The sequence below is a fragment of the Camellia sinensis genome, chromosome 3, assembly GCF_055761805.1.
Source record: "Camellia sinensis isolate YWXY chromosome 3, ASM5576180v1, whole genome shotgun sequence".
NCBI lineage: Eukaryota > Viridiplantae > Streptophyta > Magnoliopsida > Ericales > Theaceae > Camellia > Camellia sinensis.
The window spans coordinates 89,184,689-89,256,777 of NC_138963.1; positions in this window are offsets into that span (position 1 = coordinate 89,184,689).

Genomic DNA, 72,089 nt, shown 5'->3' on the forward strand with positions numbered 1-72,089 from the left:
TTTTCTGTCTATGTTTCATATACATTTGTGTATATTAGTGCCATTTTGTTGTGTGCGGTGTGTGTGGGGGTGAATGTCGTGCGTTGCTGTGTTTGTGTTTATTGGCCATTGTTGTACATTTGCTAGTGGCATGTGTGGAGAAGGGGGGGTTACATAGGTCATGTTGGGGGGTGTGCTGCGTTATCAGTGGCGTGTTGTCATTTTAGTTGTTCTTTTTTCAATCAATGTTTGGTTTTGATGTAACACATGTTAAGATTGACTGAGGGATGGACACTCAAATCATGTTAATTTGTTCATATGAATGCCGCAATTAATTTGCAGGTTCCGATTTGGTTTGATGACGTGGTTAGTCGTGCGATTTGGTTAGAAGCAAAAATTGGAAAACGATTTGGAATCTGAGTTTGTCAGGAGAATTGGCATGTAAGATTGGAATGATTAGTGACAAATTTATAGGTTTTGACAAAATTGTACAAATTTCTTTTTTAGCTTCAATTGACAATTAAAAGAGAAAAAAATTATTGAAAGACAATTAAAAAAATTGAATTAATTTTGAAAAACTTTACAAAGACGAAAATAATACTTTTGGGAGTTGGATTATTTTGGAAACACAAGAGGTGTGGCACTATAGTAAGATTTTGGGAATAAGTTATGATGTTCTAAGTTTCACTTTCATCGGGGTTAGTTATTCGGGCAACAACACATATGGTTGATAAAACGAACCTTTCAGACCTAGGCTAACCATACCCACTGTCAAGAATGTGAGTTCGAATCCCCACATGTGTGCAAGTTCGTGACTTACTGCTATATGGTTGAGTGACCCTGCTATGTAATAACCACCTAAGGATGACTTTTAAAAAAAATATAAATAAATCATTTTTTTTTAGATAAAATTCTTCTTATAAGGCTAAAGTTGTCGAACCCAATGAAGATAATATTTACGCACGTGGAGAAATAAAATAAAATATACATCTTAATATAAAAAATATGATAATAATTTTTTTCTTGTCGATACAGTTAATGAATTACTAATGAAAGTAAAGTAAGTGTCGCATGAAGTAAAAAGTTAAGAAAATTCAATATAGTTATACTTTTTGTGATTCATTTTGTAATTATTTTTGTATACATAAAAAATTTGTTTGGGATCACCTAACTTTTAACAATAATGTTAAAAACACAAAAATACATGGATGGAGAAGATTTAACAAAAATTGTTGCAAGTCCACTTCTTAAAAATTAAATTTATGTATTTGTTCTCTGTGTTTAATTTTATATTTAGTTGCTATATTCTTAAGGTTATTATATTTTTAATTTTAATCATTTATAATCCATTAAATTAGTAAAAGTAAATTTGGAGGTTTCCTTTTTTTTACACCTTTTCTAGGTGTATATTTATAAAGAGATGCAAATCATGACATGAGTGACTATTGATATATGTGTAAAATGGGTATTAAAATATATTTAAAAAATTGATCAGTGAACATTAATTAGCAGGATATTTAGGTTTCGAAATCCATTTTTAATAATTTAATTGATTATAATTATTGTTTTGTAAAAATTAATGTAGTTTGCACCAATGAAAAAACGAATTCTTGTAATTTAGCTTTTTAGTGACGTCAACATGCAGTTTTATGACGTCATAATGCTTGGTTTTAATGGTCGAACCATGGATAGGATTTGGATCATATGGTGTAGTGTAGGAACTTCTTTTTTTTTTTTTTTTGGGTTAGTACTTGACTATCATATTATTGTAATATCTTGGTATCTTTGTCAATGATTGAATGTGGGGGTGGGACCACCAAACACCAAAATGTAAAATGCCGAGTTTGGGCCCAACGTGGTTGGTGAAAGGTTCGTCAGTGGCCATCTCCTCATAATTTATTATTTTTTTCTTTTTAAACTCAAAAATACTTTTCGTTAAAGTTGTCTTACAAGTTTAAATTTAAGGTTGGATTTTAAGTATAAATTGAACGGAATATAAAGTTGTTTTAAGAAGTAGGTTAAAAGTTAATTTTTTAATTTTTTTGAAAACGGCGTGTAAACAAAAACAGAGATGTGATGTGAGTTAAAAGAGGTTAAAACTAAGAAGTTGACTTTTAATCTCTTCACAAAAGAGGCCATAATTATATTTCACACCTCCTTTTTATTTCATTTTTAAAATTTCTATCTAAATTTTTACTCCAAACACAACTTTAAAGGAGGAACAATCGGGCATTTAACTAAAAATTATAAAACGAGACAATTTATAAAATGTGTCACTTTTTTTTCATTCTAAAAAAATCACTTAAACTTTCTGAGAGATAAATTTTCCATGTGTTAGAATTTAGAAACACAAAGTAGATAATATGCATGATCATCATATTTTATTCTGCTTTGACCTTTGAATTGTCCCAATTAACAGTTTAGAATTCAAGTCAAATTGTAATTGATTTCTCAAGCATCGTTTTAAAAACTGAGAGAGACTTAAATGAAAGAGTTAAATCTATATAACAATGGAAGGCTTCATTTGAAAATGTTTTTCAAATTAATGGTTCAGATCTGTCTAATTTAAAAGCAATGGTTCAGATTTATTTTCAAAAATATCTCTCTCACAAACTATCTTCAATGGTCTAGATTTGTCTAATTTAAAAATAACGGCTGAGATTCAAAAGAGATTCAATGATTTAGATTTATCAAAGAAATAATTCAATGGCCTAGATTTGTTTAACAATCAACTCTTACCAACCACTGCACTGCACTTCACATCATATGTATGTATGTATGAACAAATCTCTGAAGAAGAAGGCTTTGAAGAAGGAACAAGCTCCGAAGAAGGAAGACCAAAGCTTTGAAGAAAGCTCCTCACATTCTTTTTGTTTTTCCATTCATTTTTTTACCTCTGTTTTTTTTTTTTCATTTTTTTTTCTTCATCCCGTCATCCCCACTCATCCAACTTTTCAATCTTTATACCACGATTATACCTTCACTTTGAGAGAGCTTTGCCCTGGCTTCACCCATTGTTTTGCTTTTCCTTGGCTTCAGTTTGAGGTAAGGCACTCATATTTATTTTGCTCCTCCCTGACTTCACCCATTGTTTTTTCTAAAACAAATTTTTTCAATTAAATGAGTTAATGTTAAATAGGATTTCAACACCCATTTCTCTCTCTATCAAATGGGTTGAGCTTTCAACACCCATTTCATGTAAACAATCATAAAAATAGATTTCATGTTAAGAATCATTTTTATTTCATCTTAGTAAAATAGGTTGAGACTCTCTTTAATTGAAACATAAAAATAGATTTGTATACTCTTAGTTAATGCTAACATTAATTGGGTTGACACAAAATGACGGTTCGTCATAATTTTTTATTTTTGTGATTTTTATTTTGTTCTTTTTCAATTTTTTGTTTGATTTTTGATTGTGTTTTATTCTTACTTGCAAATTGCTATATCTCGGCTGGTTAGTACTTTGATCTCTGTTTTTTTGGATTTTCTCTCTGTTTTTTTTTTTGTTGTTGTTATTTTTAGTTTGGCTGTTGATTGTTGAGAGAGAGAGGAAAAGGAAGTTTGAATCTTTTGCATTGTTGTTTGGTATATATGAGAAAAAGGAGATTGGAAGTTTTGAACTTTCTTCACTGAGCTTTGCTCCTTCAGTGATTTGTTGTATGATTATGCTAATTCCTATTCCTTGATTTTTATTACCTGGTAAGGTTCATTATTGACATGCCAATACTGGAGTTTCATCTTACAATAGTTAGTGATTCCAATAATTGAGATCTTTAATCTATAGGTAATAGGTTAGAGGGCATGCGCTTATTTTAGTTTACCAAACTAACTAAGCTCATGAATCTTCCTGAAGAAAGCCAACCCATCCTAGAGTGATTTCAGAATGCATTTGATACATTTTGTGACTAATGTGGAATTTAATAACATTTTTAAATTCCACATGCCACTTCTTGGGCATTCAAGTAAAAATTTGCAACTTTCTTGGTCTTGGATAATAACATTTTTAATGATATCTAGAAATTGGGCAGATGAAAATGCTTCTTGGTTATATTTGATTGGTTTTTATATGTTGTCACGTAGAAGGTTGGAGGTTGTTTAAGGTCCAAAGCTATAAATAGGATCCAATTTATACCTGGACTGCTCAAACTTTCATGGTATGATCCATTAGAAATTTTTTGATTAGTGCAAAAGGTTATTTGCAATATTATGTATTTGTCTTCTGCATTTGTTATTTTGTAAACCTAAATTATTAGATAACCCTACTTTTCTTTTTGTTATGCCAGGTATTCCCAACTGGTCTAGAGCAAACTCTTGGAGAACCTTTTAGATTGTGTCTTTGATGCTAAATTGTTTTCTTCTTATCTGCATTTTTCATTACTGTTGCTCAACATTTTACATGATGTTGTCTCATGAGAGATAGTAATACTCTCTAGACATGAAGGAGGTGATACCTTTAGAAAATACATGATTTATTTATCTTTCTTTTCTTTTTTCTTGGCACCAGCACTGGACTCAATGCATCCTGGATTATTCAAAAATCAGATGAATTCATTTTTGTAGCCCGTTTTATGTCTTTTTCTGATACATTGGTATAGCTCTTCTCTAGGAATCATTTCCATAGGTTTGCTTGAGGTATTCGTGTTCATTATATATGTTGCTCTGTCTTTGGCTTTCCAATCTTCGAATTAAACATGCTTTCTCATCCTAAATTTGTGTTGTTATGTGCATTAAAATAACTTGATAATTTTTTCATTGTAAATTTGTAACTATTTTAGTTATATTATAGTTACTGTGGATCGTTATTCTAAGATTGTTGATTTGGTATTGTTTCTCTGCAGGTTGGCTCAATTGAGGGAAGGGTAGGCGTGCACCATCTTGATGATTCGCAACAAAGTAAAACTTTACTTTCAATTGTCATGGAGAGGGCAATGAGATATATTCAGTCAACTCATTGAACTTTCATCCTGTAAGATCCTACTATGCAACTGCAATTTTTCTATTTAAAGTTGTTGATCATTATTGCTGGTTAGCTGCTGTAACTGTTTGCCACTGTCTAAATTAAAACGTTGGAAGGCTAATCTCTTTGGAAAGTAAATTAGAGGAAAATTAGAGGAAAGTAAATCATCACTAAACTAATGTCTTTGGAAAGTAAACAACTCCCATTAGATGTATCTTTGCAAAATATTTTCTATCAAATATTGTCACATTCCTTTGCACGTAATTTAGCAACATTTTATTCGTTTTTGTAACTTATTTAGCTTAAAATTTGGAATTTTATGCGTAGGCAGTTGTACTTTGAAAAGTTAGGTATTTGGTAAAACTTTCCAGTTTTTAAACTTATTTGCTTTTTCAGTTCAAAAAGTTCACATAAGCTCAAAAAGTTATTTGTTATGCCAGGTATTCCCAACTGGTTTAGAGCAAACTCTTGGAGAACCTTTTAGATTGTGTCTTTGATGCTAAATTGTTTTCTTCTTATCTGCATTTTTCATTACTGTTGCTCAGTATGGAAAAATGGGTTTCACGTTTGAAATGAGGGTTAATGGAAAATAGGTTTCATGTTAACAATCATTTTTATTTCATCTTAATGGGTTGACGTTGCAAAAAAACTCTGAGTTAATGTTAACATTAATTGGATTGAGGTCTTCTTTAATAATCAATGGGATTGAGGTTTTCATTAATCATCAATGGTCATATTTTTACTCATTAAACATGAAAATAGATTCGTAAACATTTTTAGCGTTGAGGTTTAATTTTGCTTCTCAATCCATAAGAATTAACTGTTATCAATGCAAAATTACTATGGCAGAAATTATTTACAACTTATTTCAGCTTTCAGCTTAATTTAAGCTATTTTGATGTGTTTGGTTTAGCTTATAGCTTTGTGGAAGTCAGAAATCAGCTTATTCTTTGAGTGGGGCAGGAGATACTTTAAGAATAAGCTGGAAATCAGCTTAAGCTGAAAGTTATAAGCTATAAGCTGTTTAGGCATAAGCTATAAGCACTTTCCCACAGCTCTACCAAACAGGGCTTATATAGCATCAACCACAAAATCATGTATTACAATAGTTCTACATTTTGGCCAATAGAGAAAAATGATGAAGATTTCTATCAGAGTATTTAATTTTTCTTCTATCCTTTTTAATGTATATTGAAGACATAAAAAAATTATAATTTTTCTTCTATCCTGTAGTAGTTCAATTTCCCCATTCCTAAAGTAGGTTGTTAACTAGAATATATTAGGAGGTTGTTAATTATGTGTCGATTAATTTTTCTTTCTGGCAATTATTAAACCTCAGTCTACCTTCTTACAGTTATATTTTTCCCCTTTTAGGCTGCATTTGGATTTAGGATTTGAAGGGAATTTGTTGATTGAAAGGAAAATGCAACATTATAAAGTAAACCCTTTTATATGATGACCCTTTTTTTTTTTTTTTTTTTTTTGCTATTAGTGAACTGTTTTTAATTTGGTATTTTATTGAACTGCTATTTTAAAATGTTTAGGCTTCTCTTTTTCTCTTAAAAAAGTCCAGTTTATTTAGCTTTTTAAATTTTGTTTTTGGACTTTTTCAAAAAAACAAATTACTCCTTAGTTATTTTTTTTTTTACTCCTTGGAGTAAATAAGCTATTGTGTAGTATAATTTTTTATGATGTCTATTGAAAAAGGCATTTGTAATTATATAGATAAGGCAAAAAATATTTGTAATTATCCAGTTACAGTGTGGTGAGACCTTTTATAAATTTTTATTGTAGTTTTTTACTTATTTTTTTCACATTTTAAAATGCAAAATTATTAATTAAATTTCTATATTGAAGTTTTGCTAATATTTTATTCATGAGTAGTATAATTTATATTTTTTTATAATTAACTCTTTTTATTTTACATTTTTTATGGTATACATTAGTTGTTAGTAGGAAAAGTGGGCAATACAATTCATAAGAATTAACTATTGTCAATGCAAAATTACTATATAAAATCAACCACAAAATCATGTATTGCAATAGTTCTACATTTTGGCCAATAGAGAAAAATGATGAAGATTTCTATGAGAGTATTTAATTTTTCTTCTACCCTTTTTAATGTATATTGAAGACATAAAAAAATTATAATTTTTCTTCTATCCTTTAGTAGTTCAATTTCCACATTCCTAAAGTAGGTTGTTAACTAAAATATGTTAGGAGGTTGTTAATTATGTGTCGATTAGTTTTTCTTTATAGCAATTATTAAACCTCATTCTACCTTCATACAGTAATCTTTTCCCCCTCTTAGGCTGCATTTGGATTTAGGATTTGAACGGAATTTGTTGATTGAAAGGAAAATGGAACATTATAAAGTAAACCCTTTTATATGATGACCCCTTTTTTTTTTTTTTAGTGAACTGTTTTTAATTTGGTTTTTTTTATTAAATTGCTATTTTAAAATGTTTAGGCTTCTCTCTCTCATAAAAAAGTCCGTTTATTTAGCTTTTTAAATTTTGTTTTTGGACTTTTTCAAAAAAACAAATTACTCCGTTTTTTTTTTTTTTTTAACTTCTTCGAGTAAAATAAGCTACTGTGTAGTATAATTTATATATTTTTTTATAATTTACTCTTTTTATTTTATATTTTTTATGGTATACATTAGTTGTTAGTAAGAAAAGTGGGCAATACAATCCAGAACAATTAACTATTGTCAATGCAAAATTACTATATAGAATCAACCACAAAATCATGTATTGCAATAGTTCTACATTTTGACCAAAAGAGAAAAATGATGAAGATTTCTGTGACAGTATTTAATTTTTCTTCTATCATTTTTAATGTATATTGAAGACAAAAAAATTATAATTTTTTCTTCTATCTTGTAGGAGTTCGATTTCCCCATTCCTAAAGTAGGTTGTTAACTAAAATATGTTAGGAGGTTGTTAATTATGTGTCGATTAATTTTTCTTTATGAAAATTATTAAACCTCATTCTACCTTCATACAGTAATCTTTTCCCCCTCTTAGGCTGCATTTGGATTTAGGATTTGAATGGAATTTGTTGATTGAAAGGAAAATGGAACATTATAAAGTAAACCCTTTTTATATGATGACCCTTTTTTTTTTTTTTTAGTGAACTGTTTTTAATTTGGTTTTTTATTAAACTGCTATTTTAAAATGTTTAGGCTTCTCTCTCTCATAAAAAAGTTCGTTTATTTAGCTTTTTAAATTTTGTTTTTGGACTTTTTCAAAAAAACAAATTACTCCTTCGTTTTTTTTTTTTTTTTTTTTAACTTCTTCGAGTAAAATAAGCTACTGTGTAGTATAATTTATATATATTTTTATAATTTACTCTTTTTATTTTATATTTTTTATGGTATACATTAGTTGTTAGTAGGAAAAGTGGGCAATACAATCCAGAACAATTTACTATTGTCAATGCAAAATTACTATATAGAATCAACCACAAAATCATTTATTGCAATAGTTCTACATTTTGGCCAAAAGAGAAAAATGATGAAGATTTTTGTGACAGTATTTAATTTTTCTTCTATCCTTTTTAATGTATATTGAAGACAAAAAAATTATAATTTTTTCTTCTATCCTGTAGGAGTTCAATTTCCCCATTCCTAAAGTAGGTTGTTAACTAAAATATGTTAGGAGGTTGTTAATTATGTGTCGATTAATTTTTCTTTATGGCAATTATTAAATCTCATTCTACCTTCTGACAGTTATCTTTTTCCCCTTTTAGGCTGCTTTTGGATTTAAGATTTGAAGGGAATTTGTTGATTGAAAAGAAAATGGAACATTATAAAGTAAACCCTTTTTATATGATGACCCTTTTTTTTCTTGCTTTTTGTGAACTGTTTTTAATTTGCTTTTTTATTGAACTGTTATTTTAAAATGTTTAGGCTTCTCTCTCTCTCTTAAAAAAGTCCAGTTTATTTAGCTTTTTAAATTTTGTTTTTGGACTTTTTCAAAAAAACAGAATGAAAACAAATTACTCCTTCGTTTTTTTGCCTTTTTTTTTTCCTCGGAGTAAATAAGCTACTGTATAGTATAATTTTTTATGATGTGTATTGAAAAAGGCATTTGTAATTATATAGATAAGGCAAAAAATATTTGTAATTATCCAGTTACAGCGTGGTGAGACCTTTTATAAATTTTTATTGTAGTTTTTTACTTATTTTTTTCACATTTTAAAATGCAAAATTATTAATTAAATTTCTATATTAAAGTTTTGCTAAAATTTTATTCATAAGTAGTATAATTTATATTTTTTTATAATTTACTCTGTTTATTTTATATTTTTTATGGTATACATTAGTTGTTAGTAGGAAAAGTGAGCAATACAGTCCATAAGAATTAACTATTGTCAATGCAAAATTACTATATAGAATCAATCACAAAATCATGTATTGCAATAGTTCTACATTTTGGCCAATCGAGAAAAGTGATGAACATTTCTGAGAGTATTTAATTTTTCTTCTATCATTTTTAATGTATATTGAAGACATAAAAAAATTATAATTTTTCTTCTATCATGTAGTAGTTCAATTTCTCCATTCTTAAATTAGGTTGTTAACTAAAATATATATTAGGAGGTTGTTAATTATGTGTCAATAATTTTTCTTGCAATTATTAATTTTTGCTTCCTAATATTTGTTGTTTGGCATTTTCTTTGTATTGCAGAACATTGTCTGGTGTGCTTAATTTGTTATTTGACATTTTTCTTTGTATTGCAGAGTACTGGCTGGTGTGCTTAATTTGTTTATTTTTTTTTTATTGCAAAGCACTGGCTAGCGTATTTCGTCTAATTTGTATTGTTTGTGGGACTTACATTTTTTTGTTTGGTAAAAATCTTATACTTTTGTCGTGCTTAAATTTTACGTAGCATTTATGTGTTTACTTTTCACTATTTCGTTTACCTATAAATTTGCAAAATTATGTGGTAAATAAATCATGTGCTATGTGGAAGCACATGATTAGTGTGTATATTAATTAGTGCATGTAGCATCACCGACTAAAATAAGCTTGAGTGGCATTTACAAAAATAAAAAATAAAATAAAATAATAACACTTGTAAGTGTCACAAAAGATCTCAAAACTATCATGGGATAGTGGCACTTAGAAGTGTCACTAGTATCTATCGTGGCACAGCGTCACAAGATTAAAAAATGTCATTGCAAGAATAGTTTTGTGACACTTTCAAATGTCACTAAACTAAGAATTTGTTGTAGTGTAAATCATATTTTTAATAAATATGAATAATTCCAATAATTAGTAGAGTTATAGTGTAAGCGAAAACCAATTTCAAGGAAAATTATTAAATGTTCTTGAAGTATCATGTGACACTATTTACGTGGTACTTCTAATTAATGAAAAATTATGATACATAACAAGTAAGGCATTCTGTCTAACTACTTAGCGAAGGTAGTAAATATATCTCTCTTATAATTTTTTTTTGACTATATGATTGGTTTAGTCCATCATGTATATAATGTCACATGTTTCAGGATTACTAAATAACTATCCCAATTTTAGTAAAAAGTGTTATCATAAAACCATTTTAATTTTTTTTATAAAAAAAATCTTCTCGTTTTGTTATTTTCAATTTTACTCATTGTTAAACAATAATTAGATTTTTTTAAAATCCAAATTTACGGTATAGTATCCCAAACTGTTTTGTACATTTTGTCGCACTTCCCTTGGAGAATATTTAAGAAACTAACGAATCATTTTGGTATAGTTATGCTAAACTTTCAATTAAAGAGAAGTAAAAAGGCAAATTTTACAATATACACCTTGTTTTCTTTTTTTCTTTTAGTATATCATATGTTTGGTTATGGATTTTTTTTTTAATTTTTTGTTATGAGTTAAGTAGTGCATAATTATGACTCATTGTGTTGTGAGGTCTAAGATTTTTTTTTATTTTTATGACCGTTGTGATGTAATTTCTGACCTTAGTTCCAATCCATTGCGGCCCTTGTTATGATCAAAGTAGTCTTTTATTATATTTTAAATTTTATTTGTTTATGATCCATTGTGGTACTCTTAATTATGACTAAAAATGACTTAATTATAAGAACAAAATTATATTAAGATTACAAAAAATTATAGGGGGAATTACAACTCAGTGTAATTTTTTAAAAAACAATTACAAATAATGATAAACTTTATAAATATTAATAATTAAAATTATAAAACTTTTTCATGTATGTGAATTTTTATTTTTATTTTTCTGTGAAAGATTCATTTGATTGTAAATCCCCCAATATTATAACTTATATATGGTATATCAAAAATATAGTTTGTATTATAGAGTTTTTCAAAAAGGGGAATCCTATGGTATATGCACCTTATTACATGTTTTTGTGGTGTATATGAAGTATTTTTGTGATTTGTGTTACATATTTTTTTGGTAAGAGTTATGATAATTTATGGTTGAAAAATGAAATTATGCATTTTGTGGTAGCGTTACACATTTTTGTGGTAGCGTTACACATTTTTGTGGTAAGATTACATATTATATTATCCAAACATTTTCTAATGCGACAGACTTCGTGCTCAAATGTGATAAGTGCCAACGCTTTGCCAACATCCCCCATGCTCCTCCTACAGAATTGATCACACTTTGCAGTTCCTACCTATTCGCCAAATGAGGAATCGACCTGGTCGGCCCATTGCCCATTGGCCGAAGCCAAACCAAGTTCGCCATTGTCACCATCGATTACTTCACTAAATAGGTGGAAGCTAAACCCCTTGCCACAATTACCGAGCGAAACACAACCAGATTCATCTGGCAGTCGATCGTCTGCAGATCTGGCATTCCTCAAGCCATCGTCTCCGACAATGGTAAACAATTTGACAATGCCAAGTTCAGGAAATTTTGCGCAGAGCTCCATATCCGGCCATGCTTCTCCTCTCCAGGCCATCCCCAAGCCAATGGCTAAGTTGAGGTCACCAACCGTTCTCTTCTGAAGATCATCAAAACTAAACTGGAAGCTGCTAAGGGACTCTGGGCTGAGGAATTACCAAATGTGCTTTGGGCCTACCGCACTACTGCCCGAACTCCCACTAGGGAGACCCCCTTTCGTTTGACATATGGCGCTGAGGCAGTCGTCCCAGTGGAAATCGGTCTGCCCACCCCAAGGGTTTTACATCCAGATCCAGAACTAAATGAAGAGCTGCGTCGGGCAGACCTAGATCTGATCGAAGAACTCCGAGAAACCACCGCTGTCGGACGGGCTTCCTACCAACAGAAAATGAGAACACACAACAACCGCAAAGTCAGACCAAGGGAATTCGCCATGGGAGACCTTGTTTTGCGAGAAGTAACTCTTGCCACCAAAAATTCGACTGAGGGCAAACTGGCCGCCAAGTGGGAGAGACTTTACGTTGTGAAAGCCAGACCTCGTCCAGGCACTTACCGACTTCAGGACATGGAAGGTCGCGATCTCCCCTACCCATGGAATGCCGAGCACTTGAAGCGCTATTTTCAATAAAAGTTCAATTCTTGTATCAATCTTTTGCTGTATTTCCTTTTTTGACAATTTGCACACTTCATTGTTCTCATTCTCCCCTCATGTGATGTAAATTTCTGATCAAATGGGCTACACTTTAATGACAAGAAGCTTATATCCTAAATATATGTGTGGTCTTTCAAATAACGCTTGGATTACAGCCTCGGCCAGACCGAGCATACAAAGCCTCAGCCAGACTGAGCATAACAAGCCTCAGCCAGACCGAGCATACAAGTCTCAGCCAAACTGAGCATAACAAGCCTCGGTCAGACTGAGCATCACAAGCCTCGGTCAGACTGAGCATAACAAGCCTCAGCCAGACTGAGCATAACAAGCCTCAGCCAGACCGAGCATGACGAGCTCAGCCAGCCCAAGTTCCTTAAGGCCTCAGCCAGACTGAGCCCGAAGAGCTCAGCCAGACTGAGTTACTTGAAGCTACTGAATTACTTGAAGGGTCAGTTAATCATAGCTTCTCCCAAACTGAGCATGGATGTAGAGCTCGGTCGAGGACATTCACGTAAACTTCATGGTTGTGGCATACTAACCATACTTAGTCAAATTCTAGGTCCATGTTCCTACGACATTTTTTACGTTTTTACTTCTTGACTTGCATTTCCCAAACCAACCTATCATTTCTCAACACTCTTGCAAAATATTTTTGGGCGTGATTTGAAACTTCACATTTTTGACATTCTTACATGTCTCCTTCACAAGTCAAAGTGTTTTCTTACTTATCAACTTTTGCAAGTTAGCCTCTTTCCTTACAAGTCAAGCCTAATTTCAATAAACCATTCTTCATTCATTTCAGACTCACAAAAATGAAGATAGCAATTCAACAATTATAGCAATTCGACAATTCATTTCAGACAAACACAAATATAGCTCATAATTTTATTCATTCACACCTTATACATAAGTTTATTACAAAAAAAAAAAAAAAAAAAACAAGCTCTAAGTACATATTTTCTCCACTCCACTCATTCCTCTTCTTCACTTGAGGCGAGATCTTCCTTTTCAATGCCTTCATCTAGGGGGGTCTGGGCCACATCATCTTCGTCAATTCTAACACTACTGAAGTCTACGTCTGGGAACAGCTCATCTGCTTTACGCTTGAACATCTTCCAACCACTGTCCCAGAATTCAGCCATTTCGTGTTTGTAGAAGTCTAACCGCTGGAAGCTCTGGATCACTTCATCTTCACTCCTGCTCCCAGCGGTCGTCCCCGACGGACCAGCCCCTCCAGCCCCCTCTCTCGCCAAGTTGCTGGCAATAGCAGCATCAATGGCCATCTGAAAGTCTGCAGACACCTTAAACTGCTTTACCGCTGCGACGCACAGATCGGGGTATGCTGCCCTTTCAGAGGCTGCCTTGGTTTTTTTTTCCTCCAACTCCTTCTCCAACTTGGCCTTCTCCTCCATTGCCCTAGCACGCTCATCTTCCAGCTCCTTCTGCAGCCCATCAATCTTCAGGTCTGCTTCATCATTTTCTTTGATTTCTTGGGCGCGCAGTTCCTCATTACTGGTCATCGCCTCTTCAAACTGCTCGGTGGCGACCGTGCAGGCATTTTGAGCATCCCTCAGCTTCTTCTACTTGCCAGCCAGCTGGAACTCGAGCGACACTACCTTACGGCGTTCGTCCTCTAGATCCAACTTGATTGCGAGCAGCTCAGCATGGGCTCGAGCGGCAACATTGCGCTGCACGATCGCCAACACCTCCATCTTCTTCGCCTTCTCAGCCTCTTCCAACCCCATGGCACACGCACTTTGCGTAGCTTTCCTCCAGCCTGCACTCTCCTTCTTGAAATTTTCAAGTTGGGCCTTCGCCTCCTGCAACTTTGCCTTCAGCGGTTTCACTTCACCCTTTGCCGCCGCCGCCTTCCTCAGCAGAGCCCCTGCTAAGGTGGTCGCCTCCATTTGGGCAGAGCATAGCCCCCTTAGCAGCTCAGCCTCATTGAACTTGGTCGCGGAGCACACGGCTGCCTCGTCTACTACCCCCAGAAGAAGATCTGCAGCTGTCCTGGCTGGGCCTTCTTCTCCCTCCAGTCGTCCAGACACTGCAGGAGCATGGTAGATCTCATACTTCACCTTGACCCCCCCTTCTTGGGGCGCAGGCCCCCCCTTTGGCTGCTACTCTATCACTTCCTTAGGGTCAGCCGACCCACTCTCTACTAGCACCTGGGGCCTGGCACTCAGGTGCTCTGCTTCCTCTTAGCCCCCCTGACCTTCGTCCACTTGCACTTCGGGGCAACAACCCTTTCTGAGGTCACCCCCACTCCCTTCTCCCCTACCTCCTCCGCCATGGGGGTAACCTCCCCGCCAACCCTCATCCTTTTCGACCCAAGTGCATCTGAGGCCCCTTCAGGGGCAACCCTCCTCTTCTTTAACTTCTTCTTCAGAGCCTCCCCCTCCTTGTTCGCTCTCTCTTTCATCGGATCAATTAGGGGCGGTCGCGGCTCAAAACTCTCCAAGCCTTTTTCCCCCAGTGGCTTGGGGCGCGATCGGATTCTTTCCCTCGCCACCGGTTTTGATGGCGGGCCTAACTGCGTTTCTTTGAACTTTTGGGCTTTGGAAAAAATGGTCCGATCCTCCGCCTCTTGCGCCTTCCTTCTCGCCTCTAGTTCTGCCGATGCCAGATCTCCACCGGTCAGTTGAGGGCCCAATCCTGCGGCGAACAAAGCGGACGGCTGGACGAGATCGTCCCATTTGACGCCCTCCTTCTCCCTCCATGCCTTCACCTTTTTCACCCTCTCCTCCGCTGCGGCCCCTAGCTTTGGCTCCACAGACTTAGAGGGCACTCTCCACACCGTGCACACTCCTACTCCCTCGTTTGCGGACACGGAAAACCACCGCGGCCTCCATCGCTTAATTGATGACGGCAACCCCGCCACCAGACCCCTTCCTGCCACCGCTTACAAAGTGACCCAAGTTTCTTGCTGGCCTGAGGCCTTGTAGCAGGCAAAAAACTCATCCACCGTCATCGCCGCCCCCTCGTTCGCCTTCGGCCACGCACTTGCACAGGCCAGCACAATCTTCCACGTATTGGGCATTAGTTGGACTGGCCCCACTTCCAGTCTGTTTAAGACATCCACAACTACCTGTGGAAGCAGTAACCTCAACCCACCCTTCAACGCCTCCTCGTAGAGGGCAAACTGCCCGACCGGGCGTCAGACGGCCTCTCCGTTGGTGTTGGTAGCATCAATTCTATTTCTACGGGAACCTGGTATTTTTTGCGCATACCCTCCAACTCCCTCGCAGTAACGATCGACTTGTCAGCCTTCGTATGCCAGTGATCTGGCTCAGCCTGGTTGATTGGCTTCGGAGCCGCTATCATTGTCAACGAACGCGGTGGTCCCGTCGGCTCCCCTACTCTCTCCACTTGCCTCTCCGTCCTGTACTACTCCGCCAACTCCACCGCATCATCGTCCCCTAGTGGATCAACCCTGGCAGTTCTAGCTTCTTCCTGGGCCATTTCTGTCGTGTGTCTGCGAATGGCTTCGGATGCGGGTGCAAGAAAATTCAAAAAGTGTTGCAGAGGCGTATCGCTAGCAACGAAGGAGTTAACACTTGGAATGTTTTGATTTTTTACAAAAAGGTAGGTAAAGCAAATAATACCAAAGGCCCACGGCTTGCCTGTATTCCAAAGGTCACAATTAATTCTCGCCAGTTTGAAAATTTTTAAAATTCCACTACAACTGTCTTTTCAACACCCTATAATGACCTATCGTTTCGCCTATCGCCCAACGCCTAACCTCCTCTACTACGAGGTTCTGCCACGTGTACGGCCACGACCCACAACCCCTTTCCCCTTCCCTGTTTATTCCACTTCACTTCAGCACGTGCCTCACCACGTCTCGAGCCCCACGCCACACTACTCGGCCACCCTTCGCGGTTGGCCTTCGGCATGGTCGGCCCCTCCACTCGGCCACCCTTCGCAGTCGGCCTTCGGCACGGTCGGCCCCTCCACTTGGCCACCCTTCGCGGTCGGCCTTCGACACGGTCGGCCCTCTACTCGGCCATCCTTCGCGGTCGGCCTTCGGCACGGTCGGCCCCTCCACTCGGCCACCCTTCACGGTCGGCCTTCCGCATGGTCGGCCCCCCCCACTCGGCCACCTTTCGCGGTCGACTTTTCGCATAGTCGGCCCCCTCACTCGGCCACCCTTCGCGGTCGGCCTTCGGTATGGTCGGCCCCCCCCACTCAGCCACCCTTCGCGGTCGGCCTTCCGCATGGTCGGCCCCTTCCACTCGGCCACCCTTTACGGTCAGCCTTCCGCATGGTCGGCCCCCCCACTCGGCCACCTTTCGCGGTCGGCCTTCCGCATGGTCGGTCCCCCCCACTCAGCCACCCTTCGCGGTCGGCCTTCGGCACGGTCGGTCCCTCCACTCGGCCATCCTTTACGGTCGGCCTTCCGCATGGTCGGCCCCCCCACTCGGCCACCCTTCGCGGTCGGCATTCGGCACGGTCGGCCCCTCCACTCGGCCACCCTTCACGGTCGGCCTTCCGCATGGTCGGCCCCCCACTTGGCCACCCTTCGCAGTCGCCCTTCGGCAAGGTCGGCCCCTTCACTCGGCCACCCTTCACGGTCGGCCTTCGGCACGGTCGGTCCCTCCACTCGGCCACCCTTCGCGGTCGGCCTTCTGCATGGTCGGTCACCCCGCCCGGTCGGCCTTCACCCTGCCAGTCTTTCATAGCCCTCATTCTCTTCAATATTCCCTTCGTTGGGCTAAAGCTGCACTCGAAAAATGGGGGACTACTGACATGGGTAAGCCCATAAAGATTAGAGCCCACCATTTAGGGCCCAACACATATCTCAAACGCTGAAGCCCATCACTGCCGAAGCCCCATGTAGCAATTAGAACCAATGACATCAAGACACATGCCAAGAAAATGGCAAGCCACGTTAGCAGAGGCCCCCTTACAGCATTTATTGCGATAACCCCTCTCCGTTGGGACAGCACACCCTCACCTTGAACAAGGTAAGCTACAACATAGACTTTCGGCCAAGGTGACAGGTCGGAAGAGACAACGTAATGATTACCAAAGGATATAAGCAGACGTCGAAGACATGTAGAAGGTTAAGCTTTTCTGTCTCTATTCCATCTCTACACTCCACTTCTCTCTCTAACTTGCTCGTCGGAGGGTTCCTAGGGGACTCCCCGTTCCCCGTTGAACTCTTGTGCAGGTTCTCTGGTGGGCTTGATCACCCGGATACTGGCTCGAGAAGCGTGGATCAGTCCGACCCGTTCTGCCTGGAACCCCTTACATCATAACTGCATCATCAAAACACATATGAAAAGATGATAAAGGACAAAATGGAGAACATGTAACATGAATAGAGGTTAAAGGAAGTATGGAGTCATGGAGATGAAGTGGAAGATCATGGAGAATGAAGTGGAAGAGATGGAAGAATAAGGTAGTTACTAGGTAGCTTTTTTCTTACAAGTCTTTGTGTAACAACTCCAATCCGTAATTAACTACTAATCCGTAATTAAGAATGCTAACTAAGTGTTTAGAATATAATTATGTGCTAATTGTGTATTTTGTATGCTATTTGACTTTCTATCTATTACTTGTAGAAATATTTGTCTAGAGTTCTGCTTTGATTTGAAAATTGAAAGCCTTATCGACATCTAAAACTAAAATTGATTACACCGATATGTTATTTGGAATATTTGGAACACCTTGGTAAGTTTAATTAAAAATTGATTCAGTTTAGTAAATTAAGTTGTATTTAATTGGTTTAATGTTCTAATTAGTGTAAAAAGCCACTCTAGATATAAATATGAACCGTAAGTTCATTTGAACTTATCTCTTCATCATTTTGAGCTTCCAATATCTAAGATAGACTTCTAGAGAGAGAATGAGGTCACTTCTAGTGAGAGAAATGGAGAAATTGAAGGAGAACTTGAAGCTTAAGCTAGGATTGGTCAAAATTATGCTAGAACAAGAGTAATTCAAGACTCTAGGTGAGTTTTGTACCGTCAATTCTTGAAGATGAGTTGAATTCATGGTGTATATATGATCATTTGCATATATTTTTGCATAAGGTTGTCAAAAAGAGGATGAAAATCGAAGTAGCTTCACATGCATGCATGATTTTGTGATGTTCTTACATCTTCAAGTTTGATTTTGAGCATTCATATTCAAATGGTGAGTTATATGGTTACATGCATGTTTGATTCATCATGTTTAACTCTTGAATACATGTTTTGGAAAGGAGTTTCTTACATGCATGGAGCCTTAAGCTCAAATTTGTTAAGTTGTGAATTTTGAAAAGAGATCATGTACATGCATGCACAATTCTACAATGTTGAGTTCCATTTTCCACAAATTCTTGCATACAAGTGCATATCTTTGCTATATTTTGAGAGCTACCATGATTTTATTTGAAAACATCTTGTGTCCATGTTTTAGAAGTTTGGATTTCATGATCATTGCATGCATGTGTTTTAAAGTTTGGTTTTGAAGAATTGACATACTTTTGGACTTTGATTTTGGCAAAATGACTTTCAATTCATGATGTTTGATAAGTTTACAAGTGTTTTTATCAAAAGACTGAGTTTTGAAGCTTTGGAATTCAGTTTTCGAGCTTAGAGAGTAATCTGGAAATTCCAAAATTCACACTCTTCGCTCGAGCGTTGAAAGTTGCGCTCGAATGAAGACTGCAAGCTCTCAGAAGTTTTGCAGACATGAACATTATGCTCGAGTGACACAATCTGCGCTTGAGCGACCACTCTTATTTTTTATCCTCAGCTCGAGCATAGAAAGTTATGCTTAAGCGTAAAATGAGAGCTCCTCGAAGTTTTATAGAGTTTTGTAGACTACTCGAGCGACCAAAGTTGCGTTCGAGCAAAGACCCTATTTTTAGAAATTTGATTAAGTGTTTCAAAGTGTATTTTGGCATCCTCATTGCATCCTAGGCATTCCTAAGCCTTAATTAAGCCACAATAATGAGGATATGAATTAGAAACATACTAAGAAAGGAATGCACTAAGTTAAGAGATTACAAAGAGTGTGTTTCGAGCAATGTCATATGAAAGATAAGAATTCATTGTAAAAGTAAGCTAAGCCATGTTGGCCATATGTATATGTAATGATGAGATATATTTGTGTTATGCACTTTTGTATTTGTAAGTCAACGTTCGAAGATTGATTGACCATTTCCAGAAGCCCACTGTGAGTAACGTTATTGTAAAGATATGTTCATATGATTTATGTTCGAAATGTTATATGATAAGTTATGATTTTTGAAACGATATTTGTTTACGTGAACAAACGTCTTATGTTTGGAATCTATTATGGCATCTATAGATTGTCTCAAGTCATGGGGAACGACATGTTAATGCGGGTCCATGATATATGTGTGATTACGAGATCTCGTTAGCCAGTTGTCAAAGTGGTGATGTGTTTAATCGGTATCCGGAACCGATTACTCTAGTCGGATGACAATGTGATATGTTTTATTGGATGTACCATTATTATGTTTAGATATGAGAAATGCTTATATTAAGATCTGTTTTATGATTATGAAATGTTCGAAATTCGTTCACTAACTTCTTTACCTTAATGTTATTTATTGAGTTTTAGCTCATTGTGTATATATATATATGTATAGGTAAGCGTTCTAGAGATCAGGCCTGAAGACTTTTGTCTGGATTTGTGTTCTGTTGTCAACCAACCATTGTGCCTCACGTGGAGGTTCCTAAAGTGTCGCATGTTATAAGCTCAAGTTGTTTCTGTATATAAGACTTTGTTTGTTTTTGTTGGATGTGCTTAAAATGCTATAGTTAAGTGTGTGGGTATAACGTGAGAATGATTTTTGGTTATGTATATAAAGCTTTAAATATTTTGTTTCATATAAGTCTGCACAGCTCATTAGATGATTATATTTATTTTTTTGCTTCCGCTGGCCTCTTATTATTTTGTTTAATCTGTTCAGAGGCTGTAGGTAATCTTAGGATTACTGGCCGGTTACGACGCTAAATCTATAGAGACAGGTTTGGGTTGTGACACTTTGCCTATAAATAGTTTGTCATAGCTACATTGTAATAATTCAACTCAAATCAAAGATATTGATTTCTATTTTTCTTGTCATTTATTTTTTGTACATTAGTTCTAGCACTTCATTGCACTACAAGAAAAGTGGGCTTATGAGACGGAACTTTTTGCGACGGCACATTTGCCGTCACAAAAAAATGACTTTTTGCGCCGTCACAACTTGCCGTCTCAAAAAATGTGACTTTTTGAGACGGCACAACTTGTCGTCGCAAAAAATGTGACTTTTAGAGACGACACAACTTCCCATCTCAAAAAATATGACTTTTTGAGACGGCACAGCTTGTCGTCGCAAAAAATAGAGTATTTGCGATGGCAGAAATTGCTATCGCAAAAAAAAAAAGAGTATTTGCGATGGTACCAGCTGCAGTTGCAAAAAAAAAAAAAAAAAAAAAAAAAGTTTTTTGCGATTGTAATACATACCGTTGCAAAAAAAAAAAAAAATATATATATATATATATATATTGTGGCTTTAAGATGGCTTCATATATATATAGTCATAAAATGGTTTAAATAAATGCAATGGTATTTTTCTGTTACAAAAATAAAAAATAAAAACGACGTCGTCGTACTCTTTTGAACATTTCTCTTTTCACCAATTTTTCCATCTTTCTATCTCTGTCTCTATCTCTCTTCTCTTTCTCTCTCTCACTCATAACTCTTCTCTGTCTGTCTGTCTGTCTGTCTCTTTCTCTATGTGTCTCTGTCTTTCTTTCTCTCACGCATCACTCTTTTTTGTATGTCTGTCTCTTTCTTTCTCTCTATGTCTCTGTCTCTCTTCTCTTTCTCTCTCTCACTTATCACTCATCACTCTTCTTTGTCTGTCTGTCTGTTTCTCTCTCTCTCTTTCTCTCTGTGTCTCTCGTCCATCTTTCTTCTCTTTATCTCTCTCATCTCTCTTCTCTCTCTGTCTCTCTTCTCTTTATCTCTCTCTGTCTCTCTCTCGTTTATCTCTTTTCGCTCTTTTTCTCTCTCTCTCTCTGTTTGTCTATATCTTTTCATCTTCTTTTCGCTCTTCCCTTTCTGTCTCTCACTCATCACTCTTTTCTCTCTATCTATCTGTCTCTCTCTCTCTGTCTCTCATTCATCTATTTCTTCTCTCATTTCTTTTCTCTTTCTGTCTCTTTCGCTCATCTCTCTTCTCTTTATCTCTCTCGCTCATCTCTCATCTCTCTATCTCTCTCGCACTTTTACCGACCACTTTGTCTCTTTCTCGCCATCACTTTGTCTATCTCTCTCTCTCTCTCTCTCTCCTCTATCTGTCTCTCACTCATTTCTCTCTCTCACCACCCATCTCCTCTACCACCTTCACCACTACTACAAACGCCATTCCACCACCACCATTACTTCCACTGTTGCCACTTCACCTCTACGACTACCATTACTACTACCATCACCACCACTCCACAACCACTACTGCCACTACTACTATCATTACCTCTCTTTTACCCCTACCACTCCATTTACACTATCACTACCATAACTTCACCACTAATCTCTTTCCCCATCACATCATCTCTTATCCACAACCTTCACCACTATTACCGCTCCCTTTCCTCTACCACAAAAAATTAGTTCATGATTTTTAGTAACAAAAAAAAAAAAATAGGCCGCAGAAAAATGTTTTTCATTGACTATAGAAAATTAACTTTTATTTTAGTGAAAAATATTTTTTATTAAAATATTACCCCTACTTCTTCCAAATAAATAATAATAATATTTTTTTAATTAAAATAAAAATGAAACAAATAAATTTTCAATCTTAATAACTAAAAAAAAAAGAGAATTTTTTTTTTTAAAAATTCATTAACTACAAAAAAATATATATTTTAACAAAAAATAAAATTTTTTGACGACGACAACCCCCGTCGCTAAAAAAAAAAAAAAAGAATTAAAGGACATTATTTTGTTATTTAAAATTTTATTTGTGACTCAAAAAAAAAATTATTTTTTATTCTCGCCCCTTTTTTTTCCCATTCCCATTCCCGCTCCCTTCCCCCTCTCTCCTTTTTTTTTCCATTCCCACCCCCTTCTCCCCCTCTCTCTCTCTCTCGCGATCGACGGCGAGCGGCGTCGGAGCAGCCCTGTTGTGAAGCCGACTCGTCACTCGATTGTTTGCGACGCTGCTTCGAATAAGAAGTTCGATTCGGCTGCGAAGAGAGCTCGTCAAGCAGAGAAGAGGCGTGTCTACAACAAAGCTCGGAAATTCGAGGTCAAGACTCGGATGAAAAAGATATTTTATCTGTGGTTTTGCTTGTTTCTTAATTGTAAACTAAAGTGGTATTTGATTATGTTGAGTTTTACAGGGTTATTTCAGTTTTGAATTCATGTTTAGGCTTCTTGATGATAATTATGCGGGGAGCAAATATTCAGGTAGGCCCGCACTCCTTTCTTCCAAGCTCCGTTTCTGTCCGATCACCTGCGTACACAACAGCAGTGAGCTACTCGGCGGTGTGTGGCCGGAAAACCCCTCCGACGATCAAGTCAGACACACACACAGGGATAGAGAGAGAGAGAGGACTGAGTTGAGTGTAAGTATTTCTCTTACCAAATGTTCATGTGTCCAGCATGGGGGGCGCAGACTTGCTTATATACCTTCTGCGCACCAAATCTACTCCTAGTGATCTCTCGACACGTGGTTCTGCTATCCCATCTGTCAGCACAAATCTTGCTGAACATCACCTAACCCGACCGCCAGCCCACTCTACTGGGAGCTCGGCAGCCAGGCTGAATCTTCTCGGCTATCAACGGCCATGCTGCGTTTCATGCCCAATTGCTCTAAGAACTGAGATCCTTTCTAGCCATGCTCGGCAGCATTCCGGCGAGGCTGACCTTGAGATTGGTTGTACCGGTCAACCCAAGGCCTTTCAGCCGGGATTCTGGCACAAGCTTCTCGGCCGGGCTAACGGTGCGTGCCTTTGACCGAGCAACGCAAGTTGCACGGTTATCACCTGCGTAGATCCAAGTAGCTCGGTCCATCTCTGAGCAGCCCCAACTCCGGGAAAATCCAAAGTTATCGCAGCCCAACACACTATTGGGCCTCCAATTTGCTCGGCCTCTAACTCGGTCCATATCCGGCTCATAATTCTCCCTCTCAATTGCCCCTTAATTCCGTCCGCGCAAGCGTGACTGGGATTACCAATTTTGACCGGGATAACACTTCCTCGGTCCTCGGTTTGCAATACGGTGACCAGGCTACTTGACATGCCTGTCTTCAAAACTTGCCCGGTCGATGCCTCGATTCACCATCCTGTCTTTTCAGTACTGACGCCGCCGTCAATAGGGACGCGTGTCGTGGGTTGATTGGCCTCGAGTAGCCAAACATCACGTCCGTTCAGATTCAAATTTTTGGCGGTCTTCTTCATCTCTATAAACATGTTGAACCTTCTTTCATTCCAACCTTACTGACTCTCTCTCCTCCTTGTCGATCCAGAGCTTCTGCCTTCGCTTGCTTGCCATTGCTGAGTTCATCTTCGAAGAAGAAGACTTTGCCCTCTCCTGGTAAGTTCTTCGAGCCTCGTTTTTGTTATTTCAGTAGATATTTTCACATATCAGGGCACTAAATCCGTAGGTTTTAGGGCCTCCTCCATCCAAAACCTTCAATGCCCCTTAGTTTCTTCGCTGTTCTTCAATTTTCCTGATGAACTCCAGATCTTCATCCGATCCCAAAAATCATTCAGACCGAGCAAATCTTTTGTTTGTCCCAACCTTAGTAGAAATCGGGGTAGCAAAAAGGACTTGGACGCTCGACCGGGCTAATCTCTGGTTCGCTCGAGCGACCGAGCTCCTTGGCTAGCCTTTACGACCGAGGTGGTTTGGTACAATTTATGACCGAGCTCAAGTCTAGCTCGTTTTGCGCGACCGCGCTCCCACTTACAATTACCCTCCATTTTCCTGCAGAGTCCAAGGGGACCAAAGACCAATTCTAAGGCTCTCAACGACAGAGCAGCCATTAATTCCCAGCCTGTGCCAAACCTCCTCAGCCGAGCTAAATTAGTCGGCCACACATGAGGAAATTACGCTTCCTTGTGGACACACCTGCTGTCTTGGCCGCCTTCAGGGAAGAATACGGTATCCCGGCAGATGTCAATTTGGAACTCGCTGAGATGGAAACAACCCCTTGGGACAGGCTTGACCAATGCCCCTTTACCGCGCTGTCAGTAATTGAAGGAGGCCTCCGCTTCCCGGTCAACCCTTTGATGATCGAATTTCTGCGCCGCATCGGGCTAACACCCACCCAAGTTTCGACCAATACTTACTGGATAATCAATGGCGTGCACGAGCTAAACAACCGGCTAGGAACAAACTTAGGTTTAGCCGAGATACTACAACAATACACCCTTGGGCACACCAGCGACGGCCTGGCCTATTATTTAAAAAAAAGACCGGGCAAAGAGAAAATAGTTACCAGCACCCCGGATAAGGACTTACATGATGACGACTTCTTCTGGGTGTCCGGCAATTATGAAACAGCCGACGTACCGGGCTGGTTCATCAGCAAGAATTTCGGTTCCATATGTAAGTCGTGTTAATTTGCTCGGTTAAATTCCTGCCTTCAACATTCTGTACTTAACCATTTTTCCTGTTTCTTTTGCAGCAATTCAAGCCTTGCAATCCAACTATCAATATCCCAACGTAGAAGCCATCCAGACCGTGCTCCGTTACAGCCACCGGGATTGTAACGAGTTTCTCGGCTACACTCTAACCTATAGATACTCAACTTCACGCCGGAGCAAAGTTACAGACTTTCTCCGTGCTCCGACACCTCCTCCGGACCCAACTCTACCGAACGTACCACTAATCCGGCTGACCGAAGAACAAGAGATGGCAAAATGAAGCCGCATCAAGAACCTCCTCACAGCAACCTCAGCCGAGATACCGAGCATCACTACCCATTCTCAAGCTGCCGAACAATCCAGCGGCCCCGTGGTCGCCTTGGCATCTCCAGGCACCGGGCAACCCAGACAAGAAGCTCACCGGGCTGGCAAAAGGCCTTGCGCAGACCCATCCGCCGAGCTGGTTGCCGAGCTAACCACCGAACAACCCACCGTCACTGTCGACCCAACACCGCCGTGGCGACCGCAGCTAAAGCTCCGGGAAAAGGACATATCGGCTACCGCTTCCATCAAGGGCGACAAAGAGCACCTGATCGCCTTTGACCTTTCCAAACCCTTCTCCTACCGAGCGACGTGGTCGGCAGCGACCACGTTCCTGACACCCGGTTGGTGAAATCGTCAGTTAAGTCCATGGCCAGGATAAGTATTAATCTTTCTCTGAAATTTTTATGAAATGTTTGCACGGTTTCTTCTCTGATCAGACTTTCTTCTTGCAGGCCATCCAGAAGCAACATTTGGTCATGGAGCGAATCCATCGACTGCGGCAGAAGGCGAATGACACTGCCGGCCAAGTTCAGAGTCTTCAAACCGAGCTCGGCCGAGCAAAATCTTCACTGCAAATTGCCAACGCTGTCAACAACAGGTTGCTCGGCCAGCTTGACGAAGCCGAGAAGAAGAGGGATGAGCTCCAGGCCGAGCTAGATACATTGAAGAAGTCAAGGGAGAAGGAGTGCGAAGATGCCAACAACGCCGGCTTCAAGGAAGCTGAGGACAGCTACAAGAAGCAGGTCTTCGCAACTCAAGACATTTATTTCAAAGCTGGTTGGAAGTCTGCCTGCGCTCAGCTCGATCAAGGTCCCGAGACCGACGTATTTACCTCTCCGCCGGTGCCTTCCTGCTGGTGTACCTCGTGCCTTATGCCAACGACGTCTTCAGCGCGTTGCAAGCTAAGGCCGAGGAAGAGCTCGCCAAAGAAATCGAGGCTAATGTCGAGGAGGGAAGCAGCCAAGAGCAGCTCGGAGAAACTGAGACCGGTGTCTAGGAGCAAACAATGGTCAACCTGGAGGCAGCTGATGATGAATTCACTAATCTTTCCCCCCTTGTGTAGTTTTCAGTTTTCTTTCATTTTTTGCTTTGCATATGTAACCGGGCTCTCTGCCCCTCCTTTTGTACTTCTTGTTTTTTATTAATGAAAAAGATCTAGTTTCACCAAGTGTTTGCACGGTCCTAGAGCAGAGTAATTTCAACCGGACAAAATATGTTGGCGAGACAAATTTCATTAATTAACTCATATAACCGGAGTAAATCATCTCGGTAGTACACCCAGAGTTGAGCAAAACTTCAAGTCTTTCAACCGGAATAAACATCTTGGTGCAAAATACCTAAGTTGAATAAAACATCAACTTTTCAACCGGACTAACCATCTCGGTTGAGAATGCCTAAGTTGAGCAAACCTCAACTCTTTTAACCGGAGTAAACATCTCCGTTGAGAATACCTAAGTTGAACAAAACATCAACCCCTCTAACCGGAGTAAACATCTCGGTAGTGAATGCCTAAGTTGAACAAAACGTCAACTCTTTCCAACCGGAATGAACATTTCAGTTGAGAGTGCCTAAGTTGAACAAAATATCAACTCTTTCAACCGGAATAAACATCTCGGTGCAAAATACCTAAGTTGAACAAAACATCAACTTTTCAACCGGACTAACCATCTCAGTTGAGAATGCCTAAGTTGAGCAAACCTCAACTCTTTCAACCGGAGTAAACATCTCGGTTGAGAATACCTAAGTTGAACAAACCATCAACCCCTCCAACCGGAGTAAACATCTCGGTAGTGAATGCCTAAGTTGAACAAAACGTCAACTCTTTCCAACCGGAATGAACATCTCGGTTGAGAGTGTCTAAGTTAAACAAAACATCAACTCTTTCAACCGGAATAAACATCTCGGTTGAGAGTGCCTAAGTTGAACAAAATATCAACTCTTTCAACCGGAATAAACATCTCGGTTGAGAGTGCCTAAGTTGAACAAAACATCAACTCTTTCAACCGGAGTAAACATCTCGGTTGAGAGCGCCTAAGTTGAACAAAACATCAACTCTTTCAACCGGAGTAAACATCTCGGTGCAAAATACCTAAGTTGAACAAAACATCAACTTTTCAATTGGACTAACCATCTCGGTTGAGAATGCACAAAACTCAAAACAACAAAAAATGCTAAGGCAAAAATGAGTACCTTCTATATATTGACAAAAATGAATATTACATGAAGTGTAAGGCAAAAAATTCCTTTGCACAAAAAAGAGAACAAAAGCTAGAAATAATACAACTTGAGGTTGGCTGCATTCCATGGCCGGGGTATTCCTCTACCATCCAAGTCCTCCAAGTGATATGCCCCTTGCCCGCCAGACCGGTTATCTTGTAGGGTCCTTCCCAATTTGCTCCTAGTTTGCCTTCGCCTGGCACCAGGGTATTGCCCATGATCTTCCGTAAGACCCAATCACCCACTTTGAACAGTCTGGGGTGCACGGTTTTGTTGTATTTCCTTGAAAGCTCTTGTTGGTAGGCGGCCACATGGATAAGAGCTTTTTCCCGGCGTTCTTCCACTAGGTCCAATTCCAAGGCAATGGCTTCAGCGTTCAGCTCGGGCTCAAAACTTTCACTTCTGAGGGTAGGCATACCAACTTCCAACGGGATGACCGCCTCCATGCCATATGCCAAAGCAAAAGGAGTTTTCCCGCTAGATCGCCGCGGGGTTGTTCGGTATGCCCAAAGGACACTAGGGAGTTCCTCAGCCCACTTTCCTTTGGCTTTGTCAAGCCTCTTCTTCAGTCCATCAAGAATGGTCGTGTTCGAAGCCTCGGCTTGACCGTTGGACTGCGGGTAGGCCGGAGTAGAGTTGTAGAATTCGATCTTCAAATCTTCACAGAACCCCCTAAACAGGCGGCCGTGAAATTAGGTGCCGTTATCAGAGATCAGAATTTTAGAGATGCCAAACCGCATGACCACATTCTGCCAGACGAACCGTTTCACGTCCTTCTCCTTGATTGATGCCAAAGGCTCCGCTTTAACCCATTTGGTGAAGTAGTCTGTGGCCGTGATGAAGAACTTCCGGTTGCCTGGTGCGGTTGGTAGCGGCCCCACTATATCTAGCCCCCATATCGCGAAGGGCTAAGGGCTGGTGAGGGGAAGCAGTTCCCTGGCCGGCTGGTAGATCTGGTGGGCAAACTTCTGGCATTTCTCACATTGCGAACATATTTCTAGGCATCGGCTTGCATACACGGCCACCAATAGCCTTGCAAAATAGCTCAGTAGGCCAAGGACCTGCCCCCTATATGACTGCCACAGATGCCTTCGTGAATTTTGAAAAAGAAGATTTCTACGCTGCTCAGGTGCACACACATCAGGTTGGGACCGGTGAAAGACTTCTTGTATAAAGCGCTTGATGGAGAGAGCCAAAACCGTTCGGACTTCACCCGCACTTTATGCGTTTCCTTCTTGTCGGCTAGAAGGGTCCGTTCTCTGAGAAAGAGGATTATAGGGTCCATCCAAGAAGGACCTAGCTTGGCACAGAGTACTTCTGTCTGCCCGGCTTTCTCAATGCTGGGCCTCGGAAGGAATTCAATCAAAAGAGGGTTAGGAGATGTGCTGTCGACCATAGAAGCAAGGCCGGCCAACTCATCTGCTCGACCGTTTTCTTCTCGGCCAATCTGTTGGACCCTGATCGCCTGAAATCGCTTGATGTGGTCTCTGACCAGAGCTTGGTACTTCATCATTCTGTCATCATTTGCCTCATAAACCCCAGAAACTTGGTTAACCACAAGCTGGGAATCACTATAAACCATTAGTTCGGATGCTTGCATCTGAAGCGCGCTCTTGAGACCAGCTAATAGCGCCTTGTACTCGGCCTCATTGTTGGATGCTGGGAAGCCAAGGGTGATAGAATGTTCAATAGTCAGTCTGTCTGGCGAAATCAGGACTATACCCAGCCTGGCACCGTGATGGTTCGAGGCTCCATCAACAAAAAGTTTCCACATTTCGCCGACAAAGAGCTTCCAACACTCTGAGGGGTCCTGAGAAGCTTGAAGGTTGATGGGATCACGGTTGCTCGGCTGTTCGACTTCCGGTCCTGGGCTGAGGGGTTCCACTTCACCCCCCTTGGTGATTCGGGGCGGACTCAGCAAGTTGATCCACAATACTTAAGTCCGTAGGCGAATCGCCAGGTTACGGTATTATGTCGGCCGCAGGCTCTGGGCTGAGCGGTTCCATTTCTTCCCTCCTCGGTGATGTGGTGTTGGACAAAATGGGTTGCTCAGTGACAGCCAACTCCGCCATCGCATCACCGGGTTGTAGTACCGTATTAACTAAAGGGGCTTCGGCGGGACGCGCAAGCTCCGCGTCGGCAATGCCGCCAAGCTGTGGTATTTCGGTCGAGCTTGCATTCACCTTTTCATTTTCCATGGCAATATCGACCGGGCACACCGGATGAGTTCCAGGTAAGAATTTAGCAACGAAGTCGGCCAGAGTCTGGGCTTTTATGGCTGTGCACGGCTAGAACTTCACATCAAACTGTCCCAACTCGACCGCCCACTTAAGAATCCGACCGGAGAAGTCTGCCCATTCGAACAAAGCTTTGAGAGGGAACTCGGTCAAGACGATGATGGTATGGGCATGGAAATAGTGTGCCAACTTCCTTTAAGCCATCATCAAAGCTAACGCATTTTTCCAGCGGCAAGTACCTCGACTCTGCCGGTAGCAAGGTTTTGCTGACGTAGAAGATGGGTAGATGTTTGATTCCTTCTAACCGGACAAGCACTGCACTGACTGCATGCTACGATACGGCCAAATAAAGGTAAAGTTCTTCTCCAGGCTCCGGTGTGACCAACAACGGCGCTGAAGAAAAATACTCCTTGAGCTCGGCCAAAGCCCGGTCACACTCTTCATCCCAGGAGAACTTTGATTTCAAGGCTTGAAAAAAAGGGCGGCAGCGATCTGATGACTGGCTTATAAATCGGTTAAGCGCGGCGGCCATTCTGGCCAGATGCTACACATCCTTAGCCGAGCTAGGTTGTTTTAACTCTTGCACGGCTCGAATTTGTGTAGGGTCTGCTTCGATACCTCGGTTCGTGACTAGGAAACCTAAAAATTTTCTGGATCCCACGCCGAAGGCACACTTAGACGCATTCAGGTGTAGCTTTCACTTTTTGAGAATGGCGAACATTTCGGCCAAATCGGACAAATGGTCTGCTTGATGCCGGCTCTTAACCACCATATCGTCAATATAGGCCTCCATTGTCCGGCCTAGCAGAGGAGCGAACATCTTGGTCACCATCCTTTGAAAACTTGCCTCGGCGTTCTTCAAACCAAAAGGCATGACTCGGTAGCAGAATAGTCCCCTTGGTGTAGTAAACGAGGTGATCTCTCAGTCGGGCCCATGCATGGCAATCTGATGGTAGCCGCAGTAGGCGTCCAAGAAACTGAGCCTGTTATGTCCAGCCGTTAAGTCCACAAGCTAGTCTATTCTAGACAGAGGGAAGTTGTCTTTCAGACAAGCTCGGTTGACGGTCTTGTAGTCGACGCAAACTCGCTACTTCCCATTCTTCTTGGGCACCACTACTGTGTTTGAAATCCACCGAGGGTAATGCACTTCCTGAATTGCTTGCGCCTCAAGCAAATTCTTCACTTCCTCCGCAACTACCTCGGCGTGATGCAGCGCCGATCTCCCTGTTCGTTGAATGACCAGCCTGGCGCCGGGGAAGACATTGAGATGATGGCATATAAAACTTAGATCGAGACCGAGCATGTCGTAAGGTGACCATGCAAAAACTTCAATGTTGGCCATCAAAAACTCAACCATGTCGGTCTGTTCTTGGGCTGTAAGGCTTGAGCCGAGCAAGAAGAACTTGTCCGGATGCTCTGTATCAATGCGCACTTCCACCAACTCCTCGACAGCTTTGTCCTCGGCCTTGGTGCCCACGTCATCAAGGACTCCCTGGTCTTCTGGTCTCTCAACCATTTGAACGAAGCCTTTGGCAGCTCGGCTCCCGTTGACCGCCATGAAGCATTGCTTCGACATGACTTGATCGCCCCAAATCTCCTTGATTGCCCCCATATCCGAGGAGAATCTCATCACCTGATGATAGGTCAACGCTACGGCTTGCATAGCGTGAAGCCATCCCCTTCCAAGGATCAAATTATAAGTGGATGGCACTTGCAACACCCAGAACTCCACTTGTTTGACAACGGATCCTGCTTTGACCGGCAGGATAATCTTTCCCAAAGGCCACTCCGGTTGTGAGTTGAAACCAACCAGTGGCGAAGTTGCCGAGGCCAAACCTGTATCCCGGAGTTTGAGCTGTTTGAAAGCGTTGTAGTACATGATCTCGACTGAGCTTCCTTGATCGATCAAGATCCGTTTGACATCAAATTCTTTGACGCGGAGTGTTACCACTAGGGCATCGTTGTGCGGCGTCTGAATGTGCTCTAGGTCTCTTGAGGAGAAACTGATCACGTCTTTCTCTTCGATCTTTCCCCTTTTGATTATAGGCTGAACCGAAAAACTTTCCTCATGTGTTCTGCTTTCTTGATCATTCCTCGGAGCTCGCATACACGTGCCGGTTCCACTATGCCGTGGATGACATTAATAACCCCTTAGGGAAGCGCATCTCAGTCATCCGGTCCCTGCGGATCAACCGGAGCTTGATCGGCCTTCACGCCGCCATCAATGTAAAGGTCCAAGTGTTCGGCTGCGACTAGCTCTTCCAAGTGTTGCCTCAAAGGCAAACAATCCTCTGTCCGATGGCCTCACTCCTGGTGAAACGTGCAACGGTACCGCGGATTGAAGCCCTTCTGTCCGTCGCCTAACTTACCAAGAAACTGGACATACTCCTCGTCACGGATTTCACTAAGTATACGATAGATTGGAATCTTAAAGACCGTGGTGATGCCTGTCCTTGCTTTCAACCTTCTGTTAGCATCGGCTACGTCATTCCGGGGGTAGTCATCCTGGTCATTCCGACGTCCCCTACCACGGTTCTTGCGATTAGTGCCACGGTCCGATTCCTCAGCGCGGTCACTGGATCGGCCGGACTCCTGCCCGACCGCGTGTACTTTGCCAGCTGACCGCTTATCAGTTGCAACCGGAGTTGCCTTCATGGTAGATGCTAACGCATCATCCTCCACTCGGATGTGCTCGTTGATGCGCTGCATTAGCTGGCCCATGGATGTCGGCTGGTGCATGGTAAGCGAGTCCCGCAGTCTATGTCCGACCGGGAGACCTCGCTTGTATTGTGTGATTGCAAGGTTGATCGGGCAATCCAGAATCTCGTTGAAGGTTTCCCAATATCTGGAGTTGTATGCCTTCAATGTGTCACACGGCTCCATTTTGACACTCAGTAGGTGGTCAACTTCCTTCGGTGTTTTTGTGTTGGTTTTGAAGCGCGTCACAAAGGCCTCGGCCAACTGATGCCACCTTTCTATGCTCCCCTCCGGCAACCTCTCGAACCATTTCAAGCCCAGTTCGCCTAAACTTGATGGGAAGATAAGGCACATAAGTGCGTCATTCCGCCTATGCCCTGCCATGACCTGTCGGAAGTGACTCACATGCATATAGGGATCGGTTTTCCCATCATAGAGTGTGAATTTAGGCTGGTGGAAGCTTGCCGGAAGCAGTGTCGCTTCTATCTCCAAGGAGAAAGGGGTGGCGCTCAGCCTTGCCAAGTCTGTATTTAGGAGTGGCGCTGCTTGGCGGGGTAGAGGCATTCTGACCTCCTCGCTGGCGTGAACCCCATAGGATAGCCGCTGGAACGCCGGCACCCTCTGAGCCTCCCGCCGAAGAGCTCGTTCCTTCAAGACTGCTCGCAAATCCTCTGAACGAGCGGAATAAGAATACCTCGACGTCGTCACTGGACGTAAGGGTCGATAGGTGCTGTCTTGCGCGCTGGACTTCCCTTCGTGCAGGTCGGACTCTCCAATCTTTTAACTTCTGGTGATAGAAATGGATGCAGTGTGTCGCTGACTCTGACAGCCTGAACGGTGGGGTTAGGTGCGCTCACTGTGGTCTCCCACTCCAGCTATACCCTTCCCTTTAACATGACGCTTCAGCTCCTCCATCTCCGTCGCCATTCGCCAGATGACGGCGTCCTGGTCCCTTAACTTGTGTTCTAGACATCTGGCATGTGATTCTCTCCACCGTCGATGACCGTCTGGGCTCCGTAAATGACCATAACTTCTTCCGCGCTTATCCCGCGCATCTCTTGAATGTCCACCTGGAGAAGTCTCCTGGTTCGCCATCGGAGGAATGATGGTGGGATGCCCTTCTCTCCGTCTGCCTGACTCCGGGGTAACTCCGTCGACGGCGGACAGCGGAATCTCTTTGTTGTTCTCCATGGACGGTGATCAAACGAGCCTGGAAGACAAGGATTTGTCTGCAAGCTTCCCACAGACGGCGCCAATTGTGCGGGGAGCAAATATTCAGGCAGGCCCGCACTCCTTTCTTCCAAGCTCCGTTTCTGTCCGATCACCTGCGTGCACAAGAGCAGCGAGCTACCCGGCGGTGTGTGGCCAGAAAACCCCTCCGACGATCAAGTCAGACACACACACAGGGATAGAGAGAGAGAGAGAGGACTGAGTTGAGTATAAGTATTTCTCTTACCAAATGTTCGTGTGTCCAACATGGGGGCGCAGACTTGCTTATATACCTTCTGCGCTCCAAATCTACTCCTAGTGATCTCTCGACACGTGGTTCTGCTATCCCATCTATCAACACAAATCTTGCTGAACATCACCTAACCCGACTGCCAGCCCACTCTACTGGGAGCTCGGCAGCCCACTCTACTGTCAACGGCCATGCTGCGTTTCATGCCCAATTGCTCCAAGAACTGAGATCCTTTCCAGCCATGCTCGGCAGCATTCCGGCGAAGCCGACCTTGAAATTGGTCGTACCGGTCAACCCAAGGCCTTCCAGCCGAGATTCTGGCACAAGCTTCTCGGCCAGGCTAACGGTGCGTGCCTTTGACCGAGCAACGCAAGTTGCACGATTATTACCTGCGCAGATCCAAGTAGCTCGGTCTATCTCTGAGCAGCCCCAACTCCGGGCAAATCCAAAGTTATCATTGCCCAACACACCATTGGGCCTCCAATTTGCTCGGCCTCTAACTCGGCCCATATCCGGCTCATAATTCTCCCTCTCAATTACCTTATGACATTTTGTATGTCACATGTTTGGTTTGATTTTTTGAAACGATTTTGACAATTTTTTTTTAAAAACAATAGAAACTAATTTAATAAAAATAAATATTAAATACATATTTTTAAATTTTAAAAAATTATTTGTGCCCTCTTAAAAATAGAACCATATAAAAATGATAACAATTTTTTTTATTTTTTTTACTAAATTAATTTTAAATTTGTTATTTTTTTCTTCTAAAAACAGATTTTGAAAATTAAAACAAACAAAACTGAAAAGTGACCAAATATTTTTTTTTTCCCACAAATATTATGCTTTTTAAGACTTAAAATGTCATTGTTTGGCAAACTCATGTTCTTTGGTGCATTATAATGCAATTTTTTTTGTTTTCAATTACTTTGAAAACTATTAAAGAAAAACACAACGATTAATCCAACGTGACATGTGAAATACTACTACACCAAGGATTTGGGACGAGTGCTATGACAATATTCGGGCTATCATATCTTGTAAAGTTTATTCTAATGATATTTTGATAATCTGATTCATTTATATTATAGGATTCGTCAAGTATATTATCAATATAAAAAATAAAATTAATCGGACAAGTATAATTTCATGATCAAGACGAATAATAATTTTAAAAAATTATTAAAATTATGTTAACCGTTTATTCTTTTTACACACAAACGTGGCTTATTATGGGTTACAGATATCTAAGTAATTTGAATTTTTTTCATAAATAATCTATTCAACGAACCATATATTATGAACGCTTCAAATTATTAAAATAAATTTGGAATACACCAACAGCACCAAACCCAAGTTCACTACACTAGTTGCCATTTTTTTTTAGTTTCGCTTTTTTTTTTTTTTTTTTTTAGTAATATTACAATACACACCCTTCAAAAATAATATATCATATACATCACTACACTGTTGCCATTTTTTTTAGTTTCCTTTTTCATTTACAGTTGGGAGTGTAACCTTCAACGAATTTGGCGGGAGCTAATGCTTGTGCTGATCTGTTTGCAAAAGGGGCCCTTGGTATAGATGCTGACAGGGAATATCTGGTAGCGGAGCCTTCTGTTCTGGCTACAGCTTTAGAAAGTGCCATATGGGGGGATTGGTGTGTTATTCTTTAGTTTTGGCTTTGGCCCGGAGATCACCAAAAAAAAATAAAAAATAAAAAATTATGGTGTTGAATCAGAACTTTCTATTATAATTTAAGAGATTATAATTGAACACTTTTGATACATAAGTAAAGATTTTTTCAGTCATAATTATAATTATAATTATAATTGAGTCATAACACCCATCACAATTTGTCATAATCAAATACTATTTGACACTAACCAAAGACCTCTTTGGTTATAACTAAAAGGGAGATTTATTAGAAAATTCTTTTTTAAATATTTATATTCTAATTAATTCATAAAATATTTTTGTATTTCAATAAGTTCTATTATTTAGACATTTAATCTACTAAATCCTAATTGTTATATTTGAGATATTTTATGGATAATTTTATCTTTATAAATATTTTTTGAATCTTTAATAATTTGGTGATATGAACATTCGCATTGACAATGTAAAATGTTTACATCACGAAACATTTACACTGTCAATGTGAATATTATTATTAAGGATATTTTGGTAATTATATCACCCATACGACTTATTAAAATATAAGAAAATAATTTGAACTAAATGGAATACTCCTATAAGTAAGTGAAGATGGATTTATGAATAAATGCTCCTAACCAAAGTAACAACTTCCATATGATGGTATTTGGGATGATGGTTTGATGCTAAAATAATCAATAAGACAAAATATCACGTCCTACACATCAATCAATCATTTTTTCTCTTACAACCATCTATTCAATTATAAAAAAATTCACAAATCATCCAAAATACAATTTTTTTTTCATTGACTAAAGTAACGAAAAAGTCAAAAAAATCAATTAAAATAGTCAACATCCGAAACGAGACGTATGTCATAATTAAGTTATAACTAATATTATAATAGGTTATAATCAAATGTTACAAAAAATTATAAGGGAGGATATGTGGTACACACTTTTTTGAAGGGGTGGATTCCTAAAATTTCTTTTTTTTTTAAAAAATACAGTGGAGATTGTGTTGGATAAGGGGGAGTTGAGCCATTGTCATTCTTTGTGGGTACAACATAATTAAAACAACAGAAGAAAACTAGGGTACACCAAGAGACTTAGGTACTCAAATACTCCATCCCCACCAATTCAGTCATCAATTGGCTCCTAACCACATTAGGTGGATCCTCCACCACCACAAGTAGCTCCTGCTTATTAGCTCCCACCTTGGCAAGATTATCTGCACATTAATTTTTCTTCCCTCAAAATGTGTTGCACTGTGGAAGGAACCCCTAGTAATCTTCATCTATGTTTTGAGGAAGGCCTTCCTTGATCAATTGCTCTGCCATCATGGAATCTGTCTAATTAATGACTTTTAATGAGGAAGCCCTTCTCAAAAGCTATCATAAGGCCTTTGTAGATGTCCAAATTTCTGGCTCCAAACTAGTGCCCCTCTCCAGCTTTCTATAGAAATCACATATTCATGAGCTAGTTTCATATAAAAAAATCCTCCAAATCCACCATTCCCTAGATCACTTCTTGCACAACCATCAATGTTAAGCTTGAGCTTCGAGTAACTTAGAAAAAGGTCGATATAGAGAACTTGAAAGCTATTTGAAAAAGGAGGGTAAGAACATATGTCCTCAATTCAACTGCATCAATTTCATTACCATGTTTCTTTGTCTGCCGTAATTCAATGCCATAACTAATACTAGGAATCACAAAAACAACTTATGGAGTAAGTTTGCATACATCTTGACCTCTCTAAATCTCACTTTAACGAGAGTCTCGTACACTATGTCATCTTTTAAATAATTCTAAGAAGAAGGTAGTGTCAAAATGTCCTAAAAAACAAGAAGGTAGTGTCAAAATGTTAGCCCACATACTAATGACCATCTCACCACTGAGTTCAAGAGAATTAAAGTCTTGTTATATAGTAGTGACTCAAGAATTTTTAAAGTTTTAGGCTAAACATTAAAATGATGCCTTATTCTATTATACCTAGTAAAATTTAGAGCCTTCAGCAATATGTATGTTTTGAGTTTTTTTTTTTATAATAAGTCTTGGATGACCGACCGGCTAACTGATTTAATAGTTGAACTATCTCTATTGTCTTGACAACATTAATAAATTAAATTTGCCCATACCGTGGACTGAAAAAGCAATGGGTTGAAGCAAGGATTACGAAGTAACATACTAAACTAGTTTGTCAAGTTTACCAATAATAATATGATGATTATTTTTTTAATTTTAATGTCCTTTAAAAATTAAAAAATCCTAAGGAAGCAATTTTGTGTGTCATCACTTGTGTTACATGAATTCGAGTACGAGTATTAGGTGTAAGTATATATCTAAGTGTCAGACCTTTATAAATTTAAATTTTATTAGAATCTTGAGATATGTATCCAAAATTAAAATAGGTGCGGAGACCCGTCATATACACATATATATTACATAGTATATAATATTCTATGATGAAATGTTTTAAATTATATAGAAATATACTTGAAATTGAATAAGATTTAGGAAAAATGTGAAATTTTTATATCTAATTCATGTGAGAAGCTAAAATATCATTTTACTAGCAAATTTGAGTTTCTTCTTCTCATATATTGTAACAAACTAAAGGATCTGAGTGTCTAAATTAGGTACGAGTGTCGAACACATATCTCACACCCTTATTCATGTCATGTCCGGTGAACACGAGTATTGTAGGGAAAATAGAAGAGTTCATATAGCACAAGTCATCAACACATTTGAATACACATACGTGCTAAATGTTATAAAGATGGCTATTCCTAAAATCGAATATATAATTTTTTAAGGTTTGCACACCCTTGGTGCCATTGTCACTTACATGATCCTCGAAGACCTATAGAAACAGTTTATTCAATTCACCAGAAACTAAGTTCTTACCTTAAATGCTCTGTCATACATTTTTGCAGAAGGTAAATCAACTCTCATCGAACAACTTCAAGAAGCTAAGGTTGTAATTAGATCATAAATTTATATAGAAATTTGGAAAGAAAAAACAAATATGTAAAGAAAATGTGAATGGAATATAAGTTAAATTTTTTGATAAATTACAAATACGATCCTGAGATTTACTTAAAATATGAATTGTCCCTTATAATTTTAAAATTACATTTTGCCCGATCAAGCTTCTAGTCATATTATAAATAATCTAAATAAATTATCAAATCAATTAACAACTTTTAACAATGTCATAAATATATTTCAATTAATAATTCAGATAATTTTATTATTATGTAGAAGAGTAGTTAGGAATCTCATTTTGGAGGAGGATTCCCTCGTCCAAAATCTGGACTAGAGGGGGCTGTTTGGGTTAGTGACGTTCACTGCGGGTTCCGTTTTGATGATCTAAACTGTTCATTTTGTTAGGTACTTTACAAAAAAAATTAAGTTGATCCGATAATTGTAATTTTTTCAATTTATCGTGTTTTTACTAAAAAAAATGAATGACAATTGTGTTTTTAAAAAATAAATCATACATTTTTTTATGACAAAAATAATAGATCAAACAAGTTGTAGTTATCGGATCGACCTAATTTTTTTTATGGATGAAATATACGAAATGCCCAACAAAATGAATAGTTTGGATTATCGAAACAAGACCCGCGGTGCGCTCCACTGGCCCAAACAGCACCTTCTAGTCTAGATTTTAGACTAGAGGTAATCCTCCTCCTCTCATTTTTTGCTATTAATTCTATTCAATAAAAAATCCTAAAAAGGGGTATTTATAATTTCTAAAATCACATGGAACAATCTGTATTTTAAACAAATTTTAAGGGTGTATTTGTAATTTGTCCTCTTTTTTTTTTTTTACTTCCAATTTTCTTTCTAAATCAGTATCTAAATTCATGATCCAAATATAACTAAAAGGTTTGGGCGGATATGCAGATAAATCACTTCCCTCAAACACATAGGTTGTATTTGGATAATAAGTATAACAAGAATATGAATAAAATATAAATTAAATTTATTCATTTCTCTTGTTTTTTTTTTTAATTTTTTAATCTAAATTTATGATACAAATTCTTCTTTTCTCTGAAAAAATCATTCCAATTATACATGCCTCTGGCAAACTCTTACTCCAAATCTTTTTCCAATTTTTGCTTCTAACCAAATTACTTTGTCCTCCTGCTTTTTGTTCAAATAGTTGAGGGTGAAATATGAATTTTTTAAAGTTGTGTTTGAATTATAAATTTAAATAAAAAAAGAAAAATGTGAGTTTGGAATTATATTTCATTCATATTTTACCTTCTTCTTTTTTTTTCTTCTCTTTTTTAGTTATAAATCTTTATATGAATTTATGATTCAAAACATAGCCTGATAGAAAAGTTATGCAAAAGAAAATAAATTTTAAAAAATTATAAATTATAAATTAAAAAGTTCGCAAATTGAGCTATTAGATGAGATATAGAGCTTGAACGAGTCAAGGGTCATGACTCTTGAGGAGTGACTCAGTTGACATCACAAAAGCCCAAACTTGCTGTTAGATTCATCGGCCTATTTCATCCAAGGGCTGAGTTTAGTCATTGGCCCAAACTACTTGTCTGTTATTTTGAATCTGAATTCTGTAGACTGATTTTTGGCCCAAACTACTTGTCTGTTATTTTGAATCTGAATTCTGTAGACTGATTTTTGGCCCCCCCCCCCCCCTCAAAAAAAAAATATATATATATTAAGTACGTTCAATTTTTTAATATGTTTTATTATATTATTTTGAATTATAATTTATTCTCAATATATTTTATATATATTTTTTCTCAAGTTACCCTTTACATCACAACCCTAAATTATACCACTTCGAAAAACAACTCTCATGCCTCTGTTATGTCAATATCAATTAAACCCGATAATTTCCTAGAGCTATCCAAACAATTCCAGGTGCTGAGAGTTTGCAAAGTTCCCAGACGGCAGTTCAACCGGCTCACACCCTTGCGACAACGGCCTTGACCGGATGAGTTTGCAAAGTAAAATATCTAATACCATATAATAATGATGTTGATGATAATGGTGAATTTTGGTGGGATGAATTGAAATTTTAGAGTGAGGAAGAAGATGAAGAGAAAGTAATTGAAACTTAAAAAGGAAGATGAAGAAAGTAGAATATAAAATATATGTATAAATAGCTTGAGTGTACAATGAAAAAAAAAAAAAAAAAAAGGCCGTGTATTGTCCTTATAGAAACTAAATAGAATCACCCCTGATTTTCTTAGAATGATCTTACCATTGTGTAGAGAAGTGGTTTGGAAATACTCTTCAGATCCTGGAAGACGCTAGTGATCCTCAGCTAGTCACCTGAAAAGATACAAATACTCCGGTCGAGGGTGCCGGAATTAGCACTCTGACGGGCAAGTCAGTTCAGACACTCAGGATAGCTTGTTTACTAAGTTAAGTGAAGTGATTCTTACATACCTTTCTAAATCTGTGGTTCTTATATTTATACTTGCTTTTTGGGCCTCGGGGCCTGAGCCTATTTTTATCCCATTCCCCTTTTATTTATTCGGAGCTACCAATCTCCGGCTATTTGGCTTTCCTAACGTATTCGACATCCTAGTTACGCAATATGGAGCCGAATAATATCTAATTTCTGGGATACGCACCTTCCGACTCTTCTATTTATTCGGCCCCCACAATTGCCCCCAAGCACTTTACCAACGACAGTTGGCTGGAGTGCTTGGTTCCGAATTTCGAAAAGCCAGAGCCAAAATTCGGCGGTTGGCCTCATCGTCATGCGGATATCTAAGTGCACCCCTTTCGGTTGTCGTGTCGACTCCCGCCCTCTCGTACGTGTCTATTTATTGCGATTTAAAATTTTAACATCCTTTCGAGTATGTATTTTATGACGCTCATCACTAGATTGCCTTTTGAATCGTCCCTGCAACTCTCTTCTCCGATATCCTCTTCGTCCTTTGTAAGTTCTCTCCTTCCTTGCTTCGAAGACTCTTTTTGGTTTATTCCTTCCTTGGCATATTCTTATAAACTGTAGGGTATGGCAAAACATTTGAAAGACCTCCTCTCGTCAGATCAAATTGCTGGCTTTAAACGCCATTTCTCCATTCCCGATGATGTCCGTCTGTCGTTTGTGGCAGAAAGCACTCTTGATATGGAAAGGGAGGACAAAACCTCGATTGTCTTTCCCCTTTTGTCAATCGCAGAGGGTGGAGTCCGTTTCCCCTTCACCCGTTTCTTAGGGCTGTGCTTTGCCACTGGGGTATAATCTCTTCCCAATTCAATGTGAATTTCTTTAGAATTATAATGGGGGTTATAGCGCTCAACCGCCGCCTTAGAATTAAGCTTAGCATTCCAGCCATCCGACATTGTTATGCCTTGGCTAAGTTTTCTGGTCGGCACGGGCGTTTCTTCCTTAAGGTCAAGGATATCGACCATCAGCTAATTACTATGCTTTCCAGTTCTGGGAAACGAGTTGATGATGTTATGGTCGTTGTCCAGGGTAACTGGGAATTTGGCGAAGGGGAGGATCACGTCAATCCTATTCCTAGAAGGAGGGGCGAGCCAGGTGGCCGATTGCCTTCTCGCTTTTGTTATTTGTTCATTTTTGTTGTAAAGCCTCTTCTTTGAAATGTTACGGCTTGGATTGTGCAGGGAACGATTTGAAGAAAGTCCTGTCGTCGACTGAAGATGCCGTTTTTTCGGATATCAAAGTTGCACTCAAGTATTTCGGCCGTTGAAGTCTTCAGAAACAAGGGAGGGCGGCCTACGTTCTGCTTCGTTACGAGCCGACATATACGACCTTTTCAACGGCGGAAAATATCCCGGTTTCGGAGGGTGAAGATTCTCTTATCGCTCTTATTTTGTTCGACTTCAAAAACTTGAGGCAGGTTGGTTTTGAAGGGTCTGATTCGGAGCGGGATGTAGCTAATGTTACCGAATCAAATCAGTACGAAACCGAGTGTGACGAGGTATTGAATTCGGCCGATCCTCCATCCACTTCGGGCCGAGGGGATCTTTCACTTGACGGCGTTTTTCACGGCTTAGAGGATCTTCCCGCTGCAGGCCCCGAAGACATGGCCAGGTTAAGCCTGACAAAACTTGCCAGGAAGGCGAATGTGAAAAGGTTGGCCGCGCGGCGAAAAGCGGAGGCTCTTCCGTCTGAAGTACCACCCGCCACCGAATCTCAACTCTCCCTGCCTGTTAGCGAATTAGAGTCCTTGCGCGTTATTGAGGTGGAGACGGCAAAAAATCGGAATGCCGAATTTACTTTGATCGTGCAAGACGGCCAAGAAGTTGAGGAAGAGGCAGCGAAATGCCCTACCGAATTTGAGGCAAGCTCAGAAGAACAAGGCGGCAAATGTCCTCGATTAGAGGGATCAAATGTGATCGTTCTTTTTGTCATTCAGCCGATGATAAAAAACATGTCGGTTTCTTCTGATGCTTCGGCGCTTAAAGATCCAAAAGTCGCATTCAGTTTGGCTACGTCCATGTCGTTACCGTTTGACAATGAGGCTTTCTGGATGGAACCAGATCTGAATGCGACAGCACTAGCCGCCCAATCGGCGCTTTTGGTACATATTCGGACTTTGCTTCACTTAATCCAAATACTATTGAAGTTATGGTTTTAAATTCTTGTTTTGCAGACCGTCGAAAGGATAGCCGATATGGGCCGTCGCCACCGCGACGCCGTCGAACAGATTGGTCATTTACGAAAGAAAGTTGAGGGCCAGAGGAGAAGGGCCGAGGTTGAAGCTTTGAGGGCGAACAAGGAAGCTTCAAGGGCCAAGGCCGAGGTAGAGAGGGCTCGTAGCCCAGATCAATCGAGATCCGATACCAAGAAAGCGGCGAACGTGAGCGAAGATGAGCTCAAATTGGCCCAGAAGGAGGTCTCCAAACTGGAGGCTGAGTTGGCTGAAATGAAGGTGGCAAAGGAAACAGCCGACTCGGAGGCTTCCAAAGTATTCGAGGCCGAAAAAAATGCTGGACTCGCTGAGTATTTGGACCAAGTCCCCAAATTTGAAAATCGGGGATTCAAACATGGTTGGCACAAAGCCATTGCTGCTGCTAAAGTTTCATTGATTATGCCAATACCATATGAGCAAGTGGATGTTGAGCCATTGAAGTCTAATTCCGATGACTGATCTGGGCGACTGACATAGTTTTTAGGATGTTGAATGTATTTTTACAGTTTTTAATTTGGTATTTTTCATGTGTTGCTACAGTCATGGTTTTTTGCTAGGCATTTTCATACGGGCTTGTAGCTTTTTGTTTAGTAATTTGCGTATATAAAATTTCATGAGTTGTGCTCAACTTGCTAAGGAAAATGTTGTTGGTGAATGATATTGCTTTCGGTTATGGTTAGATCGGCTGCTTAGCTTAGGTATTTGGCCGACCAGGTTAGTAAATCTGCCCTTGCCTTAGCTAGGGCGCGAGCTTGCGAAGCAAAATGGGCCTGACTCGTGGGCTGGCTGAGGCACAGCCTGATCGGCGCTTACGCTTGAAAACATGGCCGACCAGATTAGTAAATCTGCCCCTGCCTTGGCCAGCTGAGGCACAGACTGATCGGCGCTTGTGCTTGAAAACATGGTCAACCAAATTAGTAAATCTGCCATTGCTTTGGCCAGGGCGCGAGCTTAGGAAGCCAAATGGGCCTAACTTGTGGGCTGGCTGAGGCACAGACTGATCAGCGCTTGTGCTTGAAAACATGGCCGACCAAATTAGTAAATCTGCCCTTGCTTTGGCCAGGGCGCGAGCTTGGGAAGCCGAATGGGCCTAACTTGTGGGCTGGCTGAGGCACAGACTGATCGGCGCTTGCTCTTGAAAACATGGCCGACCAGATTAGTAAATCTGCCCTTGCTTTGGCCAGGGCGCGGGCTTGGGAAGCTGAATGGGCCTAACTTGTGGGCTGGCTGAGGCACAGACTGATCAGCGCTTGCGCTTGAAAACATGGCCGACCAGATTAGTAAATCTGCTCTTGCTTTGGCCAGGGCGCGAGCTTGGGAAGCCGAATGGGCCTAACTTGTAGGCTGGCTGAGGCACAGACTGATCGGCGCTTGCTCTTGAAAACATGGCTGACCAGATTAGTAAATCTGCCCTTGCTTTGGCCAGGGCGCGGGCTTAGGAAGCCGAATAGGCCTAACTCATGGGCTGGCTGAGGCACAGACTGATCGGCGTTTGCGCTTGAAAACATGGCTGACCAGATTAGTAAATCTGCCCTTGCTTTGACCAGGACGCGAGCTTAGGAAGCCGAATGGGCCTAACTTGTGGGCTGGCTGAGGCACAGATTGATCGGCGCTTGCGCTTGAAAATATGGCCGACCAGATTAGTAAATCTGCCATTGCCATTGCCATTGCCTTTGCCAGGACGCGAGCTTGCGAAGCCAAATGGGCCTAACTCGTGGGCTGGACAATTGTCATCCGTCTTTTGACGTTTGGGATTACTGACGTTGCCTCGGGAGAGCTGCAGACATTGAAGGATAAATGGGGTGGGTGCACGCTAGAGGCCCTACTTATTTCCATTCAGGCAACTTGGGAGGGACGAAGATTAGCTGAATTAGATGCCGCAATGAGTCGCAGTAGCGAGCCTATGCGTACGGGAAGAAGGACGTCCAAGGATCGGGAAACACAGCAGTCCCTTAGTCGTCGAAGCAGATCGCCCCGAAAGGACAGGCAACAACGGGGAAATTCTTTGCGCCCGCGACCGAGAATCGAGCCCGATGCGACGCCACGACCATTGAGTTTTGCAGTTTTTGTAAGGAATAGACCAATGATGGAGGCGAATTCTATCATTAAAGACCCAGGTGTGGCAGTCGAGTTCGCTCGATAGATCTTCCCGCCGGAAGTCCAAGAATCGATGGTCGGACGTCAAGATTTCGAAGTATTTCGAGACGGCATACATGGGGCCGTGAAAGGATTATATACTGCTTACGAAGTCGGCATACGTTTGCGGGAAGCACGACGTGAGAGTGAGAAAAAGGACGAAAGGAATCGCAGTTTGGAGATTCGCGCGGAAAAGGCTGAGTGTGAGCTTCGGGAGCTGAAGAATGTTCAAACGAGCGCGTCGATGGCGACTGGTCAATCTAAATTGGTCGTTGAGGAGAGAGTGACCCAACGGACCTCGGGTTATGAAAAGGGGTTTCAGGATGGCCTGAAGGTCGGGATAGAGAAGAGCAAACGAGACCTTGCCGAGGAGGTCTGCCGATGTGAAAATCGTGGATTCAAGCACGGCTGGATCAAGGCCCTTCAAACCGAGAAAGCTCTCGAAGCCGTGGGCATTGATTCGACTTCGCCCCTGTATCATCGTCACTACTTACCCTATTCCGATTTCGAAATTGAGAGGAGCGATGATGAGAGTGCTGAATAAATAGACTTTGGAACGTGAGAACAGACTTCGCGCCGAACAAATAGAATTTCTTTTATTTTCAACGTTCGTATTTGGTTTTGAAATATTATGTGCTTAATTAAACATATTATTTCAACTTACTGGCAAGTTTTGTGTTGCGTGGTGCAAATGTTTAAACATGTATTGACCGGCTTGAATTTAGAACAATTCTTAGTGAATATTTATTCGGCCGGTGGAGTGGTCCGAATGCATCTCACAAAGGCTCCGAATTCGGAGTCTTAATCGGCCTTAAGAGGGTTAATCGGCCCTAAGACGTCATTTGCCAAAAAGGGCTCCGAATCCGGAGACTTAATCGGCCCTAAGGTGTCATGCACCAAAAGGGGGCTCCGAACCCGGAGACTTAATCGGCCCTAAGGTGTCATGCACCAAAAGGGGGCTCCGAATCCGGAGGCTTAATCGGCTCTAAGGTGTCTTGCACCAAAAGGGGGCTCCGAATCCGGAGACTTTAATTTGGCCAATCGTGATATCCACGAAGGGTGCTCCGAATCTGGAGACTTAATCGGCCCTAAGGTGTCATGCACCAAAAGGGGCTCCGAATCCGAAGACTTTAATTTGGCCAATCGTGATATCCACGAAGGGCGCTCCGAATCTGGAGACTTAATTGGCCCTAAGGTGTTGAGAGGGTAATTTTGGGTGAAAATTGGGCCGAGCTATGAGATGGACTTTATGGCCCAAAGTATGACGGACTGAGTAAAAAGGGCCAAAAAGTTACTCGGGCCCAAGAGAGATAAAGTTACTCCGGCCAAAAGAGATGAAGTTACTTCAGTCCTGGAGCAACTTGAAGTTAGACCGGTTTTGAAGGTATATCGGTCTTGAAATATATTGGCTTTGGAGGTATACCGGTTTTGGAGTTATACCGGTCGAAGAGTCGTTGGTTCGGTCCAAACACACCATGAGTTAAACAGGTGAGAACCGAGATAAGGAAAAATAAGGGGAAGGGCCGAACTAAGGATAGTTCAGCTTACTTTGTGGCGCAGCATAGCCAGGTTTATCTCGATCGAATGGTAGTTCGGCCAGGGTGAAAACCATCCCACTTGGTTTAAGCAGTGGGGGGGGGGGGGTGTAAAAGGATAAGCATTATCCTTTAGGAGTATGAATCCTAGGAGGACTCTGCATGGAGAAATAAAAGTCCTACTAGGATTGTGCCACTTGAAACCTATAAAAGCTCACAAGCATCACCTTGGAGGAGGTAACATAACACTACATACAATTTTGCTTCCTAAATACATTGAGCTTTGTCTATTTATCAAGTTTTCTGACTTAGGCATCGGAGAGGTTTCCGGCACATACCCGTCGGCTAGCTCACGTTTGTGTTTTCAGGTGACAAAGCGACGTCGTACGGAGGAGCGTGGACTTAGTCAACAGGATTATACGAGGAGAATTATTTCTTCCCCGTACAATTGGCGCCGTCTGTGGGAAGAACAGACAGAACAAAACCTCTTGATTAAAGCTTCTCCCCTTCACATTCAATGGCACACATTGAAGAATTGCCGCAGTCCGCCGTCGACGGACTAACTCCAGAAGGGGGCGCAAGGCGTGAAGGATTACCCTCTGTCCCTCCCATGGCAGACTTGGAGCCCTAACGACATACCTCCAGGAGGGATGCTAGGGGAAGACGGACTCACAGCCCCCGTCAATCCCATTCTCAGAGTCCCGACCGGCAAAGACGGAGGATTGACTCTCAAGCTCTGGAAGATCGAGTGAAAGAGCAAGATGAATTGATAAGGAAGATGGCGGCGGACATGGAGGCCTTGAAACGCCAGATGAAGAAAAAAGAAGTGGCGACAGGAGAGGGGCGCAAAAACAAGACGCCCCCTCGCCACTCAGAAAATCGTAGTAGGAATACTACACCCTCACAAGGAGAGAGTAGAAGCCTCAGGATAGGCGATACTCAATCATGGTCTTCCAGAACTCGTCACTCCAGGTCTGAGAGGACGAAGTCTGAAAGATCATACACTGAAGGAACCACGTACTGGCCCTCTCATTCGCATCAGACTAGATCTAGACAGACGGAATTACCCAGATCATCCGACTTACGAACCGTGCTCGAAGAGAAAGCACGATGCAAGGAGGATGCCAGGGCGCGGGATTCGCACAGAGTTTCTGCCTTACAGCGGTTGGCTCCTCGGACGCATGGAAGCGTCGAGGTTGGAATGCCAATACCGCGCCCTGCCTACGAACCAACGGACAAAGCATTGGCAAGACTACAGACTTCGCTGTTTGTTCCAGCAATCGAGAACGCGCCCCTACCATCAGGCTTCCTTCAGCCGAAATTCACTACATATGAAGGGAAGACAGACCCGTACTCACACTTTCGCCACTTTCGCCAGGTCATGGCCGTTTACAGGCGAAACGAGGCCTTAATATGCATACTCTTCCCATCAAGCCTTGGCGACCTAGGCTTAACTTGGTTCGAGAAACTCCCAGAAGGCAGCATAGCCTCTTGGGCACAATTGGCAGAAGTTTTCGTGACAAGGTTTCGAACAATTACTAAAACTCCGGTGGAGATCAACCGGCTACTCTCCATCGACATGGGTGATATGGAGACCCTGAGATCCTACAACAGTCGCTACTGGGAGACATTCAATCAGATTGGGGACTGCCCCACCAATCTGGCCATTGCACAATATAAAAGAGGCCTTCCAGTTGGGAACAGACTGAGGGACTCGATCACCATGATGCCACCCCTCACTATGGAAGCCTTGATGGAAAGAGTACATTAGCACATCAGGGTAGAAGAGGACGGCGTGCGAGCCAAAGCAAAATCAAGTGCGACTGTAGTAGCGACTGCAGTACCAGAAAAGAAGACCTCAGCAAAGGTCAATGCTGTAGATCGCCAGAGCAAAAACAGACGTGGCAGACGAGATAACGGAGAAGACCCGGATAAAAGATGGTTGAGAATCCGAACTGCCATAACCACGGTGTTTAAGAAACCGATATATCGGATTCTTAGCGAAATAAGAGATGAGCCTTTCGTCAAGTGGCCAGCCAAACTAGGAGATGCCTAGAAGGACTATGACGAAAGATCGCGGTGCACCTTCCACAAAGAAAAGGGACACCGCACGGAGAATTGCACACCATTGAGACAACACCTGAAAGAGTTGGTGGCAGCAGGCCACTTGGACAAATACATTGAAGGAGGGGCGCAACCAGCTCCCCAAGATCGCAACCACCCTAACGGAATGCCAATTGACACCCCGCCTCAAGGCATTATCAATGTGATACATGGAGTCTTCGAACCTGAGCGTGTATGCGAGCTCAGGGGATCAATCAAGAAGGCGGAGCACTTTAGAGAAGTGTTAAGTGCCCAACCTGCCATCAAGAAGGGAAGGATAGAGGCGACAAACGTCATGACTTTTTCAGATAAGGACTTGGACCGAATATATTGTCCCCACAATGATGCTCTGTTCGTCACTCTCCGAGTCAAGGATTTTGACGTCAAGCGGATTCTGATTGACCAAGGTAGTTCGTGCGAGATCATGTACTACGACACGTTCAAACAACTGAAGCTACAAGACAAAGACTTGGCGCCTGCCGTATCTCCCTTAATTGGATTCAACTCCATGCCAGAATGGCCCGTTAGCAAGATAATTCTTCCGGTCAGAGCAGGAAGCGTAACAAAACAAGTGGAGTTCTGGGTATTAAAGGTCCCCTCCACTTACAACATCATCTTGGGCAGAATGTGGCTGCACGCCATGCGTTCGGTGGCGTCATCCTACCACCAGGTAATGCGGTTCCCCAACGACACCGAAATAATTGAAGAAGTATATGGAGATCAGATCATGTCAAAACAGTGTTTCGCCACAGTAAATGGCAGTCGCGCTGCCAAAGGATACGTTCATTCGGTGGAGGAACCTGAAAGCAATGAACTATTCGCGGACGTCGGCAAAGAGGCTGATCAAAAAGCGGTGGAGGACTTGGTGGAGGTAAAAATAGATGAGAAGAACCCGGATAAGTTCTTCTTGCTTGGCTCATCGTTGTCCAGCACTGAGAGATTAGAGGTCTTGGAATTCTTGACCTCTAACATCGAAGTGTTTGCCTAGACACCCTACGACATGCCAGGCATTGATCCAAACTTCATCAGCCACCAACTCAATGTCCACCCATCAGCCAGACCGGTCATTCAGCGCACCCGCAGATCGGCACTCCACCACGCCGAAATAGTGGCGGAAGAAGTAGGCAACTTGCTGGAGGCAGGAGCAATTAGAGAAGTGCACTACCCAAGATGGATCTCCAACACAGTCGTAGTGCCAAAGAAAAATGGCAAATGGCGAGTCTACGTCGACTACAAAACAGTCAACAAGGCGTGCCCAAAAGACAACTTTCCTCTACCACGGATAGATCAACTAGTGGACCTAACGGCGGGGCACAACCGACTTAGCTTTCTGGATGCATACAGAGGCTATCACCAAATCGCCATGCATGAACCAGACCAGGAGGTCACATCTTTTACAACTCCAAGAGGATTATACTGTTACAAGGTCATGCCCTTTGGCCTAAAGAACGCAGGGGCAACATTCTAACGGATGGTCACCAAGATGTTTGAACCATTGTTAGGCAGAAAAATGGAAGCTTACATCGACGACATGGTGGTCAAAAGCAAGGATGAGAATAACCATCTTAAGGACCTAGGCGAGATGTTTGAGATCCTGAAGAAGCACAAGTTACGCCTCAATGCGTCCAAGTGTGTATTTGGAGTAGGATCTGGCAAATTCCTGGGCTTCCTAGTGACCAACCGAGGTATAGAGGCAGACCCCTCTCAAATCAAGGCAATCTAAGATCTAGAGAGACCAAACTCAGTAAAAGAAGTCCAGCATCTCACCGGCATGGCGGCTGCACTCAACCGGTTCATAAGCAGGTCATCAGATAGACTACGACCATTTTTTCATACCTTAAAAGCCAAGTTTGAATGGGATGAAGAATGCGACCGAGCTCTGGAAAACTTGAAGGAATATATGTCTTCCCCACCACTGCTTGTTACTCCAGTACATAGTGAAGAACTCTTCTTATACTTGGCGGTCTCTCAGCACGCAGTGAGCGCGGTGTTGGTTCGTGCAAAAGGAATCCAACACTTGCCCATCTATTATGTCAGCAAGACATTGCTGGGAGCCGAAACAAGGTATTTGCTACTGGAAAAACTGGCATTAGCCTTAATAATGGCCTCCAGGAAATTGGCACACTACTTTCACGCCCACACCATAGTCGTCCTCACAGCTTTCCCACTAAAAGCTTTGTTTGAGAGGGCGAACTTTTCTGGACGAGTTTTAAAATGGGTAGTAGAGTTAGGACAATTCGATATCAAGTTCCAACCCAGAACCGCAATAAAATCCCAATCTTTGGCAGACTTTGTCGCAGAATTTACTCTTGGAAGTCATCATATCTGCCCAGTCGACCTAACTAACACAACCGAACTAGGGACGGAAGTTGACGCCGGAATAGCGCAACCCCTAGTAGAAGGTACTCAGTCAAACTCCAAGACAGACCAGACTAAGGACAACAAGGAAGAAACAAACAAAGGTTCACCAACAGTACAATTAGATGACGAAGGGCAGACAGCAAACATGGACCTTGATGAAAACACCATCCTTGACCCCACGACATCATCTGACCCCTCCACGTGCTGAAAGTTGTTCGTTGGAGAGATGTGGAAGCTCTTTGTGGATGGAGCATCCAACCGGCATGGTGCAGGGCTTGGCATAGTCCTTATCTCCCCAGGCAGCCTGGTTGTGGAGCAAGCAATCAACCTTGGCTTCCCAGCATCAAACAACGAAGCAGAGTATGAAGTGCTTCTCGCAGGACTCAAATCAGCATGCTACATGAAGGCCACCGAACTAATGGTTTACAGCGACTCACAACTGGTGGTAAATCAAATTTCTGGCGACTATGAAGCAAAGGATGATAGGATGGCCAAGTACCAAGAGTTGGTCAGGACAGAGATCAAGAAATTTGAAGTAGTAAGGATAGAGCAAATCAGCAGGGAGGAAAACAGCAGAGCAGACGAACTAGCAGGTTTCGCCTCTATGGCAGATACCTCCATACCCCATCCACTACTGATCGACTACCTACCTAGACCAAGCATAGAAGACCCCGAAGCAGAAGAGGTATGTTGCACAGAACTGGGCCCCTCTTGGATGGATCCCATCATCCTATTCTTAAAAGACGGCATCCTACCAGAAGAAAAAAAAGAAGCCAACAGAATAAGAGCGAAATCACAGCGATTTTGGCTCTCCCCATCCTTAGCATTATACAAGAAGTCATTCTCAGGACCCTACCTAAAGTGCGTACATCCCAGCAAAGTAGAAGCTTTTTTGTACGAGATACATGAAGGGGTGTGCGGAAGCCATCAAGGTGGAAGATCGCTAGCTTACAGGGCTATTTCACAAGGTTATTGGTGGCCATACATGCAGGCAGACTCAGAGAAATATGTAAAGAAGTGTGAGAAATGCCAAAAATTCGCACACCAAATTCATCAACCAGCAAGAGAACTCCTACCATTGACCAGCCCATGGCCTTTCGCAATGTGGGGCTTGGACATAGTAGGACCACTTCCAACTGCACCCGGCAACAGGAAGTTCTTTATCGCAGCAACAGACTACTTTACAAAGTGGGTGGAAGCAGAGGCATTGGCATCCATCAAAGAAAAATATGTAAAGAGGTTCGTTTGGCAGAATATCATCACTCGATTTGGCATACCAAAAGCCCTAATCTCTGACAATGGCACTCAGTTCGACGGCAGAATCTTCAGAAGCCTTTGTGAAGAATACAAGATAGAGTTCTACAATTCTACACCGGCATATGCTCAAGCAAATGGCCAAGCAGAAGCATCAAATAAAGTCATCTTGGATGGACTTAAGAAAAGACTGGAGAAAGCAAAAGGCAAGTGGGCAGACGAACTTCTTCATGTTTTATGGGCTTACCGCACCACACCTCGACGATCAACAGGAGAGACACCATTCTCCTTAGCCTATGGAATACAAGCAGTAATCCCACTGGAAGTTGGCCTCCCCACAATTCGAAGCGAAAATTTTGATCCAGACTTAAATGAAGAAGCCATAGCATTGGAACTCGACCTTGCGGAAGAAAGAAGAGAAAGGGCATTGGTTCACATTGCTTCATACCAACGAGAGTTAATTAGAAAATACAACAAAAAGGTACATCCACGACAATTCAAGATCGGCGATTGGGTACTGCGCAAAGTAATGGGAAACACCTTGGTACCAGGAGATGGCAAGTTAGGGCCAAACTGGGAAGGTCCTTACAAAGTGGTTGGGTTAGCAGGCAAAGGGGCATACCACCTAGAAGACAAGGACGGCAAAGCAATCCCTAGGCCATGGAACACGGCCAATCTCAAGTTGTTTTATTTTTAACTCTTTCTCTTTCAAACATGTAATTTCTTCTTTTTTTCTCAATAAGACAATCAATTCTTTTTTTCAGCATGAATCGTTCTTTGTAAAAGTTAGCTTTAGTGTGGATAGGAATATTGCAAACCTTTTATTCTAAGTTAGCTGGAAAAACTAACTTAGAGGTTGGCTAGAATAAACCAACACCCTTCCTAAGCCCAGGATAAGGATCCAGGCTGCAGGACGTTTGGTCGGAATAACCAAACATTGATTTAAGTTAGCTGGAAAAAACTAACTTAGAAGTTGGCTGGAATAAACCAACACCCTTCCTAAGCCCAGGATAAGGATCCAGGCTGCAGGACGTTTGGTCGGAATAACCAAACATTGATTTAAGTTAGCTGGAAAAAACTAACTTAGAAGTTGGCTGGAATAAACCAACACCCTTCCTAAGCCTAGGATAAGGATCCAGGCTGCAGGACGTTTGGTCGGAATAACCAAACATTGATTTAAGTTAGCTGGAAAAAACTAACTTAGAAGTTGGCTGGAATAAACCAACACCCTTCCTAAGCCCAGGATAAGGATCCAGGCTGCAGGACGTTTGGTCGGAATAACCAAACATTGATTTAAGTTAGCTGGAAAAAAACTTAGGGGTTGGCTGGATAAAACCAACTCTTTGTACTCTTCAGCCGAAATATGGGCATGGCTGAAGAGTGGTTGGCTGGATTAAACCAACTCTTTGTACTCTTCAGCCGAAGTATGGGTATGGCTGAAGAATGGTTGGCTGGATTAAACCAACTCTTTGTACTCTTTAGCCGAAGTATGGGTATGGCTGAAGAATGGTTGGCTGGATAAAACCAACTCTTTGTACTCTTCAGCCGAAGTATGGGCATGGCTAAAGAGTGGTTGGCTGGATTAAACCAACTCTTTGTACTCTTCAGCCGAAGTATGGGTATGGCTGAAGAATGGTTGGCTGGATTAAACCAACTCTTTGTACTCTTCAGCCGAAGTATGGGTATGGCTGAAGAATGGTTGGCTGGATTAAACCAACTCTTTGTACTCTTCAGCCGAAGTATGGGTATGGCTAAAGAATGGTTGGCTGGATTAAACCAACTCTTTGTACTCTTCAGCCGAAGTGTCTTATGTCGGCCAAAGAGTGGTTGGCCAGATTAAATCCAACTCTGAGTACTCCTCAGCCGAAGTAATTATATCGACTAAGGAGTGGTTGGCTGGTAAGCATAGTTAGTTTAATCATTTAAAACCGGAACGACAGTTGGAACAATAGAAGACATTACAAGTGCAAGCACACATCAAAACCGGAATAAAAGTTCAAACAAAATTTTCATTCATTAAAAAGTAATTACAGGGGGGCATAGCCCGGTTACAAAGACAAAAGGCAGCAAAAAGAGAAAAAGTACAAAGTCAAGAGAAGAGATCTTCGATTTCGGCGTCAAAGGCAGCATCAGCATCAGCATGAAGACCGGTTTCAGGCGGGAGCTCGGTGTCAGTAACAAGGGTGGTTTCGGTCGGAACCACGGCTTCACCTGGTTGATCAATAGCTAAGTCTTCCACCATAGGCTCCGACCGAACTGTCTGATCCACATCAACAACCGGAGCATCGTCAGAAGCAGAATCTTCATCTGAGTCTGAGCCCTCAAGAAACTGCTGCTGCATGACATCCGCATACTCCGCAAGGGATTTCGGTATAAAGTAGGCTGGAGGATTGAAAACCTCGGTCTGAGGATCATGGCCGAGCTTCTCAACAGCTCCCCTCCAGCCGCACTTCAAGAACAACTCCTTGGCAGCCTCACATTGCTTGACGTATACATCCTCAGCCTTTTTGAAACCTTTCTTCTCGGCCTCTTTTGCGCTCTCCTTCGCCTGGGATATTTCGGCGTCTTTCTTCTTTTCAAGTTTTACCAGCTCGCGCAGGTACTTGTCCTTCAGAACAATAGCAGTCTTCTGTTTTTCAGCTTCGGCCGAACTAACTAGTCCGGTCAGTCTGCCGATTTCACCTCGTAGCTCGGCCATTTCCTTTCTGGCCTCCTCCAGCTCGGCCGCTTTTGCCTCAGATTCTGCCGCGGCTTGCCTTGTTACTTTCCTAAGCTCCAGCACTTTCCTATGAGTGATTTGGTTTTTTTGAATGGCATGACAAAGCAAAGAATTCCATTTAGCCGAAGTAGAAGTTGAAAAAGAAAGTAAACAGAAATACGACCGAAGTCACTTACCAGAATCATGGACTTTGTCGAAGACCGAATGGCCTTCAATTCGGTGTTTAACTGTTTTTGGTGGTGCTCCATGTCTTTGGGCAGACATACACTCTTGGCCAGATTGAAGGCCAACAGGTGGTCTTTCTCAGCAACAACCGAGTCTGTATCTCGGATGTCTCGGTCGTTGAAAATCAGTTTTGGGGCCCAGCTGTCGGTAGTTCGGTCAGAAGGTTCCGGTTGGGGGCTCGGTGGCAAGCTCGGTGGAAGTGCAGGTTCTGCTTCATCAACCAAAATTTGTTCGATTTCAGCAGTCCGGGCGCGCTTGGTTCGGCGGGAAGAGGACGGTTGTTGAGAAGGGAGGGCTACGACAGCAGGCTGCGATTGGCTGGGTGGCGCTACTTCGGGCCTGGTTGTCTCGGTTAACAGTGCCCTAACTCTGTTCTTTTTTGCCATCTCTTCTTCGGCTGTCAGTGGGATCAGTCTGATCTCGGGCAAGGATGGGTCCGGTTCAGGGACGTCTTCAAGAAGAAAGTCAGTTACCCTGGCTTTCCGGCGACCACTATATCGGTAGGTCGGCTCGAATTTCAGCAACTTGGCCCAACTACGTTCAGGATATCGTAGTGCGGCTCGTAAAGTTGCAAGGTTTGGATAGCTATATAAGGAATGAAGGTGGGCAAAATCTGCGTGAAAAGACAACTGTTAGTCCGGCTGAAACATTAAAAAGCCGAAGTAAAAAATGCAGGGAAGAAGACCGAAGTTAAATTACCAGGCTCTCCTTTTTTCCAATTTATAGGTCGGCCAGGAATTTGGGCTTGAAAATCCTCAAAGTTCCCAGAGACCCAGAAAAAATCGTCATCATTAAGGTCTTTGTCCGGTGTATATTTAATTATCTTCTCTCGGCGGCGGCGTATCCTAAGGTAATAGACCCACCAATCCTCTTTTGAGCCGATGGAGTATTGATGGAAAATTTCGGCCAAGCCAAGATTTAGCCCGGCTTGGCGGTTTAGTTCGGCTATTCCCATGATGATGCGGTAGGAGTTGGTGGACAGTTGGGTAGGGCATAATCTGGTCTGCCTAAGAAATTCACAGATCAACGGTTGAACTGGAAACCGTAGTCCGGTTTCTATGATGGATAAAAGGGTGAAGGGGACAAAGCCTTCATTGTCCCAGGGAATGATGTCTTTTTCGGCCAGGACCAGATGGACGTCGTCAGGTATTTGGTAGTCTTTCCTGAATTCGGCTAGGCCGCCCGGAGTATTTACTAAGTATCTATACCTCCCCATCTATCGTATAATTTAAGAATAAGTTATTTCGGTGCAAATATTGTGCTCAGTAGCTCGGTTGAGCGCACGCAGGAGTGCCTGGGCAACCTAAGTCTGCAAAGAAAACACAGGGGTTAAGCACAGATCATTGGACCGTGCTGCAAATTAAACACAGATCATTGGACAGTCCTACTTCGGCTTTATGGACGGGTTCTATCTCGGTTCAGCAAAATGCTTGGTAGCTCGGTTTGAGCAGGGTTTTTATTAGCCAAACCTTGGCAAGTATCTCGGCGTATTGGCTTTGGAAACAATTTTGTTAGACCGGTTCATCGTCTAGGGGAAGCTTTCTGAGTTCGGTCTAAAAAACTGAGAAAGCTAGCTCAGCCCCAAAGGCCTAAAACGGTTGAACTAGGAGTTTTGTTATCTCGGTTGAGCCTCTAGGGGCACCTTTCAGAGTTTGGTTTAGAAACTGGAAAGCTAGCTTAGCCCCAAAGGCTTAGCTCGGTTGAAGACCGAGGCTCCTTATTTATTAAAGTCAAACTTCGTTCGGTGGGCTTATCTCGGCTAGAGTTATTCAGGAGTTGATAACCTACCGAAGCTACTAGTTTCTGGGTTCTAGTTCGGTTATTATCTAAAGTGATCTACCTAGATGGGACAAACAGTATCCTAGTTCGGTTGCTACTTGATTTTGGATCCAAGACCAGTTTTCTACAGAATAGTTCGTACACACATAAGTTTTTACTAATTTTTCATAAGAGTACAAGAAGCAAAGCAAAAAAGGAAGAACATGTTTTTCGAAGATGCAGTAAACAAAATGCCTAGAACATGTACGAAAGCAAAAACAAGGAAAGAAAATAGATTTACTTACCAGATTGGAGAGAAGGGGACTAGAGATGGAGACAGTAGCTGCAAATGAAGAACACAAACGCAGGTTGAAAAGGCAGAGGCACGAAGAGAGAAGAATGTGAAAAGTATGAGTGAATGATTCAAGAATAAAAAGGTTGTTTTGTGAAAAAGGAGAGAGAAAAAGCGGCAAAAATGGGCGGGACTGTTCAAAAATTTCGTGGTACGAGGGCGGCGTGATAACAGCTCACAGCCTATCAGAGCCTGCCACGTGTCATTGGAAAGTGAAGCGTTACAGTCAGTGATTGAAGAGACGTTTTGACCGAACAAGTAGAGCCGGAGTGAAATAAGCTCGGCTGGAGAGGCTAAAACAATTTTTTAGTTCAGTTGGAAAGGCTTGAAAACGTTTAGCTTGGCTGGTCACTTGGTAATCCCAATCATGCTGTGCAGATGGAATTAAGGGGCAATTGAGAGGGTAATTTTGGGTGAAAATTGGGCCGAGCTATGAGATGGACTTTATGGCCCAAAGTATGACGGACTGAGTAAAAAGGGCCAAAAAGTTACTCGGGCCCAAGAGAGATAAAGTTACTTCGGCCAAAAGAGATGAAGTTACTTCGGTCCTGGAGAAACTTGAAGTTAGACCGGTTTTGAAGGTATATCAGTCTTGAATTTATACTGGCTTTAGAGGTATACCGGTTTTGGAGTTATACCGGTCGAAGAGTCGTTGGTTCGGTCCAAACACACCATGAGTTAAACAGGTGAGAACCGAGATAAGGAAAAATAAGGGGAAGGGCCGAACTAAGGATAGTTCGGCTTACTTTGTGGCTCAGCATAGCCAGGTTTATCTCGGTCGAATGGTAGTTCGGCCAGGGTGAAAACCATCCCACTTGGTTTAAGTAGTGGGGGGGGGGGTGTAAAACGATAAGCATTATCCTTTAGGAGTATGAATCCTAGGAGGACTCTGCATGGAGAAATAAAAGTCCTACTAGGATTGTGCCACTCGAAACCTATAAAAGCTCACAAGCATCACCTTGGAGGAGGTAACATAACACTACATACAATTTTGCTTCCTGAATACATTGAGCTTTGTCTATTTGTCAAGTTTTCTGACTTAGGCATCGGAGAGGTTTCCGGCACACACCCGCCGGCTAGCACACGTTTGTGTTTTCAGGTGACAAAGCGACGTCGTATGGAGGAGCGTGGACTTAGTCAACAGGATTATACGAGGAGAATTATTTCTTCCCCGTACAGGTGTCATGCACCAAAAGGGGCTCCGAATCTGGAGACTTTAATTCGCCCAATCGTGATATCCATGAAGGGCGCTCTGAATCCAGAGACTTTAATTTGGCCAATTGTGATATCTACGAAGGGCGCTTCGAATCCGGAGACTTAATTGGCCCTAAGGTGTCATGCACCAAAAGGGGCTCCGAATCTGGAGACTTAATTGGCCCTAAGGTGTCATGCACCAAAAGGGGCTTCGAATCCAGAGACTTTAATTTGGCCAATCGTGATATCCACGAAGGGCGCTCCGAATCCGAAGACTTAATCGGCCCTAAGGTGTTATGCACCAAAAAGGGCTCCAAATCCGGAGACTTTAATTTAGCCAATCGTGATATCCACGAAAGGCGCTCCGAATCCAGAGACTTAATCGGCCCTAAGGTGTCATGCACCAAAAGGGGGCTTCGAATCTGGAGACTTTATTTTGGCCTTAGAAGGCTTAATCGGCCCTTAAAGGCTTAATAGAATTTACGTAAATGTGTTGAATTCAAAGGTCGTGGCAGGCTTCTTCCTGACATATCTGAGAGCCGGTATGCCCTTGTTCCTGCGATGGATTCTATTTGATAGGGGTCATCCCAGTTTGGACCCAATTTTCCATCGGCCGGTCTCCGGTCGGCTGGAAGTATCTTCTTTAGGACCAACTCTCCTGGCGTGTATCGGCGTAACTGAACTCGCTGATTATACGACTTTGCGAGTTGCTGCTGATACCGTGCCATGGATGCTAGGGCACGGTCTCTTCGTTCTTTGATTAGAATCAGATCTAGGGCAAGCATCATGTCATTTCGGCCCGTATCAAAAACTTGCGATTTCAGAGTTGGGAGGTCGATTTCCAGGGGTAAGATTGCCTGGGTTCCAAAGCATAGAGCAAACGGCATTTCTTCAATGGATCTCCTCGGCGTAGTACGATGAGCCCACAATACACTCGGCAATTCTTCGACCCATTTGCCTTTAACTTTTTCCAGCCTCTTTTTGATGCCGTCCAAGATGGATTTGTTAGAGGCTTCGGCTTGACCATTGCTTTGGGGGTAGGCCGGTGTAGAGAAGTAAGGTCGAATGCCATATTTGCTGCATAATTTTCGATACACGCCACAATCGAACTGGGTGCCATTGTTTGAGATGAGAGCTCTCGAAATTCCGAACCGTGTTATGATGTTTCTCCATACAAAGCGTTTAATGTCGGCATTTTGTATATGTGTTAAAGCCTCCGCTTCGACCCATTTTGTAAAGTAATCTGTCGCTGCGATTAAGAATCGCTTGTTCCCTGGGGCCCTCGGCAATGGTCCTACGATATCAAGTCCCCACTGAGCAAACGGCCAGGGGCTGGTGATAGAGTTCAACCCTTCGGCAGGCAGATGGGTTAATAGGGAGAACTTTTGGCATTGTTCGCATTTTTTTACATAACTCTCCGCGTCAGCTCTCATTGTCGGCCAATAATACCCCTATGTTATAGCTCGATGGGCCAGGGAGCGTCCGCCAGAATGGGCACCACAACTGCCCTCATGTATCTCTGTCTGAAGCTCCTCTACTTTGTCGGGGTGCACGCATTCCAAATATGGACCAGAGAGGGACTTTTTATAAAGCCCTCCTTGCGGGTCCAGATAGTATCGCAGGGCTTTATTCCGCAACTTGTGTACTTCTTTTTTGTCCTCTGGGAGTTGTTCAAAAGAGAGGAATGTAGCAATGTAGTCCATCCAGCTTGGTGCGGATTCTATAACGTTGACATGGATTTCCTTCGAAGGGCCAATACTCGGCTCTAGGATAAAGCCTACTTCGATAGTCCATTTGATCTCAGAATTGATGGCGGAGGCTAGGCACGCCAAGGCATCCGCATGTGTGTCCTGGTCGCGTGTTATTTGGTTCAGTTCGTGATGGTCAAATTTTGCCAGCAAGGAATTGGTCGTTTTCATATAGGCTGCCATACGATCGTTTCTTGTCGGGTACTCCCCTTTTAGCTGACTAATTACCAATTTTGAATCACAAAACACAAGCAGACGCCGAGCGCTGAGAAGGTGCGCATTCCGCAGATTGGCTAGAAGGGCTTCGTATTCGGCTTCATTATTTGATGCTTTGAAGCCAAGCTTGACGACCTGCTTAATTACTGTGCCGTCTGGAGACATGATTACAACTCCAGCGCCGTTGCCCCTTTAGTTAGACGATCCATCACAGTATAATTGCCAAATATCCCCGACATAAATTCTCCAGTTCAGCTTTGGTCAAACTTCAGCCTTTGGTCGAACTTCGTCAAGTTTGAGGTTGGCAAGCTCGCCTGTGAATTCGGCAATAAAGTCGGCCAACACCTGCTCCTTGATTGCGATTTTAGGTAAAAACTGAATGTCGTATTGGCCGAGTTCAAGAGCCCATTTTAAAACACGTCCTGATACTTCTGCACTCCGTAGTACTGATTGGAGGGGATAATCTATTAGCACCCCAATGCTATGTCCCTGGAAGTAATACATCAGTTTTCTTGCCGCCGTGACTAGGGCTAAGATGAGTTTTTCCAGCGGAAGGTAACATGTTTCAGCGTCAACCATTGCTTTGCTCACATAATACACTGGCCGTTGCTCCCCCTCCTCAAGAGAGGTACTGAGCGGAGGTAGGTCTTGAGTCTGTTGAAAGCTGTTTCGCATTCGGCGGACCATTCAAAAGCCTTACCCTGCCGTAATGTCTGAAAGAATTGTCGGCAGCGATCTATAGATCGGCTGATGAACCTATTGAGTGCAGCGGCCATCCCCATCAACTTTTGAACTTCTTTTACTGAACGGGGGGAGCCGAGTTCCAAGATTGCTGTGACTTGCCTCGGGTTGGCTTCGATTCCTCGGTGATTGACGATGTAACCCAGGAATTTGCCAGAGCCGATTCCGAACGCACACTTGGAAGCATTCAGTTTCATTTTGTATTTGCGTAAGATGCTGAATGTCTTTTCTAGATCGGCTATATGATTCTGTTCTTCTTTGGACTTGACCACTATATCGTCGATGTATACTTCCATAGTGTGGCTGAGTTGCTCTTTGAACATGGCGGCGACCAGTCTTTGGTAGGTTACCCCTGCATTCTTCAGCCCAAAAGGCATAACTTTGTAGCAGTAGGTTCCTCTTGGGGTGAGGAATGCAGTTTTGTCCTGGTCATCTAGATGCATAGCGATTTGATGGTAGCCTCTGTAAGCATCGAGGAAGCTCATGCATTGATGGCGTGCCGTCGCATCGATAAGCTGGTCGATTCTGGGTAGAGGAAAACAGTCTTTGGGGCAAGCTTTGTTCAGATCTGTGAAATCGATGCACACTCGCCAAGTCCCATTTTTCTTCTTCACCACCACTGTATTGGAGAGCCACGTAGGGTAAGCGACTTCTCTAATTGCCCGGGTGTCAAGCAGTCTGTCTACCTCCTCAACAACGGCGGCAGTGTGCTCCGCGACTGACCGCCGACCTTTCTGAATGATCAGCTTACATTTGGGATCGACGTTCAGATGGTGCTGTGAACCTGACGGGTCTATTCCCGGTATTTCGTACGGAGTCCACGCAAAGACGTCGAGGTTATTGAGCAAGAAAGAGATTAGCTGCTGCTTGTCGGCCTGATTCAGAGAAGGGCCGATCATGAAGAACTTTTCTGGGCTTCCATCGATGTCAACTCGGTCTAAACCTTCCGTGGCCTTCTCATTTGGATGCTGCCCAACGTCATCAAAGATCTCCTGATTCGGCACCTCAATGGAGTTTACTTGTAGTTCCTTTGGCGTTTTGGCGGCAAGGAGATAGCATGTTTGTCCCGATTTCTAGGAGCCGCAGATTTGCTCAATGCCGTGTTATGTTGGGAAACGTAGCAGTTGATGATAGGTGCTTGGGACGGCCTGCAAGGTATGCAACCACGATCATCCCATGATGAGATTGTACGGTGATGGCAGCCTGATGACCAAGAATTCCACATCCACCATTTTGGAACCTGCTCGGACGGGTAGGATGATCTTTCCCAATGGGTACTCTGGATTGGCATTGAAGCCAAATAGTGGATAAGGAGCCGGACTCAGGTCTGACTCGTTGAATCCGAGTTTGATGAAGGTTTTATAATACATAACCTCCGAAGTACTGCCCTGGTCAATAAGAACACATTCGACGGTGAACCGGCTTACGCGTAGCTCAACAACCAATGAATCGATGTAAGGGAGTGTTAAGCCGATCAAATCAAAGTCGTCAAAGGTGATACTTGGCATTTCTCGGGGCCGCTTTGCTGGCGTGAGTTGCTGTTGGGGGCCTGGATGTGATTGGATCGCATGTACGGCTGGGGCTGCTGGCAGGTTATATATCATGTGGATGGTGTCAAGCGGAAATGCATCCTTTGGAAGGGCAGGTGTTTTGATCGCACTCCTCCGGACGCATTGTTGGAGACGATCGTCCTTTGCCAACTCCTCAAGATGATTTGTTGAGGCATAGCGGCCGTCAGTTTCTTGCTGTCGGGCTCGAGATCGTCGATCATCTGCCCTCGGGGGTCGCTCAGAAGCCTGGCGCACTGTTTGTTTGGATTTTGTTATTTCCAAGGTCAGATCGCGACGAAGGTGTTCGTTCTCAGCGATGATGTTGACCAACCTCTGTTTGGTTTGCCTAGCTTGTGCCATGGTCCCTTGTATTGTCTTTTGCGTTGGGTTTGAAGATGAGCAGAGGTCTAAGGCAAGTCTTGTTGCGATGGTTTTTGGTCCAAGCGAGTTTGCTGGAGTGAGGTCATCTCTCTGTGTGGTCTTGTCAGTGGCTATCGGAGGATCTTCAGTCACGCCTGCCATGGATGTATTTGAGTATTTCCACAGACGGCGCCAATTGTGGAGAAGTGGTTTGGAAATACTCTTTAGATCCTGGGAGACGCTAGTGATCCTCAGCTAGTCACTTGAAAAGATACAAACACTCCGGTTGGGGGTGCCGGAATTAGCACTCCGACGGGCAAGTCAGTTCAGACACTCAGGATAGCTTGTTTACTAAGTTAAGTGAAGTGATTCTTACATACCTTTCTAAATCTGTGGTTCTTATATTTATACTTGCTTTTTGGACCTCGGGGTCTGAACCTACTTTTATCCCATTCCCCTTTTATTTATTCGGAGCTACCGATCTCCGACTATTCAGCCTTCCTAACGTATTCGACATCCTAGTCACGCAATATGGAGCCGAATAATATCTGATTTCTGGGGTACGCACCTTCCGACTCTTACGCACCTTCTGACTCTTCTATTTATTCGGCCCCCACACATTGTGTTTTAATTATGGATTTGAATATGATTTAGAAAGAAAAGAAAAAAAAGTTGAGGAATACCTATCCAAATTCATAATTCAAACACAACCTAAAACAATTTTTTAGATGATTGAGATTTAATTTTACAAAAATTGAAAGTAAAATTATCAAAAGTTGAAGGTACAACAACTATACAAAAAATACTATAACTCTACGAAAAACAGTCTGGATCCTCGAGAGTGATTGATCTTCAAGTAAATTTTATTTTGGAAAAATTACAACAAAAAACTCCAAAGTTAATCTTTATAACAAAATAAATTCCAAATTTTTAATTATATCAATTCAAACCATAATATTTTGATTTGTTTTTAATTTAAATCATCAACATATTTTTATTCAGTAAAACCAACAAAAAAAATTATATTTTGGTAAAACTGAATGTAGATGTATATTATTGAGTTTAATAATTAAAGTATATATTTTTTTGTTAGCTTTTACCTAACGAAAATAGGCAAGTGGTTTCAATTAAAAACAAATCAAAAGTTTAAGGTCTAAATTGACAAAACAAACTCAAGTTTATTCTATTACATGGATCAAATCTTGGAGGTTTTTTTTTTTTTTTTTGGTAATTAAGCCTTTCATTTTTTATTATGGCTTTAAGGTTTGAGAATTGCAAGGTAAAACTGTTGTACCCTCAATTTTTATAGAATTAAATCATGGAAATTTATATATAAATCCCTTTTAGAGGTGTTCTATTCTAATAAATTCACAAAGTATCCTTATAACCTAGTTAGTCCCATGTATTTATGCTTTTATTCAATGATGTCATTTTTTCTTGATTTAGATTTTTTGTTAGACTATTATACCTTTATTTCTTTGTTGATATGTATTATACAGAAAAAGAGATATACACATTTCCTTTTTGTTGCTCCCCTGTTTTGGTAGTGTTTGTTATTCACTATTTTGATTATGATTTAATATGATATGTGTCATCAGTGGTTCATTTGTGGTAGGGTTTCATTTGTGGTGATTGTAGAAATTGGGTTGATACGTTTTGAATATTTGTTTGGTAGGGTTTCGAAGCTCTGGTACGTGGTGGCGAGAGAATATTGTGTTCCTCCATTGTTGCTTTGTATTCGAAGCTCTGTGTTCGTCTATTGTTCCTCGTTCGAAGCTCTGTGTTTCAATTGTTGCAGATCAAAGCCCTGTTTCTATCCAGTCGATTTTGTTACAACTTGTTATTTGAAGGTGGGTTTGGTTCGATTTGGATTGGTGGAATTATAGAATTGCATGGGTTGTTAATGATACTAATGATGACGATGATAAGGATGTGGGTGACGATTTTTTCATTTTTAGAGAGGTTGAGATTTTTTAGATTTCTAGTTTTATTGTTGTCATTATTTCTGGTTTTTTGTTAACAACATTGCATCATTAATCAATGTTAATGTTCACATCAATTTCTTATTTATGTTGTCAATTAATGTGAATGTTTACACTTCATATTGTTTGGAAGTTTGAGAAATGAGTATTGGGATTGTGAGGAGTGAGGAGTGAGTTTCTGGTACAATAATGGGGTTTTCTTTGTAAAGAGATGAGGTGGGTTTGGTTTGATTTGGATTGGTATATGGTGGAATTACAAGAGGTGTTGATAATAGTGACAATGATGAAGATGAAGATGAGGATGGAGATGAAGATACAGAGGAGGATGTGGGTAGTGATTTTTTATTTTTTTGAGAGATTGAGATTTTTGAATTTCTGATTTTGTTGTTGCCATTGATTTTGATTTTTTGTTATTGGATTTCAATTTAGCAATGATTTTTTGAGATTGATAATGTGTCTGATGTACAAATAATGTAAGTGTTCATGTAATTAATCGGTGTTAATATTCACATTAATTTGAAATGAAAAATCATTATTGTGTTGTTGATTAATGTTAATATTATTCACACACTCATATAATATTGAATGGTGAATATGTTTTCACTACGTTCATTACCACTATGACAAGCCGATATTAAAGTTCACATCAACATTACATCAAATTACACAACTACAAGTCTCAACTTTCATTTTGAATATAAACATGATGTGAATGTTCACACTAAAATATATGAATGTGAGGGCTCACATGAATTTTGAAATATAGATAAAGACACTATGGTTTCAAAGTGTTAATTACAAATATGAAATGGTGATATAAAGTTCTCATTAAAATTGCATTTCTTATAAATCATATTCAGCCAATGATTATGTGTATGCAATTGTAAAGCAATTGACAAAAATTTGAAGGTTCACATTGATTTTATAATCTCTAAAATTATGACAATATCAACATTACATTAACCGCAAACCATCATTTTTGTGTGTACACAAACATGAAGTATACATTTATGCACAATCAGATTATGAATGTTAACGTCACAAATAAAATATCAAATAAATTAGTTTAGTCATATTAAGTCAAGAGTTATGTGTACACAATTATAAAACAAAATAAACTAATGCGAATATTAACATTGACTTTGTAGTAGCAAATATTATAACAACATACCATTGTATCTTATTAAGTACAATCAAAATAACTAATTATGGTTCTTTTGTCCAATGTATTCCAATATTTATAAAATCACAAAGAATCTGAAGTTCATATTCATATTTTTCTCGCTGATGTAAAATGTGTCTTTGGATGCCTTATACGTCTCTAGTACGCGTACAGCGACATCATTGAACTTCATGCATTTGTCGAGGTCAACTTTACCAGTCCTCAACACATCAAACAACGGCCAAAATGGTGTTTCCTTCAAACAATCCAAGTGTGGATCCGAGAACTTGGTGCTCATCATCAGTTTCACTAACCCAGTGATGTTAGATTGGAAGTTGACATTTTTCATGTTCACTTTTGGGGGGTTGGCTATTTATTCGGGTTCGTCTTTAATGTGGAACTATTCTCTCTTTCTTTTGCCATGAAATCTATAGGTAACATCTGTTTGTTCAATTACAAATAAATTTACTATTAATAGTCACAAATGATAAATGATAACAAGTGCAAACTATATATGCCGTGAATAGTAGAATGATGGGACCATGGTTGCATTGAGTAAAACCATGATGTGAATATTCACATAAACACAATACAACACAGGACAAAATAACAAAAGTCAAATACATGGTGTCAACATTCATGTGGACTATATATCACGTCACTAGTTCATGTGTCCGAAAAAATGAACAAAATTTTGGGAGTTCAAATCATTTGATCATATTCAACAGCACCAACAAGGACAACAACCAAAAATGGAAGGAAAATAACAGATGAAATATGGAATAATATATTACAACTATTAAACTAATACGGTGTATACATGATGTGAATGTTGACATCATTACATTATATATTTGACTTTGAATGTTTATAGTCAAATATATGGTACGACTATTCACATGGACCATATTTCATGCCACTTTTAATTTTTTATGAAAAATAATAAAAAATTAAGGGTTCAAATTATTTAATCACCATCAACAACCAGTAACACCAACAAGGCCAATATTCACAAAAAGGAAAAAAATAACAACAATATTACGAAATAATAGCATATTACGACCAATCAACAAAAATGATGATCACATGATATAAATGTTTACATCAGTTCATTATAATCAAACGTAAAGGGGGGAACACAACAATGATATTTATTAAATAGTTGTTTTGGAATTCACATTGAACCAAAATGAGGAAGCAAAGATGGGTGCTTACATTTGTTCCTCATTTTGGTCGATTATGTACGTCACCTGATGTGAACTTTTGTAGAGTTGTGTCTTCAAATCATCGGCAACAACCGAACAACAGTGGGTCAACAACAAACGAACGCCGATTAGATGGTGGGATGTTGGTGAGATCGAATCGATGTGAACTTTTGCAACGGTGAATCATCACTTCAGCCTACATTCCAGTCATCAACAATGACTCGGTGATAGTGCGATGTGAAACCTAGGGTTTGAGAGAGACGATGGTGAGGGTTTTGGGAATTAGAGATTTTCTGCGTGAAATATGGAATGATGAAAGATGAGTGTTTTAATCGGTTTTCAATTCAGGAATGGAAATACGTGCGGGAAGACTTGATGGCTATTTGGTCTTATTACATCAAATAAGACCTAATGGAATACTCAATTTTTTTTTGGATTTGATGGAATAGAACTCTGAGAAATGAAATGGGCTTTACTAAAAAAAGCTCCCTTAAATCACTCTAGGAAAAATCACTCTTGAGGATTTGAACTCTTTAATTTTAAGGTAAATCCTACTATTATTGAATATTATTTTATTATCTTAATTTTAAAAATGTACATTTAGATGATTTAATTATGGGATATTTACACACAAGTCCTAATTTGTGAACTTTATATTCCATTAAGTATTTAGATATGATTTTTTGATCTTTCAAGTCCCATTAATTTTTAATAGATGAAATTATCCTTCAAACAATGGTTGTTTATCATTTGTAATTGTTTATAAAAAAAAGCATGGTAATATAACATTTATTTTGATTTTCAAAATTTTAAATCATCATAATTTTTACAATATATATTTATTTTTTATAAAATTTATATTTCTAGAGTCAACACAACAAAATCTATCAAACAAAATTAATATTAAATACCAAATTATATAAAAATAAAAATATTTTCTTTTATTATAAATTTACAATTTAAACCATTTTTAATAGTACGTTATCATAATTTACTTAACTAATAATATTTTTTTGGTCTAATTTTTTTAGTTTTTTCCAGGTTTAAAACTAAGAATATTCTCAATTTAAAACTGGAAAAAAAAACTAATCAATTTTAAAACTACAAAAAATTTGAGAAATTTCTCAAAAACTAAGAATATTCACGATTAATAAAAACTGAGAAATTTATCAATTTTACTAGATAGTTTCACAAACTGAGAAATTGTTATTTTTGTACAGCTAAAAAAATAAGTTTTATATTCAATATTGGTCTTGTTTGATAGATCTCATTGTGTAGACTCCAAAAATATAAATTTCATTAAAAATAAATGCGTTCAATAAAAGTTATGAAATTTTTAAGTTTTGAAACAATAAAACAAAAGTAAAATGCCATTTAGGCAATACCACTTTAATAAGAGGAAATATCTAGTACTTTTGAGGTATGGTTAGATGATTACTAAAAGATTAGTGATTAGTGGAGAGGATACGGCCTACAATTTTGTATTGGGGCATGAGGTGCACTTGTAACACCTAATAAATTTGTATTAGTACTCAATGAATTGAAAATTCTTTCCACTTTTTAATAAGGGTAACACAGTCATATATATATATATATATAAATATTTTGAAAATAAGACTTTATGGGTTAAAAAAAAAAAGAAAAAAAAAGAGGACTTAATGGAATACCAACCTTACTAATAGGACTTTTCGATAAGTAACCCTTTAATTATTGAAAAATTATAAATATCATTTTTGTGGGTGACAGTGGAACAATTCTTATAGTTAAGAGTCCAAATGTGCACTAATAAAATTGAGATTGTAAAATAATGGAAAAATCAGGAAGGCATCCCTTTACAAGTTTGTGTAAGAGTATCAGAACAACAACAATTTGTTTGATAGTTAAAATTCTTAGGATTTCATACTCTAGAAGAATAAAGAAATATTTTACTTTAAAACAATAATCTTGCAATCATAAAACATCTTTGCCAAAACTTTCTTCCTATGACATTCCTTTGATATATTTTTCTTCTTTCTCTCTTCGACATACTTCAGATTTGGAAGTTGTTATTGGCTCTGTCCGTTATTATTGCCGCCACCCCCACTAGCATCACCATCACCATCACCATCACCATGGTCAATTATATCTATCGTCCTATCTAAAAAAAAAAGGCACATCTATCGTCTGCTACTGCTATTGTCACCATCTGTCACTACCACAATTTGCTATTGTCATCATTAATCATAGTCACTGTCTGCCACCACCACTGCCATTGTTTGCCACCGCCACCATCTCTTAACTATCATTCTATTCATATCTTCATTAAGTTCTTTGTGACATCGAAATTCCTCGCACAATCTCTCTCGATTTGTATGTATTTATCTCTTCAATTTTTCCTCATTCTTCTCTTTCTCCATTCATTTTTCTCTGTTCTCTCTATATTGCACAATAAAAGTTCACCGTCACAATGAAATTTCATTCAAAGAAATTTATCTAAGTATAATTTCACTGAGACAAAAAGCAAAAGTTTACTTAAAATTCATCATTTTAGAATGCACAATTTGAATTTTTATATATAAATTTGAAATTATGGACCTGATTTTTGTAATTAACTTTCAAATTTACAATTTTTAATAGAAATTTCTTTGAGTTTGGATAGTGAAAATTTCACTGTGCAATGAAATTTTATTGTGTTTTCACTGACTTTCTCGAGTGAAATTTCATGATTTTTTTTTTATAAACATTTTACATTGTTTATAGATTTTTTTTGATTGATCTTGATGAAATAATTATAAAATATAAATTTTGGAAAAAATAAAATATAAATAAAAATTTATTAAATTTTAAAGTTTTCAAATCACGTAAAAAGTGAAAAAGCGTTTGCTGCGGTATTTTGGAGAACATATTGAAAAGTTTTTTTTTGTCTTGATTCATCTATAAACTTTAGAACGAAGGAGTTGAAAAAAATTCTCCTAAGATAATATTAAGTAATAATTTAGAAAGATGAAGGGTAATTTAGTTTTAATTTTTTAAGCATAATATGAAGTCGAAAAGAAAATGGAAAGGAGCTATAATTTTTCACATCAAATTTATGTTTAAGAAATTAATATTATAAAACCAATTTTTAATATGTCACACCAAAACTATATTATTATTAAAATTCAATTGCTATGTCATTTAACTATAAAATATTATAAAAATGATTTTACAAAATATTGGGCAAAAGTAAAAGTCTAAAACAACCTTAGGCATAATTAAGGATGAGCATACTATACAAATAAATTATTGTATAACATTACTATATAAAATTAATTTTTTTGTGGTATTTATAGTCAAACTAAAAATAGCACCATTATAGTTTATAATTTAAAAAACAAAAAAAAAAAAATTGAGATTTTTTTAATTCATTTGCGAATCATTTTCAAAAATATATGCAAGGATGTAACGCCTCCAAAATTATACCATAAATACAACCCATAAGCGGAAAGATAATAGAAGCAATATACTTTCATTGATCAAAGTTGGTGTACAAAAGCTAACATATGCGATATACATTTACAAACTATTCATCCTGAATCTACAGCATGTGTTGTATTAATATAAGAATAGGAAACTAAATAGATAACCATATGCCCTATAGGCTTACATCTTTCCAAGTCCTTACATGGTTACAACAAAAATGAGCTTAACTCAATACAATTAAAGCCATTGGCTATACAAAAAGAATACAACAAAAGAAAGAGCCCTTGTTCCCAAAAGTCCCTCCAAGCTATTGCCTTGGCAGGGGCATGTTACTAGCACCTGAAAATGTTTTTCCCAAATAGGATGAGCCAAAGCCCAATAGGAATAACCTAACACAATATATGAGGTTTAATAAAGATATAAATACAATGTACGCAAACAATGCCTGTGACAAAATATTCACCTCTTTAATAGTCATAAAGGACCAAGTTTATATCTTATTCCATTTTCCTTCAATTCATTTCAATCCATGAGCAAATTTCATTATCTTTCAACAATCCAACTGAGACTACAACTTAGTGGTCATCTAATCAGCACAATTACCACACAAACACTTCAATTTGCCATTTTACGAAAATTTCATCTGCGGGATCGGCACCCATGTATACACAAGATTCCGAGAGTTTCACTCTGAACACTCCGGCCAACTTAATTTTAATTGAGTCCATCCC